This window comes from Lemur catta, chromosome 11 (assembly GCF_020740605.2).
Source record: "Lemur catta isolate mLemCat1 chromosome 11, mLemCat1.pri, whole genome shotgun sequence".
Lineage (NCBI taxonomy): Eukaryota > Metazoa > Chordata > Mammalia > Primates > Lemuridae > Lemur > Lemur catta.
The window spans coordinates 69,760,577-69,832,665 of NC_059138.1; the positions used below are offsets into that span (position 1 = coordinate 69,760,577).

General features: G+C 40.2%; 1 protein-coding gene and 1 long non-coding RNA gene across 2 annotated transcripts; one reads left to right on the top strand and one right to left on the bottom strand.

Moving 5' to 3' along the window:
- Positions 1-7,317: 7,317 nt before the first annotated feature.
- On the bottom strand, positions 7,318-51,102 carry LOC123646909. Its single transcript, XR_006738095.1, has 3 exons — positions 51,006-51,102; positions 49,286-49,397; positions 7,318-7,558 (listed from the first exon to the last, which is right to left on the bottom strand). It is a non-coding gene; the product is annotated as an uncharacterized LOC123646909 (long non-coding RNA).
- On the top strand, positions 37,110-42,124 carry IL6 (interleukin 6). The gene is made up of 5 exons (XM_045564092.1): positions 37,110-37,166; positions 37,332-37,507; positions 38,933-39,046; positions 39,795-39,941; positions 41,525-42,124. Exons 1-5 carry the CDS (start codon positions 37,148-37,150, stop codon positions 41,702-41,704), a joined length of 636 nt encoding a protein of 211 aa, XP_045420048.1. The 5' UTR covers positions 37,110-37,147; the 3' UTR covers positions 41,705-42,124.
- Positions 51,103-72,089: the final 20,987 nt, after the last annotated feature.

Here is a 72,089-nt window from a genome sequence, read left to right on the forward strand (position 1 = left end):
TCAAAGTTTCTAAGTGGCCCCAGTGGAAACCAGAATCTGCATGTGTCTAGATAGGAATCAGAAGCTTAATCGACCTGTAAAAATTTCTTCTAGGAATTCAGATAAGCTCTCATAGATGACTATCTGTTTCAAGGGACACAGAATAGCAGAGTCAAGGGAGGCGAGCAGAGGAGACAGCAGCTCCCAAGAGTCTGGCTGGGAGAAACTTGTCAAGCTCAGCATGGTCTTCTCATACATTCTCTGGGCTCTTTCCCCTCTTCAGCTCTTCATCTTTCACTACCTTCCTCCTTGTTGCTCTCATCAGGGCAGAAATCATTCTGATAAATCAAGGAATCAGAGACTAATTAAACCATCTCCCCAGGGAATTGTGAAAAGAGGGCAGTGTCATGAGGGAAGGTTATCTCTAAGGGTAAACTTTAGGCATCAAGGAACTAGATCTGATAGCAATTTGGAAAACTGAAATTGCACCATCTAGGCACCTATCTGTGATAGCATCCGAGTCAACTCATCAGTATTCAGGGATCTCCTAAAGAGCTCAGTCTCAGTTGTTCCAGCCCCTCTACAACTGGGCACTATGCCAGGGGTTGATTTCATAGCCTCCTTTGCAGGCTGTTTTCCAGCTTATATGAATTAAGATACACTGTATTTGGAGATTCTTTTAATATTTTAAGATGTCCTTTGAAGTACATGAAAATATCCTTCCATGAGGCCCCACCAGGGTGAAAAACTTTTGCTGTCAGCATCTCCTTGGGGCTACTTTATAAAAACTATAATAAAATCTATACCCACCCATAATCTTAGAAATTGTGAGTACTTTTATTTAATGTTTGAAAATGTGGGATATGTATAGGGAAGGTAAACCTGACTTAACATGTATGTAAAGGTCAGTTCTTTAACTAGGAAAATCATAGTACAAAATAGCACAGGTAAGACCAAGTAATTAATTAAAATCAAGTGGTCAGTCATTTTCACATGTACTCAGTCCATGTCTGCTTAATGTCACTATCACAAATGTGTCCTAGATTTAAACGCAAAGCATTTCTTCCTGATTAAACTGAAGATGTAGTGATTTATACACTGCATAATATAATCTGATAATAAAAAATACTTAATTTCTCTTAAAAGCACCCAAATTCATTCACTTACACCATGTGGAAAAGAAAGGATTCCAGATAAGGACTTAGTTGAAGCAGTAATAGACACAGAACAAAAACTTGGAGAAACTCCTTAATTACTTTTGCATAAAATGCAGAGTCCTGCAAAACATTTAAAAATTTATTCACTCAGCATCACAGATGCTGTCAGCAAAATCTTATTCAAGAAAAGATTTGCTTTTCCAACTCATGCAGACTTTCTTCTTCCTCAATTTAAACAAACTGAATAGGCCTGGTGATTAATCTAGAAGGATTATACTGTGTAAGAATAATACCTTAGAACAACTAAGAGGAATGCCTTGTTATATTAGCTCTGGGCAGAATTTCTACATCCCAAATAGTCATGAGTTATGGTTGACTGGAGTAATAGCCCTAGTTACACAGTAAACTGTTGTTCTTAAAGGGAATCTTCTCTTAAAGGGAGATTTACGGACTGCTTCTTTCAAAACTACAGCTCTCCAGGCCCCTCCCCAACACCTGTGAATTGGAATTTCTGAAAGTAGCGCTCAAGAATCTGTATTTTTATTTTATTTTTTTGTAGAGATGGGATCTCGTTATGTTGCCCAGGTTAGTCTCCAACTCCTGGCCTTAAATGATCCTCCTGCCTCGGCCTCCCAAAGTGCTGGGATTACAGGTGTGAGCTACCACTCCTGGCCAATCTGTATTTTTAAAGGCATTCCAGGTGATTCTTACGAACATTAACATTTGAGAGCTACTAAATTAAAGCTATATTTCTTCATATTCCTTTTGGATTCCAGAGAGTAATGAAATTTGCAATTCCCACTATTTCTTTCAGTTTATAAAACATCAGGGGAAAAAATCAAGTAAAATTAGCTCAAATGTCACTGCTGTCATGTGGTGGCTGTCCTACTAGGGATTAAGCTATTTATATATTCTCCTGAATTTTGGTTTCTTCCTCTGAAAATAGGGATAACAATATCTACTTCACAGGATTCAGGAGAATTAGATCATACAGATTAAGTCAGACTGGACACAAAACAGTAAACAGCTCCACCCTTGATCGATTACATGCACAAGGGATGAGGAATGATTTTACGCAGGAAGTGACAAAGTCTTCGTGATTTTGTTCAGTGACAAATCTGCTCTTAATTATAACACCAAACATGGAATAGTTGCCTCCAATCAACAGCCAATATTCCCAGTAAAAAACGAAGTGAGACAAGAATGTTCAGAACCACTGCAAGTACTTAACATTCTAGATGTTTGAGAAGTGATGAGACAAGAAAAAAAAGTATAAATGTCACAAAAGAAGCCAAGAAATATTTGAATGATATGATTACTAGTAAAACTCATATCAAGTAACATTTATTATTACAAATAGGACAATTTAGTAAGACAGTTAGAAAATATATAAAAGGCTTTCTTTCATTATAATGTAAATTTTAATAACAGCAAATTTTACATATAATGGAAAAATATTCTATTACCAAAGCACAACAAAACATAAAATACATAGGAATTAATCTAAAAAGAAATATATAGGACCTGCATATTTTGTAAAAATCAAAATTTTTTATGTTTTGTACCACAATTTTTAAAAGAAGATCAACGTTGGCAGGAAAAAAAAAACCCAAATTTTACTGAAATATGTAAAACATCTGAGAAATAGACATAAATTAACTTATTGAATGAGAAAAGTCAGCCTCATAAAATGTCAATTCATTCCGTAATAGTTTGTACATTTAATGCAGTTCCAATTAGAATTTTAAAAATGTTTTCTGAAATTTGAAAAAATTATTTCAAATTATTCCAGTGGTGCTGGTATAGGAGATATAGTGAGCTCAGTGAAATGGAAGAGAAAGTCCAGAAACTGACAAATGTGCATAAATACTAGCCATATAGTAAAGGTGGCATTTTAAATAAATAGGAAGATGAGGATTATTCAGTGAATAGGACTGGGACTTCTTTTAAAAAATAGTATAGAATTTTAATGTTGATGTCTTAAATTCAATCTATTTACCAAAATTAATTACATGTCAACTGAATAGTCAAATTTCTTTTTTAGGCTGGGCACCATGGCTCACACCTGTAATCCTAGCACTCTGGGAGGCCGAGGCTGGAGGATCTCTTGAGGTCAGGAATTCGAGACCAGCCTGAGCAAGAGTGGGACCCCATATCTACTAAAAATAGAAAAAATTAGCTGGATGTGGTGGTGCATGCCTGTAGTTCCAGCTACTGGGGAGGTTGAGGCAGGAGGATTGCTTGAGCCCAGGAGGTTGAGGTTGCAGTGAGCTATGACGACGCCACTGCACTCTCGCCCTGGGCGACAGAGGGAGACTCTCAGACCTTGCAGGGATGAATGAATAGTCAAATATTTTAAAATGAAAAAGCAAACAAAACCCTGAATGAAAATAGGGTATTTACATAATACTAAAATAAGAAAGACTTTACATATATTACACCATAGCAGAAACTATAAAGAAAAAAAATTGATGAATTTTGTTTTATAGGTCAAAAAGCCATACACAAAATAAAGAAAAACAGGGGAAAGTTTTTGCAACATAGATGACAGAGTCAATATCCTTACTATATAGAGGGTATCTTAAGTATATATAATAACTCACTTAGTTAGCAGTTATGCATATACACTGTTTAAAATGCTTTGCATATGTTAGCTTATTTAATCTTCACAACAACCCTCTGAGGTAGGCATGATTCCTCATTTTATAGATGAGAAAACTGAGGCATAGAAAGGCTAAGTAACTTAACCAGGGTCATATAGCTAGTAAGAGGAAGAGTGGGGTTTGGGCCCAGGCAGTGTGGGTCCTGGCTGATAACCACTCTGCTATGTTGCCAGTGAGTTAGTGGAGTTTCTGTACTAATACAAAGAAATTGAGAAAAAGATGAACAACATAGACAAAGCACCAAAAACTTAAGGAAGCAAATCACCAAAAAGTATATCTGACCATGAAACGCACATAAATATATTTAGATTCATAAGGAAAGAAATAGCATATTAAACATTGAGATACGATTTTATTATACCTATCAAATTGACAAAGATTTTTAAAAGTTAAGTGCCCGATGTTGGCCACAATACTGAGAAATGGACACTTTCATACACTGCTGGTGGGAAAGCAATCTGGTACCACCTTCATGAAGGGCAATGTGGCAATATTTATCCAAAGTCTTAAAATGTGCATGCCCTTTGACCCTAAATTTCACTTCTAGGAATTTATTCTGAAGAAAATGTCAAGTGAGTGCAAAGATATCTTTGTAATTCATTGCAATATTACATACGACAGAAAAAATGAAAATAATCTACATGTATAAAATTCAGCTAATAAAACCTACTAAGCTAATAAAAAATAATGTTGTAGAATATATTCCTTTTTTTTTTTTTGAGACAAGTTCTCACTCTGTCATCAGGGCTAGAGTGCAGTAGTGCAATCATAGCTCTCACTACAACCTCAAACTCCTGCGTAGACTATATTCTTGACATGAAAATATGGAAAGATAAATATAACATATTGCCAAATTATTTGGAAGTACAGTATGATAGCTCTTTTGTAATATAAATTTAAATGCCCAGGAAGATTAGGTAGATAGATAGATAGATAGACAGATGGAGATACAGATATAAAAATAATAATAATGGTGACTTCTGGGTAGTTGAATTATGAGTAGTTTTTCCCTTGTGCTTTTTGGTGTTTTCCAAATTTTCTCTATTGAGCATGTTCTGTAAATACGGGGGACAACACTCATTCTTAGGAAAAAGGAAAAAAAAAATCAGGAAGCATTTTTCCAGCCAAGGAATGGACAAAACAGTGTCAGGCTGCTGGAGGAAAAGAGCAGAGCAGAAGAAGAGTGTAAATAACAAGAGGAGAAGCCATTTCTAAGTGACAAGTGACAATTGGCTTATTGCAGACTCCTTTGATGGGACACTAAGGCTCCTTAGCAATGCAGTTAGCAAAATTCTAGAGAACCCTTTGAAAGAGCTCAAAAACACGATGAGAAGGGCATAATTCATTCAAGAACTCAGCCACCCCACAATGACTATTAATAGCTGGGCCAAGAATGGGGCAGCATAAACACAACAATGCGAGAGGTGAGATCTGAACCAGCAGGAAAGGAAAGCAATTCTCATAACCATCTTTGGTAAGAACTTGATTCACCAGTGCCTTAGGCCAGGAGGAACAGGAGTTCATATCATTCCTACTGCAAATCATTAATAATGTATTACACCTAATTATGTGAGCGTTAAGTATGTAGTAAATTATATTGAGCTCAAATTCCATGGAACATGCTCCTTCAATCTCAAGTGTTGTCTTCAGAGGTTAGAGCTAGAGGTTCCTTCACATGTCTGGATGAGCCCTGTCTGACTTCACATCAACGTTTCTGGTGGCTGGATTGGCTAACCTTCACAAAATGCTATTGTAACAATGGATTATACTATCTTGGAGGGTTCCTTAAGAAGAAAGCTTCTGGCACAATGCCAGCAGTCATAAATGTTGTTGAATTTATATTGTAAGCCCTGCAAGCAGGTTGTAGTTACTGGAGCTAGACGTTAGAGGTTGGACGCAAGAGACAAAAAAAAAAATGAAGTCTTTCAGCAACAACAAAACACCATCACTTTCAATTTCTACCACCAGTTAGATTAGAATAATTGAATGTTCTATCACAAATTTCAACACTAAAGGAGAATAATTTTGGTGTCAGAAAGGAGCTTTGAAATTATTCAATGATGTGTGGGGGGGAAATGCATCACAGAGGAATATTCTTTTCATTTGAAGAATGAAGATAGAAGTGATACAGAAAGCCTATGGAAGATTATTAGGCTATGGATAGTGATCGAGTCTCTCTCCATATTCATAATAGCATAGAAGAGGAAATAATCTCAGCTAAGTTAGGCAAGAACCTTCTGACTTGCAGGAGGGTTTGACACTCCAATGGTTTTCTTTTTTTTTTTTTTTTTACAAAAACTTGCTCATTTAATAGAAATGATTATATACAGTTGCTTACGTATATACTTACTTTTTTTTTTTTTTTTGAGACAGAGTCTCGCTTTGTTGCCCGGGCTAGAGTGAGTGCCGTGGCATCAGCCTAGCTCACAGCAACCTCAAACTCCTGGGCTTAAGCAATCCTTCTGCCTCAGCCTCCCGAGTAGCTGGGACTACAGGCATGCGCCACCATGCCCGGCTAATTTTTTCTATATATATATTGTAGTTGGCCAGATAATTTCTTTCTATTTTTAGTAGAGACGGGGTCTCGCTCTTGCTCAGGCTGGTCTCGAACTCCTGAGCTCAAAGGATCCACCGGCCTCGGCCTCCCAGAGTGCTAGGATTACAGGCGTGAGCCACCGCGCCTGGCCATTACGTATATACTTATAAAAACTATTGAATGGTTTTCTGAAGATGGTCATGGAGCCTTCCCTCCCCCAGACACATTTAAGAGCAGGAGGATGCCTAACCCCCTGTCTGGGGTGGTGGAGGGGAAGCCTCCATAGTGATAAAGACATGTACTCTGTGGCATTATACGGGGCTTTCTGGTCCTGTGTTTCTATAAACAATGGAGAGAGACTTATTTTTAGATTCTTAGCTATTACCTTTCTGTGTTGACCTTACAAATATTCATCACATACCCCTCCATCCTATCACATGTTTTTCCTCTTTATCTTTATGGAGCTATTTTGCTACTTGCTTGGGGAGAAGAGAAGAAATGCAGGTAAGTTATCCCCAGCTGCTGCTTTCTCAGAAAGGACTCTTTCCCCCAGCAGAATAATAATAACAACTATTAACACCTGCATGCATCCTCAATAGACTGTGCATATTTTCAGCTGCCCACACCCTGTCTTCAAAGCAGCTACTGCTTCTGAAAATTGTCTGCCAGGGAGTAAAGGGAAAAAATAGTGTGGAGAGGGAAAACAATTTCTTAGTTTTTTATAAAAATGGGAATATGTGTGTGTGTGTGTGTGTGTGTGTGTATGTGTGTGTAAAGCTGGATTAGACAGTACTTTTATAAGGTTGGAGTTGAAGACAAATTATAGAAACTCAGAATGAAGTTCGAACAAGGGTCAGGAGAGGGCTAGCACAGATCTAAAAACTAAAAATCAGTTTGTTCCTTGCCATAAAATTACTTTCTCCCTTAAAATAATTTTTATTCATCCTAATAATTAGCTGCGATTTTAGCAGGACTGGTTGGTCATTTTTATTTCTGGGACACATGTGTGGTCCTATTCACGTAAATGACTTTTTTTGCCAAATACAAAATGTGGCCAACATAGACATTCTTCTCACCTGCTCCTTCATCAGACACTTCTGGACTGGCCTTCCTTTAGAAGGATAAACGTCTTTGATGTATACTGCAGCTCTCAGAATTGATCAAGAAATTATCTGTCCACTCTTATAAATCAGTATATCTATCCACTCTTATAAGACAGCAACCTGGAAGAAAAACAAGAAAGGCCATGAACATATAGAGGACACTAGCTAATCAAATACACACAAGATTCTCACCACCCATTAATAATAACAAAAGAAGGAAGCTAAAAAACTGATAATATTCAACATTGATTCAAGTGTGGAGAAGCAGGTATGATTTGTGGGAGTAAAAACTAGTGTAATTTCTCAGAAGAGAAATTTGATAGCTCTATCAAATCTTTAAATGCATATATCTTTGCCCCAGAAAGCCCACTTCTGGATATTTATCTTACAGATATAATAATGCAAAGGTCTACGATCAGAGATATTTATTAAAGCTATATTTGAAATAGCAAAAAAAAAAAATCTGGATACAGCTTAAGTATCCATCAAAAAGAGGGACTAATTACAGCAATTATGGTACCTTCATATTGTGGAATATTATATAAATCCTTAAAAAGATCAGAAACCTGTCTGTAAACATATTTTAATTAAATTGTATTTAATACCCATATATGAATTTATTTTTAAAGTTAAATGATATTAAAAGCCTTAAAAAATTCCATAATTTTCCATTTCACCCTTCCCTAGTTTTCCAGTGCCTTCCCTGAAAACAATCCACATCTCACTATTGTATTAATAGCTGTCCTGTTTTCTGGCATTTACAAATGCCAGAACTGTTGTTTCTGGGAAACATGTAGTTCTGTTTATTTAAATGATTTTTTTTAGCAAATACAAAATATAAAAGTATAATTCAAGCCACATATTTAATTTTAAATTTTCTAGTAGCCACATTTTTAAAAATTAAAAGAAACAGGTAATACAAACTTTAATAATATCTTTTATTTAATCTAATATATTCAAAATATATCATTTCAACATGTAATCAATATAAAAATAATGAGGGGTTGTACATTTTTTTTACTAAGTCTTCAAAATTCAGTGAGTAGTTCACACTAACAGCATATCTCAGTTTGTACCAGCCACATTTCCAGTGCTCAGTAGTCACATGTGGCTAGTGACTATCATGTTGGATAGCACAGCTCTAAACAAAGAATACTGCTGTCTTTTGATTCATTATTGACTTCCTATTATGGATAGGTGGAGGTCTAGCTCTCTTAAGACTGGGCTTTGTCTCTCATGGCTTTGTAATACATTATACTCTTTTGATTAACTAAATATTCAGTATTTACATTATATATCCATGCAAATAAATCACAGCCAAGCACTACAGTATATGCTACAGTATATGTAGTATGCTATGATAATGCTTCCTTTCTTGTTTTTTCTTGTTTTGTTTTTCCAGAATTTAGTAATTGCCTTATTTTTTTTATTAACTTGAGAATCTTTATACCTATTATACTAATTCTTCTACTCCATACAATGGCCTTTTAGGACAGTGTTCCACTAGTCAGTCCCATCAGGTAATCTATCAATTCTCAGTGGTCTCCTATCTTCTATTTGTTTGCTTTATACTCTCATTCTGATCAACCTCATCCACTAGTAGTTTCATACAGTTAAAAAGACTAGTCTAATATCCACACTACCCAAAGTGATCTACAGATTCAATGCATCCTATCAAAATCCCAGTGATATTTTTTGCAGAGATAGAAAAAACACATCCTAAAATTCATATGGAACCTCAAGGGACTGCAAATAACCAAAACAACTTTGGAAAAGAACAAATTTGCAGGACTTACACTTCCTGATTTTAAAACAATTACAGATCTACAGTAATCAAAATAGTATGATACTGACATAAAGACAGATATATAGACTAATGGAATACAATAGAAAGCCCAGAATAAACTCTCACATAGATGGTCAAATGATCTTTGACACAGGTGCCAAGGCCACTCAATGGGAAAGGATAGTCTTTTTAACAAATAGTGCTGTGAAAACAGTATATCTACATGCAAAAAAATGAAGTTGGACCCTTATCTTCCAATATCTCTATCTACAAAAACTAACTCAAAATGGATTAAAGACTAAACATAAGACCCCAAACAATAAATTTGCCAGAAGAAAATATTGGGGAAAGCTTCATAACATTGTATTTGGCAGTGATTTCTTGAATATAACACCAAAAGCACAGGTAACAGAAGCAAAATTAGACAAATGGGACTACATCAAATTTTTAAAAGTTTTAAAAGTTTTATACATCAAAGACACAATCAACAGAGTAAAAAGGCAACCTACAGAATGGGAGAAAATATTTGCAAATCATATATCTGATAATGGATTAATATCTAGAACTTCTACAACTCAGGGAAAAAAATCAAATAACCCAATTTAAAAATGGCCAAAGAACTTGAATACACATTTTCCAAAGATGATATACAAATGGCTAACAGTCACAATGCTCAACATCACTAATCAGCAAAGGAATGCAAATCAAAACCACAATGTGATATCACTTTACACTCATTAGCATGGCTGCTATTTAAAAAAAAAACAGAAAATAAATATTGGCAAAGATATGGAAAAATTAGAACACTGCACTGTTTGTGAATTGGAAATGGTGCAACCACTATGGAAAACAGTATGGTGGTTTCACACAAAATTAAAAATAGGACTACCATATGATCCAGCAATTCCACTCCAAATAGATTCAAAATAACTGAAAGCGGGAACTCAAATTGATATTTGCACACCCATATTTATAGCAAGAGTATTCACAATAGCCAAGAGGTGGAAGCAACCTAAATTTCCATTTGTGGATGAATGTATTAACAAAATGTGATATAAACATACAATGGAATATTATCCAGCCTTAAGATGAAAGAAAATCTGTCACATGTTCCAAAATGGATGAACCTGAGGACTTTATGCTAAATGAAAGAAGTCAGTCACCAAAAGACAAATACTGTCTGAATCCACTTATGTGAGGTATCCAACGTAGTCAAATTCATAGAAACAGAAAGTAGAATTGAATTGTGGTTACCAAGTGAAGAGGAGGGGGAATGGGGAGTTCATCATTTAATGGATACAGACTTTCAGTTTTGCAAGATGAAAGAGTTCTGGAGATCTGTTTCACAACAATGTGAATATACTTGGCACTACTGAACAGCACAATTAAAAGTGGTTAGGATGTTAGATTTTATATGTTTCTTACCATAATTTTTAAAAAAGACTGGTACAATGGCAAAAGGCTTGGCAATGACAGTACTCAACCAGTCTCCTGAGTCATGGTGCTCCAACGTGCACTGATTGCCGTCTATATGTGATACATAATTGTCATCCTGGGATCCCCCTTCAACACTCTCCAGGAGATTCCCTTCCCTTCTCCACAGCGACAGATCTTCTGGTTTTTGTATTCGATGCTTTCCTCTTACTTGGCTTATTCACTTGTCTATATGGAATGTATCCTCTAGGAGCTTCCTCAGAAGGAGGACTTAAAGTTTGTTTTTTTTTTAGATTTGCCTGCCTGAAAGTATCTTTTTTCCATCTTCTTATTTGGCTTGCTATAGACATCTAGATTGGAAATGTCTGTCACATTTTTTAAAGCATTGTCTATTATCTTCTAGCTTTCAGTGCTGCTGCTGAGAAGTTGCTCATCCCTTGGGCATGGCCTGTTTTTTCTCTCTGGGAGCTTACAGAATCTCCCTTATTCCTAATTGTACATTGAAGGTATTTTTTATCCATCAACTAGGCAATCATTACCACCCTTTAATCTCAAAATTCATGTCCATCAGTTCTGAAAAATATTCTCTCCTCATGTTCTCTGATCTCTTTTTCTTTCTGGGACTTCTACTGTTATATTTTTGGACCTTCAGGATTCATCCTCTTTTTTTCGTCTGTTTGCTTCCCTATTTTCAACTCTTTCCTTTTGCTCTACTTGCTGGAAACTTTCTTATCCAACCCCTCTTTTGAATTTTTTACTTCTGATATCTTTCCAACATCCAGGGGTTCTTTCTGTTTCCAAACATTACTTTTCTTTCATCCTCCCTAGTAATCCTTTACAAACATTACTTTTTTATAGCATCCTGTTTTTCTTTCATGGAAGAAATATTTTCCCTGAGAATATTAATGTTAGGTATCTTCTACCTGTACAAGTTGCTTTTCTGTTTATTTCAGACTTGCCTGTGTTAGATGCTGCCCTCATTCACATAGCTGGTTGTCTGCTCATGTTTAGAAGAAGGGGAGAAGGGTTGATTGGAAGCCTTAAGCTTGAGGCTGGGAGCACTGACTTTGACCTTCACTGTAGACTGATCTAGGTGATACAGGGTCTGTATCTTTATGTCTTTCTGCGTGCACAGGTCAGATTCTCTTGGGTGTACTCTTCCAACCTCTACCTGGAGGGTGAAGGCTTGACTGCTGAACTTGGTGTGCCAAGTGGGTAAAAGTCTTCAGTATGCATATGGTCATTAATTACCCCCATTTTCAGTACAGAGTTTGTGCCTTCACCTGTGCCTTGCATCCACAGTCCAGAAACCCTGCTACTCACATCTGCTCTCTTCTTACTACCCGGATACACATACTTACGGCTATCCACTGCTGAGCCTTTGAGCATCCTGAATCAGAGCAGGTGGTTCTCTGCTTTCTCCATGGCCAGTTTGGGATTCAGCTTTCCTGGGTCTACTATATCCATTGCCACTCATCCACTTGCCTTTCTGCTTCCAAAATTTTTAAGAACTTTTGCTTCCTCTCCTATTTGCTCCACCCTTATGAATTTTGGTCTTAAAAATAAATCCCTTTCTGTAGTTTTAATGGAGTTTTTGGACTACAGAAAAATTATGTGTTCAAGCTACCATAACTCAGAAGTCCCCCAAATAAATCTATTTTTTAAAAAAGGAAAAAATTCATTCAGAACACATAATATAGTATATTCCCATTTATGAGAAAAAAAAGACTAGACTATATATAGGCTGATAGAGATAAAAAAGACATCTGGAAAAATAAATGAAGATGAGGGTTTTTTTTTTACTTTTCACCTTATTCCCTTCTGTACTGGTTGGTTTCTTTTTCAAATGCTATAAGCATGAATAACTTGTGAAAACCTAGTTTTAAAAAAACATTTTAAAGATCTAGTTAAAAAAAGGAAAATCATATTTAAGAAAGAGAGCATGTCACAGTCCAGCATGAACCCATCACCTGCTCTAGCTTGTCCATGGTATCAGAGACGGTTAGAACCAATCACATAGTTGGAAAGCACACAAGCTCTATGTTTGGTTTCAGAGAACTTTGAAAACAGTACTCTTCCCACTTAGGCCATTCTGCCTTAGAAAATAGAAACAACCTAGACCTTAACTCCAGAAAAAGAGGAGTAGTATGAAACAGACCAGGCCAGACTACCTTGGCTCCTGAGGTACCTCTGACCAGATGTTTCTGCTCCGCTTCCCACATCATCCTCCCCTTTCCCCGAGCTTCCTCCACTTCATCCCCCCAGCACAGGCACATGTGGTAGTCAGGACTTCAGGACTTTCCAGCTCACTGAAAGCCTGAATATGTGCTCCTGAGTGACTCATACATCACATAGCCAAAGCTACTCCAAGTCTGGTTCCGTGGAGCCTTTGTTCTTTTAACAAACATTTATTTGTGGCAGGAGAGAGTAACGATTATTCCATTCAAATTGATTCGGTTTGAATCCTGGCTCCACTAGTGACTAGCAAACTACTTAACCTCTCTCTACTCAGTTTCCTCATTTATGAAATGGAGATGATTATGACGACTGCCTTCTAGGCTGCTGTGAGGACTAAGCGAACTCATACTTGTAAATGCTTACTGAGTACCTGCCCTATACTAGAGATGGTTCTAGGGCCAACAGTAACAAAAGTCATCAAAATAGAGATTCCTGCTCCCATGGAGCTTAAGGTCTAGTAGGAAAGACACACTCCTGTTGTCTAAAAACGAACCAACCAAAAAGACACAAACAACAAATAAGTACACATTGTAATGAGGTCCAAAAAGAAAAAGTATTAAGTGTAGTAAAGGTTACAACAGGGAACATGTTTCACAAAAAATTCTCATAGCTCAGGCAGGCATTCAGTGCTTTTGCAACAAAAGGTACTCAGAAAGGGCTCCTTAATCACCAACACTGGGAGCATGTTATGGATTCTTCTACTTAGGATTGCATTTCAAAAGAAATGTGCCCTTTTCTACAATTGTGCAATTGTGACAGACCACTGAATTATCTTAATAAACATATAGGCAGATTGCAATGTACCTATGCTTTGGAGAAAAGGAGAGCTGTGCACGTTATTTCTCCCCCAAACTAAAGCGTAAGTGCCCATTTGCTCTCTACGGTAATACAAGAATTGCTAGCACTTACTAAGCACTAAGTGCAAAAGCACTGCAAGCCTTATGTCGGACAGTCCCTAGTTTCACACTGCCAACTTTCCAGTTCTTGGGAAGACTCCCAGCTACCCCAGGGAAGATCTCAGAGCCTCCCCACCCCATCTCTGCCTCAGGCCAATAGTTTGTTAGGCCTGTTAAACCCACACCTGATGATGTGCCCTACACTACCAACCCAAGCTTCTACCAGTCTTAAATCTTATCTAGGTAAAGCTTATAGCTTAAAGCAATTTGCAATCATGATTTACAATAGTATGAAATCTGTGAGATCAATCCAAAAGGTTCAGACAGCCCTAGTCCTATGATTCTCACAGGTAAAGGAATTTAATGGGCTATGAACAGCTATAGATTTCCATCCTCTTTTCCTAGTTATTTAGGGTTCAAGTGTTGATGCAAACTTCCAGCCTGACTCTGTCTCTGGTTTTCATGATCAAAGGGATTTCCCCAGCAGTTCAGTAAAAGAGAGAAAGGAAGGGTAATTTACTAAGTACTTCCCTTTCTTATAGTCATGAGGCCCCTGCTATTTCCTGAGACACTCAGAAAGTATCAATGAATATGGCCAAGCCAGAATATAGAAGTTACCTTATGATAAAGAGAAAATAAGACATACACATGTATCAACATGTGCTCAACTAAGTGTAAATGTATGAAAGATGGGCCTTGGGTGACTGGGGCCAGACAAGACAGATCAAGGGAGACTTGAGGAAGGATTGGACATAAGCTTCATTCATTCATCAAACAAATTTTTTATTAAGGACTTACTATGTGCCAGGCACTATTCTAGATGCTGGGGAACCAGTAGTGAGCAAAATCAGTCCTGTTATCTGCTCTTGTACAACGTATAACTTGATGGGAAAAACCAAAATTAATCAAGTAGTTACACAAATGAGTGTATTAATCACAGACTGTGATAAGCATATATACAGGGAAAAAAGGGGGGTTCCTAGGAGTGCCTGTAACAGGAACCTGACAAACTAGAAACAGTTAAAAAAAGGTTTTCTTAAGAAAGTGAGCATTGAGCTAAGAACTGAAGGGTGAGTAGGAGCTGTCTGGGCAAAGGAGGAGGAAGAGAAAAAAGACTGTTCTAGGCAAATGCGTATCATGTGCAAAGGCCCCGTGGCAGGGAGGAGCCAACACATTCAGGGAGCTGGAAGGAGGAGTACAGAGGGGAGAAGGATGGTGCAAGGTAAGACTGAAGAGCAGGGCCATGCTGGACACTGGAGGCCACAGCATGCATGTGTACTTTCAGCCTAACAGCCATAGGGAGTCATTGAGGGTTTTTAAACCAGATGGAGAGAGAGCAGATTGACATCATGAAAACTTCACTCTGAGACCAGATAGAAAGTTATGGTCCAGGTGGAAGATGATGGAAACATTGACTGGGGTTGCGGCAATGGAGGCAGAGAGAAGTTGATAAATCTGAAAATTATTTGCAAGGTAAAATGACAGGATTTCTGAAGGATTACATATGGGGTGAGAGGGAAGAAGGCACCTGCCAGGATCCTAGGTTTTTACTAGAGCTTAAGGAAGAAGGGACTAGCCTTGGGGAAAGCTGGCAGGAAGGAGAAGCAGCTGAGCTGGTGCACCTTGGAGCTGGACAGGTGGGTCTGTCTAGTGTGTGTCTTTCTGAGAACACTAAAGCTGTTTTATGGTAGGAGAAAACACTAGAGGATCACTAGAGAAGTCTGCAAACTGGGGATCAACTTTAACTTTGCCGCTGATTATTTGCATGGTCTTAGACAAAACAGTTCACCTCTCTGGATTTCAGTTCCCTGAAAGGTCCCTCACACATTCCTCCCATATCCGAATCTCCTGAAGTGCTTGCTAACATGCTCATTTATGGACATTTGTCTCCACTGGAAAATGAAAAAGCATTGACTTTAAAAGAGTTGCCTAATGTCATACAGGTAGTAAGAGCCAGAATGAGGGCTCAAATCCAGGTCTGACTCACCCCAAAACTGTAAAATATGAGTAACAGAGGAGAAAATGAAGAAGGTCTCAAATAGCATTTCCACAGCATCACTAGTGACATGTCATGATGCAACAGGGCCAAGTCTGGGGAAAACAGCAGACAGCTGTCCCTCTGTCTCCTAGTTGGATACTGCTACAGTGAAGTTTCATTATTTCCTCACTTCCTCTACTGACCCAGGGCAGACGCCACCACATCTTCAATGAGACACACACAGGATTCTGACGGTTTACAAAATGAAAAAATCCTAAAAACAAACAAAATTTCCCTTTGAAACCGACTGGAAGAACCAAATCTACCTCAACTCTACCCTGAAGCTATATACAATGTTTTTAAAAGAATTTCAGGATGTTGACACTATAGAAACCATGACAAACATGTAATTAAACTTCTGAAAAATGAGGCTGACATGTCATGTCATATGACTTATGAGATGCTTTCAAGAAAGCCATGAGGAATTGAAGAGAGTTCTTTTTTTTTTTTTTTTTTTAAAAAAATTGAGACAGAGTCTTGCTTTGTTGCCCAGGCTAGAATGAGTGCCGTGGTGTCAGCCTAGCTCACAGCAACCTCAGACTCCTCGGCTTAAGAGATCCTCCTGCCTCAGCCTCCCGAGTAGCTGGGACTACAGGCATGCGCCACCATGCCCGGCTAATTTTTTCTATATATATTTTTAGTTGGCCAGATAATTTCTTTCTATTTTTAGTAGAGACAGGGTCTTGCTCTTGCTCAGGCTGGTCTTGAACTCCTGACCTCGAGCGATCCACCTGCCTCAGCCTCCCAGAGTGCTAGGATTACAGGCGTGAGCCACCGCGCCCGGCTGAAGGGAGTTCTTTAAAGCATCAAACTCCCAGGAAGAAGTCATTTCATTGGGACTGATTTTTAAAAATTATCCACATAAGTAAGTAATACACACAAATTAGCCACACAAATAATCTCCAAAGTAGATCTGGATTTGGATGGCACTTAGGGCTTTTGAAGGTCTTTGTTCTTTCCTGATAGTTTCTAATGGGCTTGTTAAGTTTTTCCAACTAGTCTGGAAGAAGGTCTAGTAATTCCTTTTACGTTCCCACCAGTGCCCAGTACATCTAGCATAGCACCAGGTGTGTAGTAGTAGTACTGAGAGTAAGCATTTATGGAATACTAAATACTTTACATGTATTATCTGATTTATCTTCACAACGGCCCACATAAATGGGGAAACTGAGGTCACACCACTAGTAAATGGCAGAGCTCCAATTCCCACCCCGTCCAGAGGATTCCCAACACCCTCCCTCACCTTGCGCTGATATGGGCCAAATGAATCATCTCCTTCCTTTCTATTTCTTCCTCTCTTTCTTCCAAATGTATTCTTAGGATCTGTTAATCACTAGCATAATTATAAAAATCATTACCTTGAGGGAAAACAGTGACTTCATATTGGTAGATGAGAATGATAAAATGCTAAAACGTTTTTAGCCAACGTAAAATGTACATATCAGTTGGTCCAGCAATCCCATTGCTAGAGATATAGCCAAAGAATATACTCACACAAATACACTAAAAACCCCCCAAAACTGTATATATTAATAGTAATGTTTATTCCAGCACTGTTTGTATATAAAAGAACTAGAAATGACTTAAATGTCCATCAGTAGGACCCTTAATAAATTCTATTACTTTTCATGGAATACTATGCAGCTTTTGAAAAAGAATAAGGTAGATATGTGTGTGTGTGTGAATATGGAAAGATCTTCAAGAAATACTAAATGGAATCAGAAGGAACAGGGCATTTTATACAGTACAACCTCACCTTTGATGGTTAAACTAAATAAAAGATAGGCACCTGTAACAGCAGGTCATTTTTGAAGTATTTCCCAATTTATGTTCCTGTATCAGCAAACTTATTTCTCTCTCTGAACTTGCGCTAAGACAGCACTAGAGTTGAGACAGAGGAAGATACGCCCTAGGAGAAGTCCCTAGCAGACAGGAAGGAGAAGTAAAATAAAAGCCCAACCTTCAGGCTCGAAGGGCTGTGGGAAGAAGAGAAACCTAGCAGGCTGGCAGAGGGTCAGACACGTGGGCTGTGGAAATCCTGCCTCCCAGCCCAAAATCCCAGAGGGGAGGGGTGAGGTTGAGGGGCAAGTCAAAAGCAGAAGGGCTCTTGCTCCTTTTCCATTTCGCTGGCTAGGAAGATACTGGCCCTGCAGTGCCCGGCACCTCTGTGAGGTGTGATGAGGCAGGAAAAAGGCCTGGATTCAGTGGCCAAGGACTCCTTAGGCAGGTGGCATGGGAGTGTACACAAGCTCCTTTGAACCCTGAGAAGGGGCACAGAAGGTGCCTGGCAGTGTTGGTGACCAGCTTACAAAGGAGAAAGGGAGGGACCACCGTGCTGAGAGGTCCCAGGCCTGCCCCAGGGGAATCGCAGATGGCCCAAGCCAGAGCAAGCTGAGGGAGCACAGGCCTCGTGTCCACTAGCGGCAGGTTTTAAGGGCACATACCCACAGGGAGAAGGTGTGACCCAAGCTCCCATCGCAGGTACCAGTAAGCGACCAGATAACTTCCCCAAGGCACCATCTTGGGGAGGAGAAGCCGAGGAGCAGAGTGCTGAAGGACCCAGCATTTCCTCGAAAGGAGGTGTGTCAAAGCGAAAGGAGACAGTCTAAAGCAGAAGAGACTGGGCTCCCATTAGCCAGCAGGGCCAGGCTTCCCTGCTGCCCGGGGAGGAAGCACTTGTAAGAAAAAAGATAACCTACCAGTTAGAGCAAAACCAAGGCACTGCCCTTTGTATCTCCAAGAGCAGGGAGTGAGTTAATCTGTGACCCACTACACAAAAATATATTGTATAAAACTTCCAGAACTCTTAGAGAGGTTACCAGCTTACCTCTGAGGTCAGTAGGTGTGCAGGGGGGAAACTTTACTATTTTTGTAATAGAAAGTGTTAAAATGTTTTAAATAGGCATTGCCAGAAGCACTGATAATGCAGAATTAAATAGTCCCACTTCCCATTTATACCCTATTTCTGCATTTAAAAATCTAAATGATAATTTGCTAGAAACCAATAAGGTTTTCTATTTTATTGCTCATTGATCAACTCTTTAGTCCCATATCCAAATCCAAACAATCTGAATGTTACAAGAGTCCATCACATTTAAATCTCATTGAAACAGCAGTATCAGATTAACTCCTGCATCACACATATCAGAAGTAATTCCCTGAGTGCTTTACAGTTATTAAAGATTCATCTGTCCATTCATTCATTCCATAAATATTTTTTGAGGACATATTATGTTCCAGGTACTTTCACAGGGACTGGGATACAGTGATGAATAAAACAAAGTCTGGGTCCTCAAGAAGCTTCTATACGAGTGGGAGAGAGAGACAATAAACACACACACCCATGATAAATAATATAATCTCAGCTGCTGGTAAATGCTATGATAAAAATAAATCAGGATAAGGGAAAACAGAATTAATAGACATGAGATTTATTTTGAACTGAATTGTTATCGGACTCTTAGCAAATAATTCTCATTTTAAAATATCTTTAGAGAGTAAAATGATTCTGCTTCCAGTACTCTGTCTTTTAAGATTTTTTAAAAACACAAAATAACAACACAGAAGAAACATACATATGAGGGTGCTGTAGCAGATTAAGAGATAGTGCAAACTATGGGAGCATGAGAAGGTAGGGTACTTATCTGAAGATCTATTGGAATTTTGAGCTTAGTGGCACACAAAGTTAGCACTTAAGGTCTGCCCCAAATTGTGTTCTTATAGTCGGTATTATTTTATAAGACAAAGGGAGGCTCAGAGAGGTCCAGTGATAGCCCTGGGTTGTGGTTGCTGAGGCTCAAATTTGATTTTAAACTTCATATTCTACAGCATTCTGTAGCCACACAAGTTGTATGAAAAGTAGGGGTTTTATTTAAATTCAAATATAGGATGCTCTCATAGTGACCTGAATACCCTTCGGTTTGGCCTGGACTGTTTTTTCCTTTGTTTTGCTTGGTTTTAAAGTCCATACCTGCAGGCATTGGGTCGGAAAGGTCTGCTTAGGTTTTCAACACTGGTTCCCAGAACGCAAAGAGGAGGCCCGGGGCAGAGGCACAGTGGGCATTGCAGACTTGGTGTGCTAAAGAGACTGGTAGGATTTCTGTATCTCTAAGACTGAATTCATTCCCCATGGGCAAACTACTTCCATCCCAGATACTTCTAGAACCTTTCCTAAAAGTATCGGTTTTGGCATCTGATGAACTTGGGTGGGAATTGGCTTTGCTGCCTCCTAGCTGTGGGATCACAGGTGAGTTAACTGACCTCTCTGAAATTTAGTGTCTCCATCTATAAAACACAAAGTATTGATTTGTGTGAATGGATTTGTTCAGAAAATGTTTTTTGGCCATTTACTGTATGCCAAACACTGTGCCAGATGCTGGAGATATAAATAAAATATTTTAATAAAATCTTTTCCCGTCATGAAGCACCTACTGTACTGGAGCAGACACACATAAACCATGATTCTGATGCCATGCAAATAATTCCAGTAGACACTTAGACAGAGGTGGCATCTCCCCTGTGGTAGAGGCTTCCGGCCTCATGAGAGGGTCACACTTCTGTCCCCTTACAGTCAGGCAGGGCCATGTAACAGGGCTGGCCAGTGGGCTGAAAATGAGACTAACATCATCACTTCTGGGCCAATCCACTACAATACCTTCTCTTCTCCTGTCATAGCAACCAAGGAAGCCGGGGGTTCTGACCAGTACAAATATAGCATGGGGGAGCCCCCATCAGCCCTGGCAGGTGGGTCTTTGATGGGAGCTGCCAAAGAGAATGACCCAGACATGCAGCAGACTTTGACTGACCAAGCAAAAAAATTGTGTTAAGCCACCAAACTGGTGGGTTGTAAGTCATTACAATGTGATCTAGCCTCACTAATTCATAAACCAACCTGCAAAACGTGTTCTGGAAGAGCCAAACGCTGAGTGGGTGTTTAGTGAGGGTGAGAGAAGAGCCAGGGGAAGAGATGGGTGAGGACCACTAGAACAGAGAGGAAGCAGAGCAAAGCCCTAGAGGACTGAAATGGCCTGGTAAGGTGGGGAATTGCAAATAGTTTGGGTGCGCTGAAATGCAGAGAGAAAGGAAGAGGGGCAAGAGAGAGAGGGAATACGTGGACTGAGACCAAACTGTGGAGGGCCTTGTGGGCCATGTTAGTAGCTTTGGCCTTTACCCTAAAGGTGATGGGAACTATGCAGGGCTTTTGAGCAAAGACTGACATGTTCATCTGTGGTTATGCAGAGGAGAGATTGGGGCAGGACTAAAGACAGGAGACCAAGATGAAACTAAACAACTTATGGAAAGTACCTACTATGCTACCTGACAGGCAGAAGTACATGACTTCCCTTTGCCCTTCCTCTGCTCATATATTAATACAGTTTTAGAAACTAGCCAACCCTGAAGCACAGCAATCTCATTTTTAAGACTCTTATTTTCCTTTTTTCCTTTTTCTTTCCTTTTTTTTATTTCAGATATTACAGGGGTACAAATGCTTTGGTTACATAAATTGCTTTTGTACTGCCTGACAAGCATGCCCATCCCCCAGATGGTGTGCTCCACCCATCAGGTATGAATATACCCATCCCCTCCTCCCTCTTCCCACCTGCCTGACATCCTATGAATGTTACTTCCCATGTGTGCACATTAGTGTTGATCAGTGAGTACTACCTTAATGGTGCATACATGTGGTGTTTGTTTTTCCATTCTTGTGCTACTTCACTCAGAAAAATGGGCTCCAGCTCTATCCAGGATAATTCAATAGGTAGTTTATCTTTTTATGGCTGAGTAGAACTCCATAGTACATATACCACATTTTATTAATCCATTCATGTATTGATGGGCACTTGGGTTGTTTCCACATTTTTGCAGTTGTGAATTGTGCTGCTATAAACATTTGAGTGCAGGTATCTTTTTTATAGAATGTCTTTTTGGGAGTGCTGGATCAAATGGTAGGTCTATTTTTAGTTCTTTGAGGTGTCTCCATACTACTTTCTTAGAAGTTGTACTAATTTGCAGTCCCACCAGCAGTGTATGAGTGTTCCTATCTCTCTGCATCCACAGCAACATTGGTTCTTTTGGGATTTTTTGATAAAAGCCATTCTCACTGGAGTTAAGTGATATCTCATTGTGGTTTTGATTTCCATTTCCCTGATGATTAGGACTGTTTAGAAATAAATACCCAGGTGTGATGGCTCATGCCTGTAATCCCAGCAATTTAGGAGGCTGAGACAGGAGGATCACTTGAGGCCAGCAGATCAAGACCAGCCTGGGCAATATAGTGAGACCCTGTCTCTAAAAATAAATAAGTAAAAAAAAGAAAGAACAAAGAAATAAATGCTTTGTTATATAAAAATGTACATACAAGGATGTCTTCTGCAGCCTTGGCTGTAGAGGTAGAAAACCAAAACCAACTTGGATGTCCATCAAAAGGAAATTGGTTGGACAAATCATGGGATGTGCTATTAATATATTACATATTATTTAAAAGAATGAAAACTACATTAATTGACTTGAGTGGGGTATCCGTCATGTAGAGCTAGGTGAGAAAAACAAATTTCAGAGTAATATGCATTGTATGATTTCATTACTATAAAATAAATAAATAACCCCATTATTGTATAATAATTAGGATGCCGGTTAGTATCCATTTGTGTGAGTTTGTGGCAGGGTGTGGAGGCAGTACAGGCTATTAACAGCAGTCATCTCAAGGGGCTGGCAATCTGCCATAGTTACAATTAGCATGCATTATTTTATAATTTTTTTAATTAATAAAAAATTAAAAGAAAAACCCTATCCTAGAGAATTGGAATTGATAATGTTTTTCCTACAGAGATTGTTATTAACTACAAAGGCATAAAAACCAATCTTTCAACCAGAAGATTCCTCTTCCAGTTGAAGTTTGTTCTTCTTACTGGAACACAATTGTTTTTAAATCTAATGTCCTACCTTGAGTTCTCTGTGATTATTAAATCCAATGGATTGAATCCCAGGATCTCAGGGGATTTAAACGGATCCAGACTTTCAATGCTAATTGCTCGCTGAGAGGAAGCCCCGTTCACTTTTAGGAAATGGATGGGCCTTCCCATCAGGATAAGCAAATTACTTTGGGCTGTACGGAAAAGGTAACCAATCTTCCAAAAGGATTCATTGGCCTTAAAACAACAAGGACATGCAAATCAAGCTGAATCATTAAAAATTCCTTGAGGTCAGGGGTCAAGGCCTGTAGTAAACTGATGAATCTAACTTAATGAAAGCAAAGCACCAACCTCATAGAATACCTGAGTTAAAGTCCCCCGTGCTCTCATTTTCCAGCCTTTTCTACCAGGCACTATGAAAAATAGCCCCCTCGTTCTAGACATAATCTCAGGAGGTATACGCATGCTGAATTTAAGGTGTCTATGGCACATCCCAGTGGAAATGTCCACTAGGCTGTCTAGAATGCAAGAACTTGAGGGATCAGAGTTAGGGACATAAACTTGGAAGTAAGTAAGTAAAGCCACGCAAGGATAAGCTGGCCCATGGAAGGCAGAGAAAAGAGTGACTAGTGTAGCGTGGTGGTTAAGATCACAGAGTCCCTGTTCTACCCTTTTCTAGCTGGGTGATCTTGGGCGTGTTACTTAACTCTTCTAATGCTCCATTATTTCATCTGAAAATTCTAGTTGATAATCATGGCTCCTTTAGAAAATTGTGGTGAGGGCTAACTGAGACAATATACTCAGACTTAGATCACCTGGTGCACGGTGAGCTCTCCTAAATGTGACCTATTATTGTATAGGGATCAGCCAGGGCACTGGCCTGGGGCACGTCCACAAGGAGGAAGAAGGAGCAGCAGAGAGAGAGGAGAGTTGAGGCCAAGCAGGAAGCATTGGTGAGATAGGCTAGAGGTAAGGTAAGACTGGGACTGAAATGATTCATTGATTAGCAATAAGTCACTCTGACTGGGCCACAGCTGTTCAGGGTGGAAGCCAGACAGACTGTTTCCAAAGCAAAACAGGCAGCAATACTAGCATCAGGAGAGATCCAGGAACCAAAGGATACCTTAAAAGAAGGTTAAAAAATGTCAGAATAAACTTTTATTTAATTAATATTTTTATGAGTACCAAAGTAATATATAATCAATGCAGAAGACTTGGAAAACAAAAAAAAAAGCAGGAAAAGAAGTATTGCTTATTCTAGCATCCAGAGAGATCTACATTTTTTCTGTGTATGTGCATTTATAGAAGGGTGTGGCAAGAATACTTCCTCTTGTCATGTGACAAGCATAGTCTGTATTTGCCCAATATTTTGAAACCTAATATTTAAAGACACTTGAAGAAAACTTTGAAGAATATCCTTATGATATTAAAGTAGACTAAATAAGTCTTTTTGGCCAGGCCCAGTCGCTCATGCCTGTAATCCTAGCACTTTGGGTGACCAAGGCATGAGGGCCCTTGAGGCCAGGAGTTCGAGACCAGCCTGGGCAACATAGTGAGACTCCATATCTACAAAATTATAAAATAGCCAGGTGTGGTGACACACACCTGTAGTCCTAGCTACTCAGGAGGCTGAGGCAGGAGGATTGTTCAAGCTCAGGACTTTAAGGCTGCAGTAAACTATGACTGTGCCACTGCACCACAGCCTAGGTGATAGAGTGAGACCCCATCTCTAACAAAACAAACAAAACAAAATAAAAATCTGTCATAGAATCGAGAGAGAGAGAGAGGGGAAAAAAAGCCTTTTTAAGTATGTCACAAAATCTAGAACCCATAAAAGAAAGGCTATAGAGTCTGCTTCATATAAATCTAAACTTTCTTCATGGCCAAAAAACACTATAAACTAAGCAGAAAAATAAATAATAAACTAAAAATACATGTGAAAAACAAAAGTTTGCCTTTTGGAATATATCAAGAGCTCCTTCAAATCAATAGAAAAGGATCAACAACCAATAGAAAAATATACAAAGGATAGGAACATAGAGTTCGTGGAAAACAAAATAAAAATGGTTCTCAATATCTGACCAGATATTGGGCAGATATCCCTCTTACTTACAATAAGAGAGATGCAAATTAAAACCATTCTGATACATGTTTTTTCCTCATCAGTCTGGCAAAGATCAGGAAGTCTGAGAGTACCATGTGCTGACAAAAGTCTGAGGAATGTTCTTACACCTCACTTGAGTGAGTATTAAATTGGTACAACCTCTGTCTCTATCTGTCAAAATTTCCCATATCCTTTGAGCCAGCAATTTGATTTCTAGGAAACTATCTCACTGATACATTCACAAGTGTGAAATTGCACATGGACAAGATTATTCACTGTAGCTTTAGCTGTAACAAGAAAGATTGGAAACAACCTAAAATTCCATCAGTGGGGGATGGGTTAAATCAATGGAATGCCAGGGCTAAAAAGGAAGAGGCAACCCTGTATCTCCCCATAAGAATCAATTGCTAAAACACATTCAATAAAAAAAAGCAAAGTGTAGAACAGTGTAGTTAGTGTACCACCACTTATGTAGAAGAATAAAAATAAATATTCATGGAAATATGAATATTTTGTTTATAAATGCATGCAATATTTCCAGAAGGAATCACAAGGAACCAGTAACAGTAGTCGCCCCTAAGGGCTCCAGCATGGCAAAAGTGACTTACTTTTCATTGAGTACCCTTTGGTACCTTTTGAATTTCGTGCCATGGGTATGTGCTACCTGTGCAAAAACTAGAAACTTGAAATACAACATTTTAAACCAAAATGAAATCTATGAGCCACTCTATTTGGCCTTTTTTTTTTTTTTTCTTTTTTTTGGTGGCCATTTCTGTTTTTTTAAGCTATCTTCCCCCTTCTTGCTTGTCTACTTTGATCCTTTTCTCTCTTTTTTCTTCTCTTCTCTTTTTTCTCTTACCCACACCTCTGTCTAATATCAACAACTAAACAACAACAATTAGCATCTGCTGACAATTTAGTATATACTAATAACTGCTTCATGAATATGATTTCATTAAATTCTCACAACCACCCCCAAATGGTTTTATTTTCCTCAGTTTACAAATGAGGAAACTCAGGCACAGGGCATTGAAGCACCTTACCCAAAGCCACACAAGTAGTAAATGATAGAGCTGGGCTTTAAACCAAGGGCGCCTCTTCAATCCATGCTTTTCCTAGTAAACCATACTGCCTGTGACATGGAATAAGCATATATATATTTTAAATTTTTGAATAAAGTATTATAGTCTTTCTAATTTGCAAATCAAATGAGCTTAATATTTCATATGGCTTTTAAAAAGCATATACAAAGAAAATTTTATAAATTAAGCTGCTCTTTACTTCTAAATCTTTGATGATTATTTTCAATACATAAATTGCAAGGAGACCCCACCTTTCATTCATTCCTCAGTCTGTGCACTAATCAAGTGCTTCAAATTGTGCTATTCCTTGGCATGAGAAAGAAGAAGCCCTCAAGAAACTCTCAAATCAATTGTGGAGAAAGAAATAATAATAATAATAGCTCATGTTTATTGAGCCTACAATGTGCCAGGCAGGTGCCAAGCACTTTACATAGGTTCCTACCACTATATGACATAAGGTATAATTGTTAACCCCATTTTACAAATGGAAACAATGAAGCCCAGATGGTAAATAACTTCCCAGTGGATCATAGCTTGTAAATTACAGAACAAGGATTTGAACCCAGGCAGTTTGGCTCTAGAGCCTGTGCCATCACACCACTGCCTGGAAACAGATTAGTACAGTACATGACTCTGAGACAGCCCAGAGGAAAACCCGCATTATTCCTGGAAATGGATCAACAGAGGCTTCCGGGAGGATGGAGGCATGATCTGAGTCTTGATAGGAGTTCAGTACATAGAGACGTCATGGCATCCGCAAGATGTAATTCTACCCTGCGCTGAAACTGTTCAGAAAAGACTTACATGCTTTGGAAAGAAAAAAAAAAAAAAGTAGCATAGACTCCCATGTGACCTGCCTGGGAACTGTGCCATGTAATGGAATAAAGTTCTATCAGGGATTTTTATATTTTACTCAATATTCTTAAGTTTGGCTGTAACATAGCCAAATATCAACCAAGTTCCTGTCATCAGTAGGTACTGTTAGAAGATTGGATTTAATGGCATTGTTTGTTTTTCTAATGCAACATCCTAGAAATACGCAACAGAACTGTAGCAGAGATGAATCAGAAGAAGGATGCAGCACAAGATGCCATGCCAAGAATAATATTAAGAAAAGTGATTCTCTGTCATTCTGGTACAGTTAAGAGCAAACTTATTATTCAAGAACCAGCAATCCCTTAGAGACCCTAAGAACCCTTCAGGGCTCTCCTCATCCTGTCCACTCAGGGGCCCAAAGCCAACCCCTTTATTCATCAGCTCTGGTTGGGGTGGGACAGTGACAAAGCAGAAATCCTAGGTTTCTGGGCTACTGTCTTGCTGCATCAAATTCCCACAGTCACTAATCTCCAGTTCCTAACTTGGCCCATGGCTCAAAAGAGCTAGGTTCAGCCTCTGCCCAGATCCACCAAGGCATGATCCAGTACCTGGCTGAGGAAAACACAAGGGTATCTAATTCTTTCCTGTGGATTTCCTAACTCTCCCTAATTCAGCTGGTAGCCTATGCCTATCTGTTTTTAAAAGTAGCAGCCTTCATTTGGGGGCATAGAAGCAGCATACTTTGATGAGAATAATCTCTTTCCTTAAAATGCATTTTTTTTTTTTTTTTTTGAGACAGAGTCTGTTGCCTGGGCTAGAGTGCCATGGCATCAGCTCACAGCAACCTCAAACTCCTGGGCTCAAGCGATCCTCCTGCCTCAGGCTCCCAAGTAGCTGGGACTACAGGCATATGCCACCATGCCCGGCTAATTTTTTATATATATATTTTTTTAGTTGTCCATATAATTTCTTTCTATTTTTAGTAGAGATGGGGTCTCGCTCTTGCTCAGGCTGGTCTCGAACTCCTGACCTTGAGCGATCCTCCCACCTCGACCTCCCAGAGTGCTAGGATTACAGGCATGAGCCACCGCGCCCTGCCCTTAAAATGCTTTTAAAAATTGCCTTTGAAATGAGACAAGATCAAATGGTCTTTAATGCCTTTGATACATTCTTTCCTTACACTCCCCACATAGTAGTCATATAATAACTAATCTCTGGATTGAATTGATTTTGCCTTCAAAATATCCCTCTGTTTCCTTGGGCCCACTGATCTGTGGCAAATATTCAAAACTAGCTGAGGAACAGAGGGAGGGTAAGGCTCTGATTTGTAGCATTTGCCAATTTCTGTGGTATAAATATTTCCACCTCGTTTAATTTCAAACTACCATCAGGAGTCACTGAATGCAGAGATGGGAAGTGGTAGGCACAACTGGCTCTCTTGAACCTGAGTCAGCCAGCTCCTGCACACTCCGGATGGCTAGCCTCCATCTGGTCTTACACTGAGATGATTGCAACAGCCTCCAAGCCCACCTCCGTAACTCCAGTCCCCCATGGTCTTCTTTCTGCTCACTCAGATTAAATACTTTCATCGTATCACTGTCCTTAAACCATGTTCCTTGGCTCCCTATTCCTTCACCTCCTTCAGTTTCTCATCCATAAAGTGAAGATAACATAGCCACCTCCATAGAGTGAAGTTTAAATGAATTAAGTATGTAAAGCATCTAGCTCAGCACCTTGCATTCAACAAATACCTGATTGATCCTACATATCAATCCTCAATTACTCAAAGTACCTCAGAAGGAAAACAATACTGTGGTTATAGAATTCAAGGGCCAGGAGTCCTCCTAGGACTTCACCCAATACATCCAAACTATCCCAAATCGGTGCTTACAATTATATTTTTAAAGAGGTCAGGGTCAGGGGGAAGAATGCTGAAAAATTCAGTAATTCCCCATTTCAGAATCTCAGAGTCCTCAAGAGAGACCATGGCCAAACACCCAAATACCTTCCCTGACTATCATCAAGGGATGCTATCTGCTTCTACTCCCACAAAAAATACAGTTTCCCTTGTACAAGCAACACAATCACAGTAGGTGAGAGGTCACCCAAGGGCTACAGCCAGAACTAGAGATGGAAAGGAGAGATATGTTGCAAGAGTGGAAAATCCTTATCAAGAGATACATATTTTTTTTTCTGGCTTTGTAAAAACAGGCCCCGATAAGAAATTTCAAGATACAAGAGGTAATGAACCACACAAGATGAGGAGAGATGATGACACCATCATCCATGACAATTCTCCACATGTACTGCCACCAATGAAGAGCAATGAGCTACTGATGCCCACTGTGAAGTCCAACCACAGCTTGTCTATGTCTAGACCCAGATGAAAGCAAGCTTCAGCTGAACTGAAAACACATTTCCATGATGCCCAACAACCAGCACAACTTACTGATTTAGGGATTATACTACTCCATGAACAACTGAGAAGTTAACCTCCCAGGAAACCCAGTGATTATTTTAAATGTGTCTTATCCCCATTAAAATATAAACTCTTCCCCCGTGCTTTATGAAGTGAATAGTGTGCATATGCAAGAGTCACCTATAAACCTCACTTGATATTTTCCTTCTGAACTCTGTTATATCTATAGCCATTATTTACCCCACCTCTATCCAGAGAGTCACCCAGAATGTTATGCATACAAAGAAGTATAAAAAAGAAAAGCAGGGTTATGGTATTTTCCTGTTTCATACAGATATATATGTATATATGTAAAATATATATATATCTCTACATGGAAAAATGACTAGAATGATTATATGATAATGATAACAATGATTACTGCTGGGTGGTAAGATTATATATTTTCAAAATTTTTTTTCCTTTTTGCCTATCTCTATTTTCTGTTTTCTACATTGAATATGTATTACTTGTATAATTCTCTTTAAGTTAAAAACACTTAGTTTTGAATACTGATCTGTTCCTGCTTGTATAATAACTAAGAAATCGGCTGCTTCCTTGCAGTGATATGCTCGGCTCTGGCATCTCCTGAATCACTTTAGTCCTGCGTGAGGCCACCAAGATCCTGGGCATGTCAAAATGGGTGGCACTGTGACCAGCCAAAACAAGTCTACTAATTAGTCCTTGGGTGAGAACTGGAAGACACCATGAGACTTTTGGGCTTTCAAGCACGATGTCTCAATTTACAGACTCCTATTCCTAAAGTTCTTAGTAGACTCTATATTACTAAGCATGGCCAGTGAAGATCCACAGAAACACAGAATGCTCGAGCTAGGAGGGACTTTAGAGAGCATCTCTCTAAGCGAGCCCGGAGATGGGAGAGCACCTTGCCCAGAATCCTCCAGTCAGTCGTCATCTCAACACTCAAATCTGCCAAGAGCTACACTTGCAAAACACAAGAAACCAAGGTTTTAGCAATGCAGTAAAAAGACAAGCCTAATTCAGGGAAATCCTACACTCAGCCAAAATTTTTGCTGGCAGTATGAAACGCCAGCTTCCTTCTGAATCCTGTAATCCAAGTCCAGAAGACCAACAGGGCCTTTACAAGCCTGGCCAAGAGAGTGCCCGTACAGCATCAGACAAAAACAGCTCAGGACCAAATCTCCTTCTGACATCTGCCCTGCCCTGCCCTGCTATCTTCAATAGCTTTATTGGGTCCACAGTGAACAAACATAACACAGAGAAGGAGTATATATGACAGCCTTTCTACTGGTTGTCCTAGAAGGATGGAAGGGTGTGAGGCACTTAATAGCAGTCACTTAGGCACCAAGCCCCCAAACAAACCTTTGGGAATAGGAAGCCATTTCCACACATCCTGATCACTTACCAAGCCGACTAGCGAAGCAGGTCATGCCTCCCCTCCTGTCCCCACGTCTCCCCCACCCCTCCGCCATCCCTATCTCATAGGAAAGTAGCACATAGGAAACATGGCCTCCAGGGTAAGGGATATAGGAAAGTCATCCCACAAAGCCTTTGGGGGACACAATACTGCAGCTCAGACATGGACCACTGCTAGAGACCCAGCAGCACAGGGGGAGCTACAGGGAGTGACAGCCGATGGCCAGCCCAGGCTTCCTGTGTACACCCTCACATGGAGGCGCCAGCGCCCACTGGAGCCATGTCTGTGGTAGGTCTGCAGGGCAAGGACTCTGCTGTGTGCCGCACACACCCATACACACGCATAGCTACGTATAACACAGAATCCAATAGCTTGAAGAAATTACCTGTGATTCTTTGACCTGCTCACCTGAATCTGAATTCTTCTGTAACATTTTAAATCAATCCAGGTGGGTCCTTCTTCGGGGATAATAGAACCCAATGTCTCAGAATTACAGAGTGCTAAACATGCCCAAAGCATTTCATTGACATTATTCCACCATCAAGACTAGAGAGGCCTTCCCTACCTTCTATGAATTCAGCTGGCTGAGGAGAACACACATGAGGCTTTGCTCAAAGGGATTTAAGACACTCTCTTTTTAGCAAATAACCAGCCAAAAGGGCAGGGAAGGGAGGTGAAAGACGTCATAGCCAGGCCAGCAGAATCCCCTGGTCTTACTATTACATGTGATGATTTCAAATGATTTCTTAGTACCTTAATTTTGAGAGAAAAGAGGAGAGGAAACCAACCAATGCTTTGCATGTTTAGTTTCTGCCTATGACACTGAACTCAGAGAACTGAGATCTTCAGAGAAACCAAAGATGCTTTAAATGACTCGTGAGGATGAATGAACTTACTGCTCCTAGCTGACAAACTGCAGGTTCCTAGTTACAAAGCAGAACCAGCAGCCACCAACATAGAAGGCCTTCCCCACAGATGGAGAAGAGACAAAGCACTGAAACTCAGCCTGAGGGACCTCCCCAGCCATAGGGAGCCAGGGAAATTGACTCCCTCAGGATCAGCAAAGCAATTTCACATCCCCAAACCAGCTTCAGAGCAACTTGCTTATCAACATCTTGAGACCAGGACACTCTCTCCCAGGCCTAGAGACCAGGGTGAAGGGGATGCAGGGGTGTCCCTAAGCAGGGGGAGTCTATATTATTACCCCAAAAGAGGCCATTTCCCTCCTAATATTCCTGGGATTTTCCACTTCAGCAGGGGGAAGGTAACTCAGTACACAGCAAAATGACGGGGGCACAGAACAGATGACCTCTCTACACAGTTTTTAATCAGAAACACAGCAGGGCAGATGAGTCCCTTCCCTGGCCCAGCGGCAGCAAGGTCCAAGCAGAGCATACCCTCCGTCTCAGAAAAACTGAGGCCAGACCAAGATGTCCAATAGGACATCAGAGCTGAGGCTCTAAGGCCAGGACTGAGACTGAACCAGGCTGGGAATTGTCAAGAGCTTTGGTCACCAGCCCTGGCTGCCCTACAATTTCCACTGGCTCTTTCCACATGTCCCTAATATTGCCTGTCCAAGTAAAACCACCACTCTTCCCAAAGCAGGATACTTCCCAGAGCCTTCAGGCATGGTATCTGCTCAGTAGGACTCAGTCCCAGAGGACGGTGTTAAATCACCCATTGTTTCATTTTGCAAACTTTTTATGACTTGGTGACAAGTGAAACTACATTCTGACAGCAACTGCAAGTTCCCTAGTACCCAGTGACTTCCCTTTTTTTCTTGAGACTCTCCCTCCTGTTAAATCACAGACCCATCCATCTCCAACGCTCAGAATATAGCCAGAAAGCACGACACCACATCTTAACTTGTGAGATGTGCAGAACCCTTCTCCTCCTGCAAGCTTAAGTACCAAATGGAAGCCACTTTTTCCCCTTCATCTTGAATGTATTAGTAGACTCTGAACTGGACTCTAACAACATATAGGAAAGAAGTCATGGGTAGTAATTCTGGGGGACAGAGAGAGGACCAGCCCTCCCTACATAAGGTGGACAAGGAAGCAGAGCTGCCTTGGTTTCCCTTCTCCTTCCCCACACACTCCCATTTGTCCTGCCTCTCTTGGTCTCAGCTGGCAGTCACTTCAAATCAGCAATGGTGCAATCCAGCAACTAAGAAATTAGTTAATAAATGCTGACAGCACAGCCCTTCCTGGTCATTCATACATATTAAAATATGGGGAAGATTTTGGGACAGGGGGTATATGGGAAATCTCTGTACCTTCCTCTTGATTTTGCTGTGAACCTAAAACTGCCCTTAAAAAGAGTCTTTAAAAAAATACAAGGGATGAGCCCTCCAAGTGGAAAACCCATTGAGCTGCACAGGAATGATGCTATCATGGTGGAATTGTGCATGTTGCATTAATGCTTTGGAGCAAAGGAGAGCCCATTTCTCCCACAAGCAAATGCCAGCCCAGGCATTGACACTAATGAAGATCCATGCTAGCAACATGCAGGGGGCAGACAGCGTCACCAACCTCTCTTTACACATGCATTCCTACTCCCCACACAACTTGCTCTTTTTTGACTGCCAGAAGTATAAGATCTGTGGTTAAGTCAGGACCCTCCACCCTCAAGGGCCATTTTCAGGAGTTTGATTAATGACAATGACCATGCATGGGAAGGCTGTGGACTTCTGTCATAAAAACTTAGCAGAAAGCCTTGGAAAAGGTCGAAGAGCAAGACACAAGCTGGGCTAATTATCTAAATCAAGGGACCTGGTTTGGGGATTTTAATGTTCTCAAAAAAGAAGAAATCTCCCTGCCCCCTACTTTGTGCCATAAGGCATTTTCAACAAAACCCAGACTCTCATTATTTCTTCAGAGGGAAAATGATTGGGACATCACATCACTGGCACAGTGGTCTGGCTCATTCACAGTCCCTCATTGGCAAGACATCAGGTGAACTGACAGAGCAGAGCTGGAGGAGTTCTCAGAGGCAAAGGGTCTAAGCCAAGGAGTGTTAGGATGAGTGAGCATTTACTGTGGGATTACTGTGCGCTAGAGATTTTGCACACTCTATCTCATTCAGTCTTCACAACAGCGCTGTAAGAGAAGAAATATTATCACCCCAGTTTTATAGGTGAATAAACAAGGGCACAGACCAGATCCTTGGTGTAACAAACAGATCCTTGATGTAACTCAGTTAGGGTCAAACAGCTAGCAAGTGGTAGAGCTGGGCTTTAAACCCAAGCTGCAAGACCCAAGTGTTTGTGCTCTGTCACGTGCCCTCCCACAGAGAACCGTGTTGATGGCACCAAACCACTGAAAATTATAGTGTGTGTATATTTGTGTGTGGGTTGTATACTCATACATAAGCCAATGATGTAAATACAGAGATTGTTACAGCCCAACCAGGTGCACTGCCCACTGCTCAAGAGGAAGCAATACGTGGAGACAGTAGGGTTTACAATAGAGAAAGAGTTTAATATTGCAAGCACCATGTGAGGAGATAGGAAGAATTTCTCAACTCCATCTCCCCAAAAATTTGGGAGAAAGGGTTCTTAAAGATAGTTTGGTAGGCAAAAGGCTAGGCGATTGGGTTTGCTAATTGACTAGGTTTGGGGCAGAACCATGCAGTGTAGAAATTGTCTTCTTTGCTGCGTTGGTTCTCGGGTGGGAGTCACAAGACAGTTGAGTCAGTTCCTTGGTATGGGCCACTGGTCTGGGTGGGTCAGCTGTTCCACTGGAATTCAGGGCTGGAAGACATCTCAAAAACTAGCCTTAGGTTTCACAGGGTGATGTTATCGATGGGAAAAGTTAAGAATCTTTATGATCATCAGCTATGTGACTCCTGAGTAGCAATTATAGGAAAACTAACTAGGAGACAGTGGCTGGTTATTATCATTGTTTTTAGCTATGTCTCTAGGGAAACTGTGGCCTTGGGGCCACATGTGGCCCTCCAGATCCCCAAGTGTGGCCCCTCAACCAAATCCAAACTTCACAGAACAAATCCCTTTATTAAAAAGATTTATTCTGTAAAATTTAGATTCAGTAAAAAGTCTGCACTCGAGGATCCAGAAGGCCACATGTGGTCCAAGGCCACAGGTTCCCCACCCTACTAGCCCTTACCATAGTTCTCGACTTGCACCCCTTTATTAATTTGGAAAGGGCAGTTTCAAGGTGAGTACTTGGGTAGCTGAGAAAACCTCTCCCAGACTAGAATAACAGAGGATTTATACTAGGGATTAGACATTACCTGTGGGAAAAGGAGCCAGGAAAGGAAGGAGACTTACTTTTCCCTGTATGCCCTAAGATCCTGTTTCAATATTTTCTCATGGACACGTACTGCCTATTTAAAAACACTTGTTCTTGACAAGATAAATCTGTATGTTGTCTTGTGTCATGAAGTTCAGGTATTTGAAATTTACCAAGTGATATTTTCTAGAAAACAGATATTTGAGAAAAAGCAAAAATCCCACACTACGGAGGCCTGTCACACCACACGGGAGCCAGGAGATGGGGGGGGGGGGCTTCATTTAGAGCAGGAAAGAGAACTCAGTTCCGGAGTGCCTAAGTTGCTTAAGACCCAAGAGCACTAAAAGTGAAACCATTCAACCACCCTCCCCCATTTTCATTTTCTTTTCTGTTCTTTTTTTTCCTTTCAAAAGAATAATTATTTCTAGAGGGATTTTTAAAATATTGCCAGGTGACTGAGAAGGGTGTATGTGCGTGTGTGTATGTGCGTGTGTGTGTGTGTGTGTGTGTGTGTGTGTGTGTGTTTTGTTTTGGAGCGTGCTAAAGCCTTTTTTGACTTTACAGGATTAAAATTAGATATTTTCTTTCATCAGTTTTGCTGTAGAAAATGAAAATCCTTACAATGGCTAGAAGCAGCCTCATTTGCGTTTTCAAACCAAAAATCCCCAGTACTCCCAGAGGACTGCTGCTTCTGTAGGCTTAGACGATCAGTGAAAGAATGGATGACTTCACTTTCCACAAGAGGCAGGTCCGAAAAATGTTATGCACAAAACAAAACTTGAGCAAATCATCCATATTTTAAACGCCCTAGCAGAGGTCATTGTCTTAGCAATCTTGAAGAGATCCTCTTTGCAAAGCAAAGAAGCTGATAGCGATGTTAACGCTCTGTTTTGTAAATAACCGTTTTGGTGCAGTGCAAGGGTCCCAGTTTCCACCCTGAGCCATCCTCAGAGTCCTCTGGGTTTCTGGAGACTGGTAGGGCTGCCAGATCTAGAACTCTCTGGGTTTCTGGAGACTGGTAGGGTTGCCAGATGTAGAGGCCATTTGCGTGTTACTAAGGACCCTCCTGCAAGAGACATCATCCTCGGGGAAGAGGGCTTCTGTACAAGCTTGACCCAATACGAAAGGACTGGAGGGGAAGCTGATTCAGAGCTACAGCCTGGCCTGTGTTAGCAGTTTCTTTCCAGCCACCTTTGAATTCAAATCATGTCACAGGACGAAAGGGAGCTATGAACACAAGCTCTGGAAGATGCCTCAAGGTCCTCCTTTAACATCCCCATCAAAGAGGTGAGTAGTGTTTCTCCCCATTTCTGCCCTGAACGAAGTGAGCTTCAGTAACTTGAGAGCTCCAGCAGACCCAGGGCCCGTTCAGGTGGCCCGGGGAGCAGAACCCACCTGTTGCTGGCAGTGGTGATGGGACTCACGTGGCAGTGGGTCCCTCTGGCATAAAGACCGAAGTCCTCACTTGGAGGACCCCCAAAGAGCCACTAGGGAGAGAGCAGGGCAGTAGTGACCTCCCCTATGTGGGCTGGAGCCCGCGAGGAGGAAACCAACAGATGCCCGGCACTGTGGCAAAAAGGAGTCGCACAATCCACCTGGAGACTTCTAGAAATAACTGCACAAGATTTGGGGTGGCCAGGCAGTTCTGCAATGGCTGGTCACAGCAAAAGCCAGGAAATCAAAGCACTCAGATGACTGGCAGTATTACCTTCTTTGTAACCCCAGGCCGGGGGCTGTGGTCTGAAGAAACAGGTCAGAATATTTTAGGTTTTTTACAAATACAGATTAACTGGCATGCTAAATCCTAGTCTGTTAATCTGGTAACTGAAGTAATTTTAAAAAAAAAAAACATAGTCAGCTTTAGCTTCCTTTTTTTCCCCTCCTCATCAAACTTCGTGCTTGCCTTCAGCTTTTCTCTTTGTCAAGACATGCCAAAATGCTAAGTCACTTAAAAGAAAAAAAAAAAAAGAAAGTAAAGGAAGAGTGATACTACTACTTAGCGATAGCCTCAGTGATGACCTAAACTGCACTTTTTTCCCCAGTTATGATTCCTTGTGATGCTAAAGGACGTCACATTGCACAATCTTAATAAGGTTTCCAATCAGCCCCACCCGCTCTGGCCCCTCCCCCCCACCCCCCTCCAGCAAAGTTTTATCAAATGTGGGATTTTCCCATGAGGCTCAAAATTAGAGTCTCAAGCCCCAATAAATATAAGACTGGAGATGTCTGAGGCTCATTCTACCCTTGAGCCCTCCAGGAACGAAAGAGAGCTCCATCTGCCCTCCAGGAACCCAGCTATGAAATCCCTCTCCGCACGTAAGTGAAGGAAATCCCTAGCCCTGGAGGCGCCGGCGGGGGGCGGCAGCGGCAGCGCCTGTGCGAGGGAGGGACGTGTGGCCGGCCAGGGCTGGCCCGCGGCCAGCAGAGGCGAGCTCCCAGCTGCGCGTCGGTTCACTGGACTCTCTCCTCCCTCCCGCACAGGCGCCTTCTCTCTGGGGCTGCTCCTGGTGGTGGCTACTGCATTCCCCACCCCAGAACCTCTGGAAGAAGAAACCAAGGATGATGCTACCCCAAACAAGCCATCGCTCACCACTCCAGAGCAAACAGAAGGACTTATTAAGCACCTCCTGGGAAAAATCGATGAACTGACAGAGCAGGTGGGTAGCCTTGGCGATGGGGACAAGACGGCCCGTGTGGGCATGTGTTCTCCTTGCCCCTGCGTGTGGACAGGGGCGGCTGCATGGGGAGGTCTTTGCTGGGTTCTGGGGCACTTTAGATTTGAGGCCAAAGGGGCAGGCTAGACTGTCTTCTGTACATCTCCTCTACTTGCTGGTCTCAGGAGTTTCCTTTCCTTTCTGGAAAACACAGAATGGGGCTGGAATCCATGCCACCTGGCCCATTCTCAGCTCCACACTTGGCAGGAGCTCCCTTTTCCCTAACCAAAAAATAAGGTCTGTGAACCTTCTTTTTATTCCTTGGACTTTAGGAGGATTAGAAAAGTGCCACCTGAAGTGAATGTTCAGCTTCTTGGGGAAGTTGCAATACTTTTCGGTGACATAAGCTCAGTGGTTAGGACTCCCCAAAGTCATTCCAGCTAAGGTGGATACTTTAGAGGCTACCAAAGTGGCAAAATCATATGTAGGTTAAAGCATCTCCCAACTTTAAATGCAAGATATTTTGGCTCTGTTTGTTAGAAAGAAAAGAACACAGGAGAGGGGATTGGGAGCCGGGACTCTAGTTCTGGTTCTGCCAAATCAGGTTTGTCATCTTGGGCAAATTCCACCTCTGGGCCGGGCGCGGTGGCTCACGCCTGTAATCCTAGCTCTGGGAGGCCGAGGCGGGTGGATCGCTCGAGGTCAGGAGTTCGAGACCAGCCTGAGCAAGAGTGAGACCCCGTCTCTACTAAAAATAGAAAGAAATTATCTGGCCAACTAAAAATATATATACAAAAAAATTAGCCGGGCATGGTGGCGCATGCCTGTAGCCCCAGCTACTCGGGAGGCTGAGGCAGTAGGATTGCTTAAGCCCAGGAGTCTGAGGTTGCTGTGAGCTAGGCTGATGCCACGGCACTCACTCTAGCCCGGGTAACAAAGTGAGACTCTGTCTCAAAAAAAAAAAAAAAAAAAAAAAACAAATTCCACCTCTGGATCCATCTGTAAAACTGTGGAGTTGGAACTAGATGATCTCACAGGTCCTTCCAGCTGGAACATTCAATGGCTTGAATTATATTCACCCAATTATCATCAAAATTGCTGTCCTTTATTAAGTACCCACTATGTGCCAGGCACTTTATATGAATAGTATGTCTAATCCTCGTAACAAACTTGCAAACTTTAATGATCCCCGATTTGGAGATAAGGAAACTGAGACTCGGGATGAGTAACACACCTGAAGTCACAGTGAGCCTGGACTTGGACCGAAGTGTGCCCAAATTCACCGGACTTTGTTTGCCAGGATGCCAGTGGGTTTTGACTTCGGTTTTCTTAGAGACTTTCCTGGCTGTGGCAGAACAGGAATTGGCCCTCTAGTGGTGTTTGTTTTAGGGGCACTTACATGATAACAATTTTGGTATTCTTTCCCAGTTGTGTGAAAAGGGTACCAAATGTGGAGACATCAAGGAGGCACTGGCAGGAAACCACCTGAAGCTTCCACAGATGACAGACAAAGATGGATGCTTCCAAGCTGGATTCAGTCAGGTATGAACTCGTTGCATTCACTTTTAGCTATCACTTAGGTAAAATTCTCCCTCTTGCATTACAGTACCTTTATACCCATCGATCCAGGCAGTCAACAAAGAAGGGGATAGATGTAAAGAACATTATTATGTAATTTCATGAGGATGCCAACTAAAGCTTTTTGGAAGGCAGTTTATCCTCTGAGCAGGCTTGGCCTGAGATGGCCCCTCTGTGCTGGGATTTTCACAGCTGCTAAACGTTAGAAACCCCTGCAGGTTTAGCTAGTTCGTCCTGAGTAAGGGAGTCTGCGGGGCCTTTCTCCTCTCTGACTTCCCCTGGCAGGATCCTTGCTCAGTTAATTCTCCACACCCTTCTCCTTCCACACAGTGAGATAACCTGCACTGATGTGATTATTCCTTAAAAGGAGGTTTCGGCCCAACGTTGACAAGGGCAGGAGTGCAGGAAGAGGATCCAGGAAGGATCCCTGTTGCCACATTCGAGCACCTGTTGGGCTTTGGGTCAAATTAATTAAGTGGTGCCTTTAATTGTCCGGATATTTACCATTGTAAATATGCTTCCTGATGTCCCAAAACGTGATGCCTAGCAGGTACTTAAAGTTCTCTGGAGAGGCAAAGGGAGAAGATGCCGAATTATAGCAATTTGAACTTTTAAAATTGATTCTTTTTTTTTCCCCCTGGTCCTTCACTTAGGATTAAAATTGGTTCTATCTCCTAGTAATAACTAATTTTCCCACCATCTTCTCCCTTAGGACGTTTGCTTGCAAAATATCGCTGGTGGACTTGCAGGGTATCACACATACCTGGAGTACATCGAGGACAAGTTTGAGGATGATACGAATGATGCCAAAACTTTGGAAATGGGCATCAAATATCTGATCGAGATCCTGAAGCAAAAGGTGAGTGTTTCCCCTCCTCCCCTCACTTGGCATGGGGAAGACAGGCCCAAAGGAAGCAGCCTGGACAATTCAGGGATGCAAGGCTATGTGTAAATGGAAGGCTCTGAAGAATAGTCCCCTAAAGTTTAAACTTTTGTTTTTGTTTTTGGCTCTCTTCTGCAAAAGGACATTGATAACTGTATTTAAAACTATATTAAAGGAGGTGGATTTTAACATCAATTTATAACAGCTTAAGAGATAACAAGAAAAGATTTGTAGAGGCAGAAGGAAGCACATCCAAGCCCACCCAGTGATCCATAATAACAAAGAACAGAAAGCACAAAAACAATTTTAACATTTTTTTTTTTTTGAGACAGAGTCTCACTCTGTTGCCCAGGCTAGAATGAGTGCCATGGCATCAGCCTAGCTCACAGCAACCTCAAACTCCTGGGCTCAAGCAATCCTTCTGCCTCAGCCTCCCAAGTAGCTGGGACTACAGGCATGCACCACCATGCCTGGCTAATTTTTTCTATATATATATATTTTTAGTTGTCCATATAATTTCTTTCTATTTTTAGTAGAGACGGGGTCTCGCTCTTGCTCAGGCTGGTCTCGAACTCCTGAGCTCCAACGATCCACTCACCTTGGCTTCCCAGAGTGCTGGGATTACAGGCATGAGCCACCGCGCCCGGCCTAATTTTAACATTTTAATTAGTGCCAAGTGGCATTCTTTTCATTGTGGTTGTTTCAACTCTTTTTCCCTACATTTTACCAGAGAGTTCATTCAGAAAAGTGGCCAAAGGCTAAAGGCTGGGCCACCAGCAGCTACCTATTCAAAAGGCAGACCCTGTGGGGGCTGCGTGGGTGGGAAAGCCAATCGGAGTGCAAGAGAAGGGCCCTGGAATGAAACCCCGGTGCTGATCCTGCCAAACCAAGTGTCTCAGTACTTTAATGTGCACAGGAATGCCCCAGGGATCTTGTGATGCAGAATCTGATTGGGCAGGTCTGGGGTGGGCCTTAGATCTGCATTTCTAATAAGCCTATATCCCTGGCCATGCTGCAGCACTCCAGATGCAAACGGAGGTGCAAGGCCTTCCACGATTACTTGCCCCTATGTGGGTGGGTCTATGGAAAGGTGCTCCCCAGTTCTCTTCACACCACCAGATCAGTGGACTCTCAACAGATGTTGCATGGATGGTGAGAGGGAAACTGGAGGAAAGTATTAGAGTTAGAGGCCACTAAGAACCCATTAAAATGCCTTTAAGTATGGGTTCCTCATTCACCTATTAAATTCCAACTGTGTGCCAGGTACTGGTTCAACAGAAGACAGATAAGATAGTGGTGTTGCCTTCAAGATGCTTATGGTCTAATGGGAGGCAGAGCAGCAAAGGAATGATTAAAATTCAGTTGCTATGAAAGGGTCCTGCTCAGGGTGGGCTTGGAGCAGAAGCACCTCCCCCGACCTGGGCGAGTCAGGGCAGGCAGCCCCAGTGGGTCTCATTCACCCCAAATTTGAACACCTTCCCACAGCCCAGAGCATCCTTCCACTGCAGAGGATTTGTTCAATTATTTAAAGAATCCTTTTTGTTTTCTTTTCCCTTCAGATAAAGAATGCAGAGGCAGTAACCACCCCTAGCCCAACAGCAAATGCCAAACTGGTAGAGGAACTGCAGTCGCAGGATGAGTGGGTGCAGCACACGGCGATTAGCATCATCTTGCGCAGCCTTCAGGAATTCCTGCAGTTCAGCTTGAGGGCTATTCGGATGAATAGGGGGGACAACTAAACTAAGATTGGTGTAGTTCATGGGCATTCCTTCCCCTGGTCCCAAACCACTCCACTGTGCACATAACTTAGGTTGTTCTCTGTGAAAAACCTAAAGTATAAGCGTTAGGACACTATTTTAATTATTTTTAATTTATTGATATTTAAATATGTGAAGTCAAGTTAATTTATCTAAGTGATATTTATATTTTTATGAAGTGCCACTTGAAATGTTTTATGTCTTCGTTCTGAGATAATATACAGTGGCTATGCAGTTTGAATATCCTCTGTTTCAGAGCCAGATCATCTCTTGGAATGTATAGGCTTACCTCAGATAAATTGCTAACTTATACATATTTTTAAAAGAGATATTTATATTGTATTTATATAATAATGTTTAAATGATTTTGATACCATTAAATCGTAGTTTTTGAATCAGCAATTAAGACTTTGTGAATTGTGTGAAGCTTACTATAAACAAGTTTCTTGTCATCGCCACCACCCCAAAAAAAGCTATACTCAATCACTTGGAGAAAGCTATGATGGAGCATCCACCACATGGCAGGCACCATGCTAGGTGTGTGACATCCATCACATCCTTTAATCCCAGCACTCACATACTGCTTCCTAGATGTGGGAGAGTAAGTGATTTACCTAAGTCATCCAACTGGAAGGTAGGGCAAGGGCCCAGATTTGAAACTCATATCCACCTGCCTCTAGGCCCCCTATTCTTCACCTTTAGGTCCCACTGTCTCCCAGGGAACTGAAAGAGATGCTGAAAATCCCAAAACATGTTAATGTGGGGAATATGTTTAAAGATGCAATCAAAGACTTTGGGATCATACAACCACTTTTATAAGACAGCAGCAATTTGCAAGCTTCCAAATAGTGACCAGAAGGTCTGCCTCCCTCCCTTGGGTTACTGAAACATTGTACATATCTATCTGTCACAACACCTACTACATTATATCACACCTTAAATAAAATTGATGGATTTTGCTTTCTAGCCAATATGTGGGTTCCTCAAGAAACCAGACACTAGTGTGTTCATCTTTGCATCTTGGGCTCATGGCCCAGAACTTGTACAAAGGAGCCCCCAATAAACATTTGTTGAGTGAATAAAGTATACATAGATGTATACTTTATTCAAATGTAAGAAGACACCTCAATTCTTAGGGGCATATAGTGTTAGGAGAAATTGCTAACTCTGTGTACTTATGTAGCTTCATCTTAAGGAAAAATAGCAAGAATTAGAAAGAAACTAGATCCTAAAGACTTCTAGAGAAGGCAATGAGTAGTCAATAGATGAATACCTCCACTTCCTTCCCCTCTGACAATGATCTTCATCTGCCCTCTCAACTCGCCCATCGAGAATGGTGGTGAGAGGCAATCTGGACAACTTCACATGACCCCTCTACCCCATCTCAACACAGCACCGGGAATTTGGTACAGATTTCCCCTTTCCAACCCCAGCAATATGAAAGTTCTGTCTTCTAACAAAGCTTTTCTCCCACCCTAACCACCAGAGACTTCTTCCTCCAGGGGAGGAGTTCTGCTGGGTAAGGGAAAATCCACGGAGGCCAAGAACTGAGAGGAGCTGAGCAAGAAAAGAGCCACATGCTCTGAATTCTAGAAACCATGCATCACAAGTGGGCTTCCCAAAATTAGGGTCAAATCAAAGAATAAAGAGAAATAGCACTTCACCAATTCTTCCATTCTTCAAACAAAAATGTGTTGGGCACCATATATAAGTCAGGGAATGCTTGTGATGAAGAGGTGAACAGATAGAAATGGGCTCTGCGCTCATACAGTACACACTGAGGCAGGGAAAACAGACATTGAACAAAGACTGTGAGTATGATGAGGTTTACAACAAAGAAATGTGGGTGCACTGAGAACCCATACTGGGGTCACCAATAGCAGGGGTACCTAAGTAAAACTGGGGAGGGCAGCCATGGAGGCTTCCTTGAGGAAGAAAGAGGTTTTGGCTGAGATAAGAAAGATATATAGGAGTTAGCCAGGCCAATATGGGCAGGAAGAGCATTCCAGACAGAGGGATCAGAATGTGCAAACGTCTGAATCAACAAAAAGTATGGTTGAGACGTGAAAACTACATTATTTCCAATTTATGAAGGGCAAGAAGGAGGGTGGTTGAAATGGGGTGGAGAGGAAGGCCAGGACCAGATCATCAACAGCATCAGAAGCCATATTCAAAATTTTGGAATTATCCCCATGTGGTGAGAGGACACTGACAGATTTTAAGTAGCAGAATGGCATGGGAGACTTACATTTTAATATGATCACTCAAGCTGCAGTGTGGAGAATGGATGGGAAAGCGGCTGGAAGAGGATGTTGGGGTAACTTCAACCTAATCCTCAGTGAATGTGACCTTACGTGGAAATTGAATCTTTGCAGATGTAATCAAGATAAGATGAGTCATTAGGGTGGACACACGGGAAGAAGTTCAATGGAAGACAGACAGATGGAGAGATGCATCTATCAGCCAAGGAATAGCAAGGATTACCGACAACTACCAGAGGTAGGAAGAGGCAAGGAAGGATCCTCCCCTACAGGTTTCGGAGGGAGCATGGCTTTGCTGACACCTTGACTTCAGACTTCCAGCCTCCAGAACTGTAAGAGAATAAATTCCTGTTCTTTTAAGGCACCCAGCTTAGTTACAGCAGCCCTAGGAAACTAATACAGCTACTACAGCAGCACACAGTAGGAGAGTCGAATCTAAAGTAGAGGGCCGGGGAAAAGATTCCCAGCAGAAATGACATCGAAGCTTATATCAAAAGAATGTGTAGGATTCAGCCATTTGGGGAGGCAGGAGGGGTGTTCCACCTGGTGAGCAGAGTGGGTGCAAAGGCTCGGAGGCAAAGGAGAACATGTCGGAGAAACTGAAGAAATCCTAAATGGCTGAATCACAAATAGTAGAAATGAAGCTAAAGTAGTAGGGTCCAAGTCATGAAAGAGCATAGAGAACAGATGAAATAAAATTGCTAATATAACCAAAAGATAAGGAGCAACTTTCTTGGAAGGATTTTTTGATTTGGTTTTTTTTGTTTATTTGTTTTTGTTTTTGTTTTAATTTCCCTGCTTTCGTTTTTTAACTGTTGAGGGATTTTTCAGTTTTTTTCTGGTGGCATGGGATCAAGAGTTTGGGCTCCAGAGGCAGGGAGGAGATCTAGAACAGATCCAGTTCTCTGCAGCAGCAGGTGCCAGCAGCAGGGCAGACAGTACCAAGGAGGTGGGAGACAAACCAAAACAAAACACAGAGACAGAGAAAAGACAAGAAGGAGCTCCTTGCAGCAGATGTGCCCTAGAAACTTCAGACACTGCAAAGAACCAATTTTACTTTATCTTCTCCCTTACTCATAAAACGTCCATAAGTTTTGTTCACCAGCACAAAGCAAATATCTGTTAGCCAAGTGGTAACCCAACTCTGAAAAATGAAGGGAGGTTCATGTCCACATTTGGGGGCAAAATGGACAAAGGATGGTTGAAACCACAGTAAGATTCAGAAACGAGACTTCAAAACGTGATCAAGGAGAAACCAAAGGTAAGACTTCAATGTGAGAAGTGACAGGCAACAACCAGGACATGTAAGACTCCACCAAGAAAATCAAGAATACTCAGAGAGATTTGGGAGGGATTTGAAATTCCTGTAGTCAGCTTTGGATGGAGATATTAGTATATTGGCTATTATATTTAGACGCTAAAGGAAAGGATTATCCCCAAATGCTAGAGGCTTGAGGACACTTAGGTTACACTATTCATATGAACCAAAAATTTGCAAGCAAGAAAGCCAACAGGGAGGCAGCAGGACAGATTTCACTTCTGATAACAATTCCAGAGTTTCTGCTGGGTTAAGGATGGGAAGGAAGAGATAAACCAACCCCCAAACATGCCCACATGCTGTAAGAAAATACTACTAATGATGATGATGATGATATAGCTACTACTGAGCACTTACTCTGTGCCAGGCATGGTTCAATGTATGTTATTTTCAAGGCACATGTACTAACTAAAGGAGCAGGGACGCTAAACAACTTGTACAGTCACAAAGTTTGAAAATTCCACAGCAGACTGATAGTTATCCTTTCAGATTTATCTTCACTTTTTCTATAGTAATAATAGACACATAGCTACCCATCTAAAGGCTACATTTCCCACCCTCCTTTGCAGTTAGGTGTGGCTATGCTAAAAAAAGAACATAGTAGGCCTAAGACAGCTATCCTTAGGAAGGCCTGCTCGCAAGCTTGGCCCTTGTCTGGGGTTGGGAATTTGAATGGTAAACAGTTCTCTTACATCAAAATAAAACTTGCCCCAAATGAAAAAAATGCCTAAATCATTTGTACGAACAATATGGTTTATATGAACCACCTGTTTTGCTTCTGGGAATCTGAAATTTTAATACGTACAAAGCAGAGGGTACCCCCAGTAAAAACCTTGGGCACTAAGTTGCTAATGACTTCCTTGGTAGACACATGTTGTCACAACTCATTGCTGAAGGAATTAAGTACATTCTGTGTCACTCCACTGGAAGAGGACTCTTGGATGCCTGTGTCTGGTTTCCTCCAGAATTCACCCACGTGTCTTTTCCCTTTGCTGAGTTTGCTTTGTATCCTTTTGCTATGATAAATCATAGCCATGAGTATAACTATATGCTGAGTACTGTGAGCCCTCCTGGTAAATCACCAATTCGGAGGGTGGTCTTAGGAGCCCCTTACACAGTGGCTAGGTTTTCAATGAAACAGGAGGAGAAGTGATGCCATTTTACTTTCACTTGCCTAAGAAGAAATTGCTTGCACTCCATTTCTAGTATTTTATCTTTCTGTGGATTAGAACAAAAATGTGGTGAGGAACCAGCTTCAATCATGCAGAAGAAAGCAATAGTCCAATGTCCATAGTCCAATGTCCACATGGTACACAGTCCCATGTTCATAGTCCAATGTCCACATGGCACACAGTAGCTTCATGTGTGTATTTATTTTAAAATTTAAATTAATTAAAGGTAAATAAAATTTAAAATGAAGGACCCCAATTTCACATATGGCTAGTAGCTATCATAGGAGCAGACAGCATGTCTGAGCACAGCTTCCCTTGATGCCCAGGTCTTTAATCAGGGCACAAACCTGTTGGTAACATTGTCCACATGACGTGTGATCTTCCAGCATCTGAAAAGCTCAATTCTCACTCTAGCCCAGACCCTTTATAGTGAGAGCTCACATCATTATTCTGGAAGAACTTACACAATGTGCTTCCTTTTTTAGGTATGTAATGCCACAAATTTCCTTCTCAGTACTGCTTTAGCTTTGTCCCACAAATTTTTATATGTTGCATTTTCATTTTTGTTTAGTTTGAATTTTTTTTTATTCTCTTGAGAATTCCTCTTTGACACACGTATTAGATGTGTGCTGTTTAGTTTCCCAGTGTTTGGAGATTTTTTCTATTATCTTTCTGACATTCATTTCTAATTTGATTCCATTGGAGTCAGAGAGCATACTCTATATGATTTCAATTTTTTTTAACTTTGTTGAGGTTTGTTTTATGGCCCAGATATAGTCTATCTTGGTATATGTTCCACAGGTGCTTCAAAAGAACACATATTCGACTGTTGTTAGATGTTTTACATGTCAATTAGACCCTGTTGATGGTGCTGTTGAGTTCTATATATCCTTGATGCTTTAATCTCTAGTTGTTCTATCAGTTGTTGAGAGAGGAACATTGAGTCTCCAACTAGAATTGTGGATTTATCTATTACTTCTTTTAGTTCTATCGGTTTTTGCTTCACATTGCAGTTTGGTTGTTTGGTGAACACACACTTGGAATCCCCATGTTTTCTGAGTGGATTGACCTTTTTATCATTATGTAATGTCCCTCTCTGTCCTTGATATTTTTCTTTGCTCTGAAATCTATTTTATCTGACTTTAACACAGCTACTTCTGCTTTCTTTTGATTAAGGTTTGCATGGTATATATTTTCCATTCTTTATTTTTAACCTACATATATCATTTGAACTATTTGAACGGAGTTTCTTTTACAACATATAGCTGGGTCATTCTTTTTAAGTCCACTATGCCAATATCTGTCTTTTAATTGGTATTCTTAAACCATTGACCTTTAATGTAAGTGTCAATATGTTAAGGCTTAAGAATGCCATTTCATTTTTTTACTTTACATTTGATCTCTCTGTAATTTTTGCTTCTCTATTTTCATTTTCCTGACTTCCAATAGGTTATCTGAACATTTTCTAAAATTCTATTTTGATTTACCTATAGTGCTTTTGAGTGTTTTTCTTTGTAGATCTCTTTTAGTGGTTTCTCTGGGCATTACATTATAGATATATGACTTATCAGAATCCATTGGTATCAATATTTTACCAGTTCAAATGAAGTACAGAAACTTTATCTCTCTTTATATCCCTTTACTTTCTTCTGTTTACAATATCAGTCTTCATTGTTTCCTCTCCATGAGCTGAGAAGCTGAGAACCACATTTGATGGTTATACATTTTGCTTCAATAATCAAACATGGTCTAGAATACTCGTGAAAAGGAAAGTCTACTGTTTTTTCTCTTCTTTTTTTCTGCTCTTTTCAGGTTCTTTCTTCCTTACTGGTATTCTAAGATCATTTCTTTTTTGTTTAAACAATTTCTTTTAGTCATTCTTTTAGGATAGGTCTTCTGGCAACAAGGTTTTTTAGTTTTCCATCATCTGAGAATGTCTTGATTTCTCCTTCATTCCTGGACTATTTAATATTTTTGCACTGGATATAGAATTCTGAGTGGACAGTTCTTTTCTTTCAACACTTGAAAAATGTTGTCTCTCCCCTCTGGCCTCCATGGTTTCTGATGAGAAATCTACTTGCCATTCAAATTATTTTTTCCCTATAGGTAATAAATAATGTGTCATTTCTCTCTAGCTACTTTCAAAAATTTTTCTTTGTCTTTAGTCTTCAGGTGGGGAGGAAAATCTAGATTCTCCACTTGTCCTGGGTCAACACCCAGGTGGGAGGGACCTCTAGTTACTGCCAGGCAGGGATGGGAGATCAGGGTCCCTACTGGGCCTCCATGGACACCACCCTGGCTGGAGAGGCATGCCTGCTCCCCATGTGGACTCCACTGACATTCTATTGGGGAGGGAAAGGGCCACCTCCTTAAGGACAGCGGGGAGTGGATGTCCAGGCTTTCCACATGGTCTCTATAGCACAGAGGGAGGGGACTCATTACCACCTGGCAGGGATGAAAGTCCTGGCTCCCCACTCAGCCTTCTCTGAGATCACCCCAGTGGGGTGTTGGGATGCCTCCCTACAGCCTCATAAGAGCGTAAGTCTAGGCTCCTCACTGGTCACAGCGGTAAAGCGAAGTAGTGGGACCATAGTTTTTTCTGGGATATTTGGCCAGAGTCTAGTGGTTATTATCTGAAAGCTTTCTGTTTTGCCAGGCTGTCCCTTCCTTAGTCCTAAAGAGATCAGGCTTTTCTTGGGACTTTGTTTGTGCCCGTTGGTGTTTCTTGATTCTCCAGAAACTATCTGGATACCTTCTCCTCCAGTATCGAGTCTGAAATAGATGAGGCAAAAAGCAAAGCCAGGGAACTCACCACCAAGTCACTCCTCAGGTCCTGAGGTCTCTAGCTTGTCTGCCTCTTCTCTTCACTTTCCAGAGTCTTCTTCGGTTTGTTTGATCTATTATGTCCAGAGTTGTAGTTGTACCTAGTAGGAGGAATAGGGAAAAGTATGAGTATTCAATCTACCTGGAAGAAGAATATGTGCTTCCTTTTAAAACAATGTATCCTAAATCAGGTACTCCCAATTCTTAACCCAAAGTCAGATTTGCAAGGCCACATCAGCACAACACAGAGTCTGTGCCAGTGAGCCATCTCTCACTGCCACCAGCTTTCCATTTCCCTACAGGACATATGGAAATAATATTCAGAAAGGAAAAACAGAACAACAGACTAAAATTAAGAACCCAGAAGACACAATAGATGCTAATCATACATTCCAAGTTCCAGTGTCCTTTTTTGTGGGTAATATTCTTATATGCTAAACTGATGTTCTTTTCATTTCTAGTCCTTCCTTTTTGCCCATGACCCTCTCCCCATTCAAACTAAACCTTAAGGTACCTTCTCCCTCCAGGGAGGGGTGCTTCTGCAGAAAAGCAGATCTTTTTTCAGTTATAACAGGCTGAACTTTTGAGTATGTGGCAAAAAGTATATATTACCAAATGGATTCGACAGAGTGCATAATTATATAAAATTCAATTTTTCCTGTCCTAAAGGAAATACGGATTTTCTTGGCTATGGAAGATAGGGAGTCATAGATGAAAAACAAGAGTTACTTATTGATAAATATCTCTGAGAATAGCATCAAAATGTTTTGTGTGTTTTTGAAGGATCCAAGTAAGAACAGCCTGGAGAGGCCTTAGGATTGGACAAGGCAGACATGACAGCCAGCTGTGCTGTGTCTGATGAATAGAAGCCCAATTTAGATGACAACCACTGAGGACAGGTGGCTTGTTCCCACCCCCATCCCCACCCCCAGGAAGTCTTAGCACTCCTGGGACCAGCATTCAGTCCTGAAGGTGTGAGGGCCACAGGGAGAGCAAGAGCCTGAATTGACAAAGGAAACTCTGATTTAGCTGAAGTTAAACTTCTATGAAATGGGGGCTTGCTATAGAAATTATATTCTATTTTAAAAATATATACATGTCTTACATACCTATGTTGAAAGCCTAAGATTTGTGCCTACTACAGAAATAATAAGTAACAAAGAAATGTTGGAAAGAAACAGAAATATTCAAGTAAGAGACTTGGTTTTCCAATAGAGTTGGTACAGTAAGTATATATTAATATTGAGAAACGAATTAATGAAACTTTTGTTTAGCACATTCACAAACATTTAAAATGTTAATGAGGCTCTATTCCAGGAGGTAATAATCAACTATGAAATGCCATAAAGACTAAGAGCTATAATTGGTAGTTCCATACACAATGGACAATTCAGGTTTTAGAAGTTTCTACCCTTTGAACAAGAGCCACAAAGGAAAAATGAAAATTGAGAGTTTCATGGAAAGAGTCAAATATTCTGTTTAGAAAAAAAAAAAAAAAAGCAGTGAGAACTGTCAAGGGCCAAACACATGATTCATTTATACGCTTAAAGGCATGGGTTCAGCTTAATGACATAGTGGTTGGGCCACTGCAGATAAAGTGGCTGCAGGCATTTTTCCATCTCTGCGCAGTACATCAGATACAGAAATGGTGCTATGAGGTTGAACCTTCACTGTATATGTGAAATGCCCCATCACGGTCAGATACTAACTTTCCTTCCTTGCTTTCCCAGCCAGCGTTTCCCAGAGTGGATTCTGAAGAACAGTGCCCAGGAATCTGCTTCTTCACAGGTTCCCAGGGGATTTTGATGATTCAGAAGGTGGGGATCAAGGGCGTACGCGGCTCCGACTCCGGCTCGGGCTCCGTTAAATCAGATCAATGGCCACAGCCTCTGCTGTTTGCGGAAAGGCTCCCTCCACCTGTCTCCCCCACTAGCTCCTCGCCGCGTCTCTTTCCTCCCGAGTCTCCAGCGCCGACGCCTCTCTGGGGCCAGAGCAAACCTGCACCATCGCAGCTACCTTTGAGTTCAGCTTCCTCAAAGACAACTGTGCTTGAGGGGCTTCTGGATAAAGATGGCGAAGTCATGATAGTCGACGCCACTGCCCTCTCTCAGAATTTCCTGAAAACAATAAGGATGAAAATTTGAGGGGAACAAAGACAAACAGCAGCGTCAGTGAAACAGGGGGAAGATCAGGGCTGCAGTGCAGGCCGGAAGCACACTGCCCCCACCGGGGCCTGCACGGCGACGGCGGAGGGACGGAGCCCTTGCACGGCCAGCAATTGGCCGCGTTGGCGGGGCCGCCCTGGACGCAGAGCAACAAGCCCTGAGGGCGGGACGGCCCACAGAGTGAGGTGCGGTCTCGCTTCAGACGCAACACGCTTCTCTAATGAAAACTAATTCAAACGCAATTGGTAATTCCATGATACCAGTATGATGAGGAAATTGTGTAGGTTCGTATTTGATCTTTCCCAGTCATGTTGAAGCGACCAGGGGCAAGAGTTCTCACAATTAAAGAGAAAGTCTTTAAAATATATGAAATCTTGAATTTAAAAAAAAGGCTGAGGCCGGGCGCGGTGGCTCACGCCTGTAATCCCAGCACTCTGGGAGGCCGAGGCGGGGGATCGCTCGAGGTCAGGAGTTCGAGACCAGCCTGAGCAAGAAGACAGACCCCCGTCTCTACTAACAATAGAAAGAAATTATCTGGCCAACTAAAAATCTATATAGAAAAAATTAGCCGGGCATGGTGGCGCATGCCTGTAGTCCCAGCTACTCGGGAGGCTGAGGCAGTAGGATCGCTGGAGCCCAGGAGTTTGAGGTTGCTGTGAGCTAGGCTGACGCCACGGCACTCACTCTAGCCCGGGCAACAAAGTGAGACTCTGTCTCAAAAAAAAAAAAAAAAAAAAAAGGCTGAAAATTCTTTGCTAGAAATACTGGCTGGTTTAGTGACTTCAGGAACCTGTACATTTTCTACTTACACTAACCATTTCAGGAAACTGAGAGTACAGATAAAACTGCGAAGGCATTTCCCTCAGGTTAAAAAAAAAAAAAATCAATGAATTTTTTTTGACCTGGATCAGATATTTTTCATTGTGATATGAAACTCTGTTAAAAGCAAAGGCTCTCAAGGCCCTACATACATCTCAATTTAAGGCTGCAAAGGATCTACTCAATTATGCTTGATATAAATTCGTGTGGAGATTTAACTGTGCTGTTGGGTTTTGTTTATTTTTTTAATAGACTTTTATTTTTTAGAGCAGTTTAGGCCCACAGCAAAATTGAGCAGAACAGAGATATCCCATATATCCTCTGCCCCTACACATCCACAGCCTCCTCTATTATCCATATCCCACACTAGACAGTGCATTTGTTACAATCAACGAACCTACATTGATACATCATTATCACCCAAAGTCCATAATTTTCATTAGGGTTCACCCTTGGTGTTGTATTATATATTCTATGGGTTTGGACAAATGTATAATGACATATATCCACCCTTACAGTATCATACAGAGTAGTTCCACTGCCCTAGAAATCCTCCATGGTCTGCCTATCCCTTCCTCCTCCCATCCCCTGGCAACCACTGATCTTTTTACTGTCTTCAGAGTTTTGCCTTTTCCAGGACGTCATATAATTGAAATTGTACAATATGCTTTCATATTGGCTTCTTTTACTTAATAATATGCATTTAAGTTCCTTTCATATCTTTTCATGGCTTGATAGTTCATTTCTTTTTAAAACTGAATAATATTCCATTGTCTGGATATATCACACTTCATTTATCCATTCACTACTGAAGAACACCTTGGTTGCTTTCAGGTTTTGGTGATTATGAATAAAAGTAATATAAACATTCATGGATAGGTTTTTGTGTAGACATAAGTTTTCAACTCCTTTAGGTAAATACCAAGGAGCATGACTGCTGAGTCATATGGTAAGGGTATGTTTAGTTTTGCAAGAAATCACCAAACTGTCCTCCAAAGTGGCTCTATGTACCATTCCGTATTCCTGCCAGCAATTAATGAGAGTTCCTGCTGCTCCACATCCTTGCCAGCATATGGTGCTGTCAGTGTTGTGGATTTTGGCTATTCTAACAGGTGTGTAGTGGTACCTCATTGTTGTTTTAATTTGTATATCTTTGATAACATATGATGTGGAACACCTTTTCATATGCTTATTTTCCATTTGTGTATCTTCTTTGGTGAGGTATACATTAAGGGTTTTGGACCATTGTTTAATTGTTTATTTTCTTATTGTTGAGTTTTAAGAGTTCTTTGTATATTTAGTATAACAGTCCTTTATCAGATATGTCTTTTACAAATATTTTCTCCCAATCTGTGGTTTGTCTTTTCATTCTCTTGACATTGTCTTTCACTCAGCAGAAATTTTTAATTTTAACGAAGTCCAGCTTATCAATGCTTTCTTTCATGGATTGTGCCTTTGATGTCATATCTAAAAAATCATCACCAAACCCAAGGTCAACTATATTCAAAAATATTAATATCAAAAAACACAAAAAAGATATTAATATCCTCAGAGAGATAAGAGAAGACATTGCATCCATAAAACAAGAAAAAAAGAACATTTCAAGAACAAAAAAGAAGTAAAAAAAAAACATCAAAAAATGTAAAAGGTAACCAGTCTAAGAGATGCAACACCCAAAACTAACAAGAGTTACGGAAAGAGAGAACAGGGAAATGAGGAATGGAAATCAACAAAATAATTCAAGAAAAGAAATTTTCCAGAATAGAAATACACAGTTTCCAGACTGAAAGGGCCACTGAATGTATAACACAATTAATAAAAAGGCCCCCCACATCAAGGCATATTCTTGTGAAATTTCAGAACTCTAGGGACAAACAGAAGATTCTGCATGCTTCAGAAAGGAAAAAAAACAGGTCACACACAAAAAAAACTAGGAATCAAGGCTTTACACTTCTCAACTACAACACTACAAGCAAGAATATTGGAAGAACAAGAAGCAATGGAGCAGACAGTGATTTCTTGAATATGACACCAAAGGCACCAGTAACAAAATAATGGACAAAGTGGACTTCATGAAAATTTAAAATTTTGTGCATAAAAAGACGCTATCAACAAAAGTAAAATGGCAACCCATAGAATGGGAGAATAGGTTTTCAAATCATGTATCTGATAAGAGATTAATATGCAGAATAAATAGAGAACTCCTAAAACTCAATACAAAAAAAAAAAAACCTGACTCAAAAATGGTCAAAGGATTTGAATAAACTTTCTATAGAAGGTATACAAAAGGCCAGTAGGCACAGATTTGTTGAAAAGATGCTCAACACCACTAATCATCAGGGAAATTCAAACCAAAACTACAATGAGATACCATCTCACACCCATTAGGATGGCCACTATCAAAAAAGAAAAAAAATACTCAGAAAATAACAAGTGTTGGCAAAGATGTGGAGAGATTGAAACCCTTGTGCATTGTTGGCAGAATGTAAAATGGTACAGAGGCAGTGGAATTACAGTATAGAAGTTCCTCGAAAAATTAAAAATAGAATTACCATTTGATCCAGCATTTTGCATCTCAGTATAGTCAAAAGAATTGAAAAGAGGATTATCAAAAAGAAGAGAGATAATAAATGTTGACAAGGGTGTGGAGAAAAGGAAACCCTACTACACAAGTGAAAATGTAGAGTGATGCAGTCATTATGGAAAACAGTAAGAAGATTCCTAAAAAAATTAAAAATAGAAATATGACCCAGCAATGCCTCTTCTGAGTATATAGCCAAAAGAGATGTGAAGTCATCTCCTCATAAAGATAGCTGCACTCCCATGTTTACTGCAACATAATTCACAATAGCCAAGAGAAGGAATCAGCCAAAGGGTACATCAACGGATGAATGGATAAAGAAAACTATATATGTAGGGTTTTTTTCCGATGGAATAATTATCCAGCCTTATAAAAGAATGAGATCCTGCCATTTGCCACAATGTGGATGGATCTGGAGGACATTATGCTCAGTGATATAAGCCAGACACAGAAAGAAAAATATTGCTTGATCTCATTTATTTATGGATCTAAAAAAATAAAAATAAAAGAGGTCAAATATACAGAGAAAGAGGGAAAAACAGTGGTTACCAGGGTTGGGATGGGTTACCAGGGTTACCAGGGTTGAGATGTAAATCAAAGGATATAAAGTAGCAGATATGTGGGATAAAGAAGTCTGGAGATCTAATGTGTGACATGAGGACTATAATTAATAAAATTCTATTAGGGATTTTGTTAAATAAGTAGATTTTTGCCACTCTTTTCAAAAAAAGTAACTCTGCGAGATGATAGATATGTTCATTTGCTTCACTGTAGTAACCATTTTGCTGTCTATATGTATCCCACAACATCACACTGTAAATCTCAAATATACACAATAAAATTTATTTGAAAGAAAGCAAGCTTTATTACTGATAATAATAATAATAATGATTGAAAGTAGAGTCTTTCCTTGGAGGAGTGGGAAGGTGCTTGCAATTTTATTTCTAAATGTTTTAAATTACCATTATTTTTATTTGACAAATCATAATTGTATTACATTTATGGAGTACAATGTGAGTTTTGATATGAAGTCTGTCCAGAAAGTATCCAGCCATGTAATATGAAAAATAGAGACATTGACTGAAGAAGATACAAGGCACAAGAAACATTGTACATAGGACAACTGATGCCTCAGTCACCTTCAAAGCAGTCACCTTGGGACCTCACATGGTTCTTCCAGTGTCTCTTAACCTAACCTGTACACATTCAACTTTCTCAAGTGTTCTGCTTGTTGCAGGCCTTCCAGGACATGAATCACTTTCAACAGATTCTCCACCATCTTTGAAGCATTTGTGCCACACTTTTATTTGCGCTGTACTCATTGTATCATCCTCAAAAGCCTTCTGAATCATCTGAATAGTTTCTGCAGAGGAATGTTCAAGCTTAATGCAAAATTTGATGCAGATTCATTGCTCTACTCGCTCAGTCATTTTGAATGCAAGGGCCACACAGTGCACATGCTCACTCAGTGGTGTCTGGTGTCCCACTGACTAGTACAGTGACATTGTCATTGGTCACACATGTGCATTCCAGTCCACCAGCCTTGGCTGCCAGGTTACAATGAAGTTATGCAAACCATTCTCGTTATATTAACAATGGCTGGTTACTTTCTGGACAAACCTCATATATGTATACAATGTAGAATTACTACATCAAGCTAATTAACATATCCATCACCTCATTTAATCTTTTTTTTTGTGGCGATACACTTGAAATTTACTCTTTTAGTTATTTTGAAATATACAATGCATTATTATTTAATACAGTCACCCTGCTGTGCAATAGATCTCAAAACTTATTCCTCCTGTCTAGCTGAAACTTTGTGCTTTTAGACCAGCAACTCCCATTCCCTCACTCCCCTCTCTCCAGCCTCTCGTAACCATCATTCTACTCTCTACTTCTATGAATTCAGCTTTTTTTAGGTTTCACATATAAGTGAAATTATGCAGTATTTGTCTTTTTGTGCCTGGATTATTTCACTTAGCTTAATGTTCTTTAGATTCATTCATGTTCCAAATAACAGATTTTTTTTCTTTTTAAAGGCTGAGTAGTATTCCATTGTATATATATGCAACATTTTCTTTATCCATTCATCCACTGATGGACACTTAAATTGATTCCATATATTGGCTATTGTGAACAGTCCTGCAATGAACATGTGAGTGCAGATATCCCTTCAAAATATTTATTTCAATTCCTTTGAATATATCCCAGAAGTGATATTGCTAGATCATATAGTAGTTCTATTTTTAGTTTTTTAAGGATAAAAGCAGAGTCTGGAAGAGATATTTGTACATCCATATTCACAGCAGCACTATTCAAAATAGTTAAAACATAGAAGCAATGGAAGTGTCCATAGATGGATGAATGGACAGAATGCCTAAGTGAGCCCTGTACTACTACCTATATTCAGCCTGTCTTGACCATAGGCTAATTAAGTGAGCTCCTGCTTTCCTCTTTGTGTCCTACAACCTAGATCAACTGAGGATATGTAGAATGTGTGCTTTCACCCAATATTTCTCAATCTTTAGCATGCATCAAAATCTCTGGAGGGTCAATAAAACACAGATTGTTAGGCCCCAACCTGGGATTCAGATTCAGTAGTTCTGGACAAGAAGCTAGAAATTTCTAATATTCCCAGATGACTTGATGCTGGTGGCCAAGCAATCATACTTTGAGACCACCTCAGCAAGGGCACTTGGCCCATGATGTTCCATGTCACCTGCATCTGGGAGCCTGGGGTCATTCCTGCTATGCCATCTGGGAGCTGGAGCATCAGTCAGCATTCCTGAGACACCTACACTCTCAGTGAGCCCCATTCATGCTCCAAAGTTACACATGTCTGGCTCAGAAACTTACACAGAAATGAAACACACATGAATGAAAACAAGTGCATACAAGAGCTTCAGGATCCCCCTTATTTAGATCTGCAAATGGCAATACTGGGTCTCCCTGCCCAGGTACCCAAGTTTATCCAACAAGTCTGTCTTCTCCACCCACTTACACCTTGGATCAAGCTAAAGTTGTGCCTGTGTCAATCTAGCCACCTATCAAGCAGGTGTTCTCTCTATTTATTTATTTCAGTTTGATTTCACTAATCTTTAACCCTTTATAGTTTGAAATGCATTTAGGAACTATTTAAAAATTAATAATACATATAAAAACCTATGGGATGCAGACAGAGCCAATCATATATTCATTTAACAAACATATATAGTGAGTGCCTACTATGTGCCAGGCACTGTTCTAGGCACTAAGGATAAAACAGTGGGAAAATACCAACAAAAATCCCTAATTTCGGGCCGGGCACAGTGGCTCACGCCTGTAATACTAGCACTCTGGGAGGCCAAGGCGAGTGGATCACTCAAGGTCAGGAGTTTGAGACCAGCCTAAACAAGAGCGAGACCCCCATCTCTACTAAAAATAGAAAGAAATTATCTGGCCAACTAAAAATGTATATAGAAAAAATTAGCTGGGCATGGTGGCACAAGCCTATAGTCCCAGCTACTCGGGAGGCTGAGGCAGTAGGATCACTTAAGCCCAGGAGTTTGAGGTTGCTGTGAGGTAGGCTGATGCCACGGCACTCACTCTAGCCTGGGCAACAAAGCGAGACTCTGTCTCAAAAAAAAAAAAAAAGAAAAAGAAAATATCCCTAATTTCATTGAGCTTACCTTCAAGGGAAGAGTGTCAAACACAGATAAAATAAGTAAACTATATGTAATTTTAGAAGCTGCTAAGTGACATGGAGGAAAGTGAAGCAAGGCAGAGAGAGAGTAGAGGGAGGAGTTGCAGTTTTAAATAGAGTGGCCAAGGAAGGCATCACAACAAAATGACTTGGAGGTAGAGAAGCAAGCAGTCACCTAGATAGGGGAAGGGCATTCCAGACTGGCTGGGCAGAGGATGCAGGAGAGAGAAGGAGGCGAGGTGCTGTGGGGAGGAAAACAGACAAAGGAGCATGATCACCACATTTGGTTACACAGGGTGTTCACTGTGTAAGCAGGTGCTAAAATCCAGCCCATGTCTGCTTGCCAAGTCACTCATCCTGGTGCAAGACTGTGTCCTCCTGGAGAAAGGGGAGTCTTTTTTCCAACTTGCAAGGAATTCACAGGAGACATGCATGGCTAGTGCTAGCCCTTGGAGGTAGCAGGTCAAAGAGTATGAAGGTTTTTGAGCAAAGGAAAGACATCTGACTTATGTTTTAAGAGAACTACTTTAGTCTCTGTGTTGAGGATAAATTGTGGGGGTTGCCAGGGGTGGCAAGGATGGATGCAGGGAGACCAGTATGGAGGTTAATCTGATAAAACACGTGGAAGATGATGGTGGCTTGGACCACAGCAGTAGCAGTGCAGGAGGGGAGAAGTGGCTGGATTCTTGATACATTTTTAAAGGAGAGCCATCAGTGTTTGCTGACAAATGGATATAGGATAAACAGAGAAGTCAAGGATAACTCTAAGTATGGGGGATGAGCAACTGGAAGGATGAAGTTGTCATTGAATAAAGGATGAAGGAAGCCTACAGAAGAAACAAGTTTCAGAGAAATAGCAGGAGTTCAATTTAGAGCATGACAAATTTGAGATGCCTGTTAGCTATCTTATGTGGTAATACTGAGAAGCTAATTCATAGGTAAGTCTGGAGTTCAGTGTAGAAGAGCAGACTGCAGAAATAAATGGGAGCATTTTAAGCCCCATAAATGCTAAGAAAAACCATGAGGCTGGGAGAGGTCACCAACAGAGATAGAGAAGCAAAGAAGACCAAAGCCTGGGACTTTCCAACACCAAGACATAGAGGACAAAAGAAGGAACCAGCAAAGGAGACTGAGACGGAGCAGCCAGTGTGACAGGATGCAAACACAGCAGTGCAGGGGAGCCAAGAGAAGAAAACATTTCAAGGAGGAAGGAGTGATCAACTGTGCAATGTGCTGCCGAAAGATCTAGCAGGAAACAGTCTGAGAAATGACCACGGCACTAGGCAATGAGGAGGTTTGTGCACATTCTCAGAGAAATACTCATTACCTTAACCTTCATTCTGAAAAAAGACTGAAAACAAACATCCAACTTAATAAGCTAGAAAAGTAAATTTTTAAAAATAGGAAAAACTATTTTTGTAAAACAATAATTCATCAAAAAGGAAAAACACTCTACAATACTATAAATGATAATTCCAAGAGTGGGTTCTATAAAAGTACCAGTAGACACAAACCTCTGGCAAGACTGCTTAAGAAATGACTGAATAAGAAACAGAAAACACATACAATTAGTGTTTAGAAAGTGAATGTCACCCTAGTTTCAAAAGTTTAACAATTGAAAGAAAATGTCATGTAAAACTTTAGGCCTATAATATTTGTATTGATAAAATGGATTCTATTTTAGGAAATTACATATTATAAAAATTAACTTGAGAAAAAGGAAAAAAAGGAGTAGCTCAATAACCATTAAACAGTTTGAGAAGATCGTTAAAGACATGTCTCCAAAAACACTAAGCCTAGACAGTCTTAAAGCAAAGTTTCTTTTATTAAAACTGAAAGAACACATAGTTCCTAAGTTACTTAACTTGTTACCAAAAAAAAAAAAAAAAAAACAGAAAAATATGGAAGCCATAATAATCTTGATGGCAAAACTTGAGAAAAATAGCATAAAAAAGAAAGCCACATTTTCATTTAAGAATAAAAATTAAACCTTAGGAAAATGAATTTAGCAGATTATTAAAAATAATGATATATCATAAACAAGTAGGATTTGTATCAGGAATGCAAAGATGCTGAAATATTAAGAAACCTATTAATAAAATTCTTTGTTAAAGAAACACCATATAATCATCTTAATGGCTTCTAAAAAAGACTACTGATAAAATTCAACATTTTACCAAAGAGGAACTCTTAAGAAATTATAAACAGAAAAAATTCACTTACCTTTAATTGTGTTTTTCAGCAAAAATAAAAAAAGATATAACCTTTTAAAAGGTCAATTTGGCAGTAGCTATCGATATTGAAAACTGGCATATCATTTGATCAATAAACCTATTGCCATGAAATTATTGTCCAGTAATATTTACATGCATGTGTGAAGATATACATACATAGAATACATTCACTGCAACATTCTTTACAATAGCAAAATACGTCTGCCAATTAGTGGAATGATTAAATAAATTACAGGTCATCTACTCAATAAAACCCTGTGCCATTAAAGAATAGGATAGCTCTATATACTCTCACTTAGCTTCATGTGCAAACTAACAGTCAGTAAAAAAAGGCAAGTTGCAGACCAGTATGCATTGCTTGATGCCATTTTTGTTTTAAAATGTGTGTGTTCCTGCATGCATAGAAAAACAATTTTAAAGGCTATATCCCAAGTCGTTACTGTGGTTACCTCTGAGGGATGGGGGTGGGGGATATATTTTCTCTATTTTATTCATTTAATTCAACAAATATTCCTTGAAAGCGTACCTTGGACCACACAATGAACGATAATTCTAAGTTACTGGAATTTTTTTGTACTAATTACTTTAGTGCTGAAGGAAAGTATTTTATTTTATGCATTTTATGAAAAGTAACACACACACGGTACAAAATTCAAGGCACAGAAAAGAGTGAAGAGCCTCCGTGAGGGAGGCTCACATCAGGGCCCAAGTCATGAATTCACGCCACCCAGAGGCATTCACTATTGCCGCTTCTTACACATACTCTCGGAGATATTTCTCACATTCAGGAGCATGTGGGGATTGACAAGACCATTCCCCTTATTTGGGGCAGATTTGTCTTTTTTTCTACATGGCAGTCTGTGAAGACAGGAAGCTATTGCTAAGGTGCTGAACGAGAAGCACTGGGCTTCAGTGCAATCCTTCCTAGAACATACCTCTTTATTGTCTCATTAGTTAGTCTCAGCCACACACCAGCATCATTGTCAACTCATCAGTGTGAATGTTCCTTCTGCAGACCCACTCTTTAACCCCACAGATATTCACGTCCAAACTCCTGCTTGGGTAGGGCAGAAGAGTTGCCCAGCGGCAGAGTGGGAGGGGGATTAGCTTTTCAAATAGTCCTTCCCCATTCCTCCTCTGCCAACTCACACCAAGATCCAGAGGCATCTTGGTGCTGCTGGTTACTGCCTATGTCCCTCAGGGATCTTATCAACTTCCCCCACAACCAGCCCAGAGCCCCCATGCCTTGAGCAGCTCATCCAACTACCACTCCCACCTGCTTTTCAGCTTCTAAAATATGATTGTTTTCTCTTTTCCTGTTCTTCCTACCCTTACGGGTCTATGACTACTTTTAAATCCCTTTACTGTAGGTCTAGTGAGATATTAGGAGGGAGGAGAATTAGATAGATGTGTTAAAGCTGCCATGGTAACCCTGAAATTCTCATTAATTTTTGTGTTGTTTAGTTGGTTTTTTTTTTTTTGAGATAGGGTCTCACTCTGTCACTCAGGCTGGTGTGCAGTAGCATGATCATAGCTCACTGCAGCCTCAAACTCTTGGGATCAAGTGATCCTCCCACCTCCACCTCCCAAGTAGCTGGGACTACAGGCACTGCCACTATGCCCATGTAATTTTTTTTTCTTTTTTATTTTTGTAGAGACAGGGTCTCACTATGTTGCCCAGGCTAGTCTCAAACTCCTGGCCTCAAACAATCCTCCCACTTCAGCCTCCCAAAGTTCTAGGATTACAGACATGAGCCACCATGCTCAACCCCATTAATTTTTTTTAAAATAAAGTAAAGCTATTTTTTAAATAGCTCAATAGTTCCATACAAAGAACTACCACTAAACAAGAAAGAAAAAACAACCCAATACAAAAATGGGTAAAGAACTGTAATAAGACATTTCTCCAAAGAAGATATACAGATAACCAAAAAGCACATGAAAAGATGTTCAACATCAGTGGCCATTTGGGAAATGCAAATCAAAACCCCAATGAGATACTACTTCACAAACATTAAGGTTGCTATTATTAAAAACAAGAGCAGCAACAACAAAAATAACAGCAAAACACCCAGGAAATAACAAGTGTTCGTGAGGATGTGGAGAAATTGAAACCCTGTACATCACTGGTGGGGATGTTAAAATGGTGCAGGCTCTGTGGAAAACAGTTTGACAGTTCCTCAGAAAATTAAACTTAGAGTTCCCATATAATCCAGCACTTCCACTTCTAGGTACATACACAAAAGAATTGACAGCAGGGATGCAAACAAATACTTATACAACAATGTTCATAGCAGTGTTATTCACAATAGCCAAAAGGTGAAAACAACCTAAATGTCCATCAATGAATGAATGGTATATGTGGTTTATACGGTCAATGGAATAGTATTGAATCTTAAAATGTAATGAAATTCTAATACATGCTACAACATGGATGAACCTTGAAAGCATGCATGACTGTGAGCCTAAATGAAACAAGCTAGACTCAAAGAACAAATATTGTATGATTCTACGTACCTGAGGTACCTAGGATAGGCAAATTCATAGAGATGGAAAGTAAAATAGAGGTCACCAGGGCTGGGGAGAGAGGAGAATGGATAATTAGTATTTAATGGGTACAAATTTCTGTAGGGATGATGAAAAAGTTCTGGAAAATGGACAGTGCTGGTGATTGCAAAACATTGTGAATGTACTTAATGATACTGATACTTAAAAATAGTTTAATGGGCAATTTTGTTATATATATTTGATCACAATAAAAAAAATTTTAATAGACTACACATACTCCAAACACCAGTGATTAGCATGAGGTTGCTCTGTTAACTAAATTTCTGGGCAAAGTTAGAATTGAGCAGAAAACTTTTTAGAGAAGAAAATTCATTCTGGGACTTTTCATATGACCACAAATAAAATCAACTCAAATCTATTCAGCAAATGAGTTGTCAAAAGTGACTACTCATCAATTCAGAACTGAGTTATCACAGTAAATAGCTGGGAAGAAATAATAACAAATACATATTATTTAGATTGTTAGATATTGTGTAGGTATTTAGGAATTATAGATGACATGATGCATTGAACTTGGGGTCTGAATACCTGGGGGTTTTGAATCCTAACTGCCACTTCTTAGCTGTGGGAGGTTTGATGGCAGAATGAGAAAAACATTATCCATTTTGAGTTATGCTAATAAGGAGATAATGCATTTGACAAAGCTCTGTCGGCTGTAATGCAGTATCCAAATGGGAGCTATGGTATCTCTACAATGTTTTCCGCATTTATAGTTTCCATCAGCTCAGTGTTACTCTAAGTGTGGTCTATGAAATGATGCTGGTCCATGAACTCTTTGTGACAGGTCTTCAGTAAGATACATACCAAAGCTGACTGGTATTTGGAAACAGCAATTTCAAATTGCCGCAACATTCAAGCATGTGAGCAGTGGTTTCTTTCGCAGAGCAAGGTATAGAGCAGTGCAGTGTTAGCGAACTCATGAGATGAGTTGCATGTGGCATGAGCTACAGCCTAGTCCTGAGCAGCAGGACCATTTATTTTAAGGTTAGACTGTCAACTGAAACCTGAAAGTATATAAAAACTGAAAAATGTAGGCATTATTAACTTATCTTTTACAATTAATTTAAATGTTAGTCAAGCCTTTTTTAAAAATCAGATGGCAAAATGGCTTCATTGGACAGTTTTGCCCAAAAAAGACATAATTTTTCTGAATGTGGCAATAGTAGTTGACTAAATGATCATGATGGGAGTGATTCCAAAGAAAGAAAGATTAAAAGGGTTTATACCTGTTTTGCTGGGAATAGGATCCCTCATATACCAGGTTTGCTTGTTTTTTTGTAGCGATAATTTTGTGGTCCCCAACCCCCATGGCCTGTAAGAGACTGGGCCACAGAACTCCACTCCCATCTCCCCCACCCTCCCTTCCATCCGTGGAAAAATTGTCTTCCATGAAACTTAGGAACCTAGGGTGGTGGGGTGCTCAGTAGGAGGTGAGTGGCAGTTGAGCAAGTGAAGCTTCACCTGTACTTACAGCTGCTCCCCATCACTGGCATCACGGCCTGAGCTTTGCCTCGCTCCCCCACCCCACCTCCCCCAAGTCTGTGGAAAAATCGTCTTCCATGAAATGGGTCCATGATGCCAAAAAGGTTGGGGACTGCTGCTGTAAGTGAAGGTTAAGTGCTAAACCACAGTGTGTTGTTAATGGGAAAAAAAAAACCCAAACTCTGTAAAATAATTTTAGAGAGATTTACTCTGAGCCAGATTTGAGGACCATAACCCGGAGCCATGCTCAAGAAGTCTTGAGCAAGTGGACTTGCTGCGACTGGGTTATGGTTTGGTTTTATACATTTCAGGGAGACAGGGGTTACAGGTAAAGTGATAAATCGATGCGTGGAAGCCATACACTGGTTTGGCTCGAAAAGCTAGAAGGGGGGAGTGCTTACAGGTTGTAGGTGGGTTTAAAGATTCTTTGACTTGTAATTGGTTAAAGACATAAAGCTTTGTCTAAAGGCTTGGAGTGTTTTAACATAAGGAGCTGTTTATCAGAGACAAGCCACTGGACATATATTTGTTGTGTAAATTGAGGATCTGCAAGTTTGTCTTGCATACCCTTAGGCCTATTAATGGTTACAAAGGATGTCTCCAAGAAGGGAGGGGGGCATGTTGAGGCATGTCTGACCTCCCTCCTCCTGACAGGCAATTTAGTTTTAGGATATTCCTTTGGCCAAGAGGGGTACATTTAGTCAGCCGATTGAGGGGGGTGAGCCTTAAGATTTTATTTTAGTTCACAGTGTTATTTAGGAACTAAGAAAGCAATGGAGCCACCTAAACTCCTAAACCTAAATAGTATTTGCATTAAAAAGATATAAGTTTAAAACAAAAAAAAAAATCTTTGAAAGAAAACATAGTGAATTAAAAAGCCAACATAGAAAAATGTTTAGTATTCCATATATAAACATTAGTGCTTTGAGAGCTTCTTATAAAATAGCATGATGTTAGATTACTAAGACTAATAAACCACATATAATTGATATTATTCAAGGACATTAGTGAAAGACTGAATCAAAGATATTTGTTTCAAATTGATGAATGTACAGCAAAAAATGTAGCTCAGGTACAAGTTTCCAGTGGTACCATAGACTACTGTATTCAGAAATTGGCTAATGAGATGAAAGACTAACTTATTTAACAAATAAACCTAGCAAAGTATTTTCATTGCAAATTGATACAGTTAACATGTAAAGTCTTTTAAAGCATATGAAATTTGAACATAATGGTGATATGAAGGAAGAATATTTTTCTCAGCTTCATTGCTAACAAACACATATAAAATCATGGAAGATTACATTGTCCACAAATGAGGCTTGAAGTCTACATTTCAGGGAGAAGTATATCTGAGGGCACAGCTGTAATGACAAGAAAGTATTCAGGGGTTGTTACCCAGATTAAGTATCTTGCACAGAATGTCAGTGCCCTCCTTTGTCAAAAAATTTCTGTATGGCCAGGTGTGGTGGCACACACCTGTAGTCCCAGCTACTGAGGAGGCTGATTTTGCTTGAGCCCAAGAGTTTTAAGGCCAGCATGGGCAACATAGCAAGACCCCTTCTCTAAAATCTAACTAAATAAATATTTTTTTAATTAAAAATAATTATATAAACATTTCCCTATGGAAAAAAAAGTCAGTAGAACCAAAGAATGTGGTTAGTGACCTAGTGAAAATTTTGAATCATAGAAAGTGTAAATTGGTATCTTTTTATTATATGATACTACAAAAGCTGATCACAAAGAACTGTTAATACCTGCAGTCATACCATAGTTAGTAAGGGAAAACATGGAGAATGTTTGTGCTATGAACAAATTCTTAGTGCTTCTGCAAGATAAAAAAAATCAATTTGCCCTCAGCATTTTGCTAATGTGAATTGGATAGGCAGTCTTGCTTTTCGTCTGGCATCATCAATATTCTTAATGATCTTCATATGTCCAGGCAAAGAAGGAATGTGACTCTTTTTGATAGTACATAACATTGAAGGGCTAAAAGGAAAGTTAGAAGCTTTAAAAAAAAAAATTTTTACTAGTTAACAATGATCAATGAAGAGAGTGTAATCTTGATATTTTACATCTATGAAATGTTATTATCAAATGCCTTATGACTTAGATACAAAATTTGGAATTTTTATTTTCTATCCAAAAAAGTATAAGAAATTCATTGATCCAGAAACCATTCGATTTCTCAAAATATAATTTAAATTTAAAAATAATTTTACAGTATAAATTATTAGAACTCATTACCAAAATTAAAAATACACTTCAAAAATACTGCATCATTTGCTTCATTGTATTAAAAATGAATATCTTGAGTACGCTGAAATTGCTTTTATGTCTCTTCTTCCATTTCTGTCAACATACCTCTTAGGTATTCTACTATGAATGTTATTAAAACAAAACTTAGATACAGCTGAGGTATACATTATTTCCTATAAGTAGCATTGTTAGAAATCCAACCTGGATTTTTCAATTAAAAATGTTAATGCCGGTAAATATGTGTACATTCAAGGTGCTCACATAGGCATTTGATATAGGGAATCATTATTTCCCTCATAACCATGTTTAGTTATGATTGCAGAGGACAAAATTTGAGCATATAGCAACTTCTATATTCATCACCTATATGTATACACTCTCAGTGTGGTGGCAGTTTTTTGTTTTTTTTTTTTAATTTTTGAGACAGTCTCACTCTGTTGCCCAGGGCTAGAGTGCTGTGGCGTCAGCCTAGCTCACAGCAACCTCAAACTCTTGGGCTCAAGCGATCCTCCTGCCTCAGCCTCCCAAGCAGGTGGGACTACAGGCACATGCCACCATGCCCGGCTAATTTTTTCTATATATTTTTAGTTGTCTGGTTAATTTTTTTCTATTTTTCAGTAGAGACAGGGGGTCTCGCTCTTGCTCAGGCTGGTCTCGAACTCCTGACCTTGAGCGATCCTCCCGCCTCAGCCTCCCAGAGTGCTAGGATTACAGGTGTGAGCCACCGTGCCTGGCCTGTGTGGCAGTTTTTGTATCTGTTTTTTCCTATGTGAAATTGTTCTGATTATTTTTATTAAAATTTAATTTTATCTTTATGAATTTAATAAGATAAATGGACTTGTATTTTGTATGTCTTTTTCTAATTTAATTTTTCTAGCAATTCATTTTTATAGTGTTTTACAAAAGTATTAGTCTGTGATGGATTGGAAATTACAAAACAAAAAAACAGATCCTTCACTCCAGTAGTTTGAGAAACACTGAACTAGCTCACACAGGCATGGTAAATATATATTAGGTTTAACCAGATGAAACTGCCAATAATCAACCACTTTTGACCCTCAAATGGCAATTTCAAGTAGTGAATGTAAGAAAGACTATGTTCTGACATTTATACACTTTGATCCCAGATAAGCCCCCACACTCTTCTTTCTTTTGGACCTATTTACTCTTGTTTCACATACAACTCTCTGGGGCTTGTTTTGGTTCTCAATGAAATGGTAAGTGGGGACAAGAGCTGCTACAGGGGAACTCACTGGCAGCAGCATGAAATACCAACTAGGGAAGAGACAGAAAAACTAGAAAAAGTAGAGATTATTTATCTGGGACTATTTAATGCAGGGGCAAATAGTTTGATACCTCTCAATAGGCCCTGGAAGCACCACTGTACCATTTACATTTAAAATGCTGAGTACTGTCCGGGGAATGGACAAGCTTGAAGTTCTGACGGGGGGGGGGGGGGGGGGTGATGGTTGTATACCTACATGATAAGTGCGATGTGCACTGTCTGGGGAATGGACAGGCTCGAAGCTCAGACTCGGGGGGGATGGGGAGGACGTGGGCAATATATATAACCTGAACTTTTGTACCCCCATAATAAGCTGAAATAAAATAAATAAATAAATAAATAAAATAAATAAATAAAATAAAATAAAAACTTTTCAATCTATAGGTCACATCATACAGTAATAAAAATAAATAAATAAAAATTAAAAAAAAATAAAATGCTGAGTAATCAAGGAAACAACAAATTACACCAGTGACGTTAATTGGGGGGTATGTAACACATTGGATTCAAAATGTCTAATATACAGTTTTGGAGCTTAAAGAAGTAAATCCTCAGTTTTCCAAAGACTTCATCCATTTGGACAACTTTATTCCCAAGTGGATTAAGGAGTTTCTACATGGCAGCAGAGCACAAAATTGATAGGATTCAGATATTATCACTAGACAGACTGAGCATTATTTAAGCAAATACACACACACATACACACACACATATGCATGCACAAGTACTCTCCCACAAGAAACCTTGGGTATAACATTAATCAGAATCCCCAGTTTCCCTTCTGAAAGGATGGAGGGTCTTGTGAGCAAAATAAATCAGCTCTGCTCCCTCCCCACCTAGCTAACAGGTATCCTGCAGGACTCTGAACATCTCAAAGGAACTCAGCAGACAAAAGGAAATGTAAATTTTTTTACAGTGCTAGACCTATTAACTAAAATTCCCTTCTAGCATCTGTTCCTATAGCCTGGAGTAGTTCCTGAGAAGTTCCTGGATGACTGCATGGGGGACAATCTCCAGACATATCTTGAGGGCAAGGTCCCTTTATTCCTAAAGCAAAGGGAAAGGATGTTGCAGTTTCATACAGCAGATTCCATTATCTAGAAGAGAAGGACCAGATAAGGCAATTCACAACAATTAACTATTTTTCTCTTTGTCCCCATATAAACAGCAAGCCACTTGGCTTAGATGCTGGCATCTCGCTTCTCTTTCTTTGGGATGCCATGCCATCTTTCTGCTCTCTTCCCTGCCCCGTTCTCTCTCATTCTCTTTGTCTTTCTAAGGGACAAAATAAATTTTACTTATATATCTTAATCTCTGCGTGAGAAATCTTTCTCCACCCACGACGTGAGTACCTACTAGGTTTTCCACCCTAATACATTCTATTCAGATTCAGCTTGGAATCTGTTAAACTAACAAGGTTCTGAATGATTTCCTTGCCAGGACTTCGTTAAACCTGGTTGAAATAGTCATACTCTAGCTCTCATGTACATCCATCCTTCCATTTGTAACCCCTTAAGTATGTCCTTCTATGAGAAGACATGATGGTAGTTTGTTATAATTAAAAAGAATATTGCTGTGAGGGGATCAGCCACACCCCAGCCCCCTATACCCGTTCATACAATGTCCCCCTTGGGTGTCCAATTGAGAGCAGCTCCTTTACTCAAGTCCCATCTGGGTGGGCGAGTGCTGTTGGCCTAGAGCCAGATCATTCTGGATGCTGCACAGGGAAGAATGGGATTAGACAGGAAGACAAGATTAGAGGAGTAGATTGCAGTTACATAACTGCTGTAAAACTCAGGAAAGAAACTACAGTTGACTCTTGTACAACACAGGTTTGAACACCATACATCCACATATACACAGATTGTTTTCAACAAATACATTAGAAAAATTTGGGGGGATTTAAAACAATTTGAAAAAAAGTCGCAGATGAACCATGTAGCCTAGAAATATTGAAAAAATTAAGAAAAAGTTTGGTATTTCATGAATGCATAAAACATATGTAGATACTAGCCTATTTTATCATTTACTACCATAAAATATACACAAATCTATTATTAAAAGGTTAAAATTTATCAAAACTTATGCACACACTTACCAACTGTACATAGTACCATTTGCAAGCGAAATGTAACCAAACATAAGGATGTAGTATTAAATTATAAATGCATAAATTAACTGTAGTACATACTATACTATTAATACTGTAATAATTCTGTAGCCACCTCCTGTTGCTATTGCGGTGAGCTCAAGTATTGCAAGTATCTCTTTAAAATGCATGTGATGCTAATCATCTCTGGGTGAACAGTCTCTCCAATAAATTGTGTATCTCAATTAAAAGTGACCTCTTGAAGTTCTGGCATATTTTTCATCGTGTTTAAGTGCAATACCGTAAACCTTGAGTAACACCATAGGACACATACAAAGCGCCACTAGTGATGCTGGAGGTATAGAAAAGGTAAAAAAGTCATGCCAATGTTAGGTAGATAGTGAGGGACCTCCAGCCATCCTAGGGAGAAAGGCAGTTGCCCTACCTGGTGCTGCCTTGAGCAATTGCCACACCTGAGGGAAGGAAGACCGCCCTGACAATCTGCAAAAGAATGCAGGGAATTCCCCAGCCAGCAGGTCAGATAGCCCAGGGACTATAGGGTCTGGAAATGACCTAGAGTAACCTAAGGCTAATTATCACATCATTAACTGTCCATCACAGTGGTTCAATGGTGATATCTTAACCACGAGGAGGGCCCAATCCAGACAATATAAAACAGGACCCAAACCATAACCAGAGCCTTTTGTTACAATAGGGGCCCCATTCGTCATCTGTGATGAATGTATCTTGCTCTATAAACTGTTTCTTGTTTACCTTGCTTTTGGTGTGTCTGGTCATTCTTTGGCCAAGAGCATACCAAGAACCAAGAACTGACTACTGACCCAACAACAGTACAAGAAAAAGTTTAATTGCTTGATATGCACCATAGATTGAGATCGGTAGGTGTGATTGCCCACTATTTCAAGATAAATGAATCCAGCATACGGACTACTATAAAAAAAGAAAAGGAAATTTGTGAAGCCATCACTGCAGCTATGCTAGCAGGTACAAAAATCCTTGCATTTTTTGTAAAATACCCTTTTCTCTTGTATTGAAAATGCAGCTTTTATGTGGGTGCAGGATTGCTATAAGAAGGAATAAAGAAGGAATACCTATAGACTCTAATATAATTTGAGAAAAAGCCAACTCATTATATGACAACTTAAAGCAAGAGGAAGATGAAGGATCTAATACTAGAAAATTTAATCCCAGCAAAGAACAGTTTGAGAATTTTAGAAAGAGATTTGGCTTAAAAAATGTCAAGATAATTGGAGAAGCAGCTTCTACCAACCAAGAAATGAGTTCCCAGATGCCATTAAGCAAATCATTGGGGAGAAAAGATATCTGACTGAACAGGTTTTTAATGCAGATGAAAGTACCCTATTCTGGAAAAAAAAATGATGCAAAGGACATTTATTCGTAAAGAAGAGAAGCAAGCACCAGGATTTTAGGCAGGAAGGGATAGGCTACCTGTACTGTTTTGTGGAAATGCAATAGGGTTTATGATCAGGACTGCCCTTATCTATAAAGCTGCTAACCCCCTGAGCCTTGAAGGGAAAATATAAGTATCACCTGCCAGTCTTTTGTTGTATAACAAGGTCTGGATAGCCAGAACCCTTTTTCTGG

Excerpts from the sequence above, each read along its gene's own strand:
- IL6 (XM_045564092.1), top strand. Across the intron at positions 39,047-39,794 it reads TCCAAGCTGGATTCAGTCAG|GACGTTTGCTTGCAAAATAT; the intron begins GTATGAACTCGT and ends CTTCTCCCTTAG. Across the intron at positions 39,942-41,524 it reads TCGAGATCCTGAAGCAAAAG|ATAAAGAATGCAGAGGCAGT; the intron begins GTGAGTGTTTCC and ends TTTTCCCTTCAG.